The sequence below is a fragment of the Zingiber officinale genome, chromosome 9A (assembly GCF_018446385.1).
Source record: "Zingiber officinale cultivar Zhangliang chromosome 9A, Zo_v1.1, whole genome shotgun sequence".
In the NCBI taxonomy this organism is placed as follows: Eukaryota; Viridiplantae; Streptophyta; class Magnoliopsida; order Zingiberales; family Zingiberaceae; genus Zingiber; species Zingiber officinale.
This window is the reverse complement of record NC_056002.1, coordinates 118,688,136-118,760,224: the sequence shown is the minus strand read 5'-3', so window position 1 is coordinate 118,760,224 and position 72,089 is coordinate 118,688,136. Positions and strand designations below refer to the sequence as shown.

At 36.8% G+C, this 72,089-nt stretch overlaps 2 protein-coding genes across 3 annotated transcripts; both read left to right on the top strand.

Annotated features, from left to right (window-relative positions):
* Positions 1 to 23,958: 23,958 nt before the first annotated feature.
* LOC122020485 (peptidyl-prolyl cis-trans isomerase FKBP42-like) lies at positions 23,959 to 31,573 on the top strand. 2 transcript variants are annotated; one of them, XM_042578430.1, is made up of 6 exons: positions 23,959 to 24,145; positions 28,443 to 28,532; positions 29,984 to 30,167; positions 30,328 to 30,450; positions 30,543 to 30,695; positions 31,100 to 31,573. In XM_042578430.1, exons 3-6 carry the CDS (start codon positions 29,994 to 29,996, stop codon positions 31,424 to 31,426), a joined length of 777 nt encoding a protein of 258 aa, XP_042434364.1. In that variant the 5' UTR covers positions 23,959 to 24,145; positions 28,443 to 28,532; positions 29,984 to 29,993; the 3' UTR covers positions 31,427 to 31,573. The 2 variants fall into 2 exon arrangements, with proteins under 2 accessions (XP_042434364.1, XP_042434365.1); XM_042578431.1 differs by having other exon boundaries at positions 31,020 to 31,573.
* A 908-nt stretch (positions 31,574 to 32,481) lies between these two features.
* Positions 32,482 to 39,282, top strand: LOC122021466 (putative methyltransferase At1g22800, mitochondrial). Its single transcript, XM_042579585.1, has 11 exons — positions 32,482 to 32,719; positions 32,793 to 32,873; positions 33,823 to 33,901; positions 34,049 to 34,190; positions 34,333 to 34,402; positions 34,644 to 34,708; positions 34,815 to 34,893; positions 37,781 to 37,868; positions 38,389 to 38,453; positions 38,554 to 38,643; positions 39,152 to 39,282. The coding sequence occupies exons 1-11, from the start codon at positions 32,582 to 32,584 to the stop codon at positions 39,266 to 39,268; spliced, it is 1,014 nt and encodes a 337-aa protein (XP_042435519.1). The 5' UTR covers positions 32,482 to 32,581; the 3' UTR covers positions 39,269 to 39,282.
* Positions 39,283 to 72,089: the final 32,807 nt, after the last annotated feature.

Here is a 72,089-nt window from a genome sequence, read left to right as displayed (position 1 = left end):
TTTAAACTTAAAAATTAATTTCAAAATTTTAAATTTTAAACTTAAAAATCAATTTCAAAATTTTAATTTTAAGACTTAACTTAAATAATGCCTGCTCAAAAATAAAAGACTAACTTTAAACCCTACTTACTGTAGGAAACCAAGTGGATTTTGGACAGTGGTTGCTCCAAACATATGACTGGAGATCACACCAAGTTCACTCAACTCACTTACAAAAGATTAGGAACAGTTGCCTTTGGAAACAACGGCAAACTCAAGGTAATTGGTATAGGTAACATTGAATTAAAATTAGACTTTATAATTACAAATGTTTTACTTGTTGAAAATTTTAAATATAATCTTCTGAGTATAAGTCAATTGTGTGATACTAGATATAAGGTTAAATTTCTAGCCACAGAGTGTTTAATCAAACATCTAGATAATCCTACCATAAGCCTAAAAGGTTTTAGAAAAGACAACATCTATGCCATCAACTTAATCATTTCTTCCATTAAGTGTTATTTAACACAAAAAGAAGAAACTTGGTTATGGCATAGGCGGATGTCTCACACCAACTTCAGAAATATAAGTAAACTAAATGAACTTGTGAGAGGCTTACCAAAATTACCTAACTTAGATTCAACCATATGTAATGCTTGTCAACAAGGCAAACAAACTAAATCCACTCACAAACAAACAAATCAGCCACAAACTAACTCAATATTAGAACTTCTACATTTAGACCTTTTTGACTCCCATGGAGTCAAATCTATAAATGGAAACGTATATTGTTTAGTAATTATAGATGATTATTCTAGGTTTACTTGGGTAAAATTCTTAAAACATAAAGATGAAACTTTTGAAATTTTTATAAATTTTTGCAAACAAATTGAAAACGAAAAAGATATTAAAATTAAAAGAATTAGAAGTGACAACGGGGGAGAATTTAAAAATCACAACTTTAACAGTTTTTGTCTTGAAAACGGTTACCATCATGAGTTCTCATGCCCTAAAACCCCCCAACAAAATGGGATTGTAGAAAGAAAAAATAGAACCTTACTTGAAGCTTCTAGAACAATGTTAAATGAGTATAACCTACCTAAATACTTTTGGGCAAAAGCTGTTAGTACAGCCTGCTATGTACAGAACAGAACAACAATAAATAAAACCCATAACAAAACATTCTTCGAAATGTTTTATAATAAACAACCAAATATAAAATATTTTAAAGTATTTGGGTGCCCAGTTTTTATCTTAAATACAAGAGAACACTTAGGAAAGTTCTCTTCTAAAATTGAAAATGGAATTTTTATAGGATATTCCCTAAATAGTAGAGGCTATATAATTTACAATAAGGTTACCTTAAAAATTGAAGAAACTACTAATGTAAAATTTGAAGAAACTAAACAAGACTTAGAACTTACACAACCACCTGAATTTGTTCCAGAAACCAACCAAACTCTAAGTCATGAAGAAGAGGAACAATATCAAGAGAGTCAACCCCCTAGAACAATAAGGGTTAACCCAAATCACCCAACTAATCAAATAATTGGTGACCCAGACTTGAGAGTTCAAACCAGATCATCCTTTAGAAACCTAAGTCAAATTTCTTTAATTTCAAAAATTGAACCCAAGACTGTGGATGAATCCCTACTAGACCCAGACTGGATTATAGCTATGCAAGAAGAACTAGCCCAATTTGAGCGTAATGAAGTTTGGGACCTAGTGCCACCACCTAAGAATAAGAAAATAATAAAAACAAAATGGGTATTCAGAAACAAATTAAGCGAAACTGGGGAAATTACTAGAAATAAGGCTAGGCTAGTAGCCAAAGGGTTTAGTCAGGTTGAAGGACTTGACTATGATGAGACCTATGCCCCAGTAGCCAGACTAGAATCCATTAGAATGTTACTAAGTTATGTAGCCCATAAGGGATTCAAACTATACCAAATGGATGTTAAGTCTGCCTTTCTTAATGGACTAATTAAAGAAGAAGTATATGTAGGTCAGCCTCCTGGGTTTGAAAGTCTAGAACACCCTGATTATGTTTTTAAGTTAAAGAAAGCATTATATGGACTTAAACAGGCACTCAGGGCATGGTATGAAAGGCTAACATCCTACTTAACATCTAAAGGATTCAACCAAGGTCAAATTGACCCAACCTTGTTTGTTAAAACCGTTAAATACATACATATTTATTTCACAAATATATGTAGATGATATAATATTTGGTTCAACAAATTCAGATTTGTTAGAGGAATTTATTAATCTAATGGAAAAAGAATTTGAAATGAGCCTAGTAGGAAAATTAACTTATTTCTTAGGATTACAAATCAAACAAACAAATGAAGGAAATTATATTTATCAACACAAATACACTAAAGAATTACTTAAAAAATCCGGAATGGAAAATACAAAATAAATAAAAACACCTATGGCAATAAACACAATCTTAGATAATGACCCAAATGGAAAATCAGTTGACTTAAAATATTATAGGAGTGCAATAGGTAGCCTACTATACTTAACTGCAAGCCGACCTGATATTTTATTTGCAGTTAGTATGTGTGCTAGATACCAAACTTGTGCTAAGGAATCCCATCTGACACAAGTCAAAAGAATTTTTAGATACCTTAAGGGAACAACAAATGTAGGAATTTGGTATCCTAGGACAAATAATTTTGAACTAATAGGGTATTCTGACTTAGATTATGCTGGATGTAAATTAGACCGCAAAAGTACAAGTGGTGGATGCCAATTATTAGGTTCATCACTTGTCAGCTGGTTTAGTAGAAAGCAACATTGTGTTGCTCTATCTACAACTGAGTCAGAATACATAGCTATAGGCGAATGCGTTGCACAAATATTATGGATGATGCATACTCTAAAAGATTTCAACTTAAATATCACAAATGTAAAAGTATTAATTGACAATATAAGTTCAATTAACTTAACTAAGAACCTTGTGCATCATTCAAGAACCAAACATATTGAGATTAGGCACCACTTTATCAGGGATCATGTTACTAAAGGTGATATTAAACTCAAATACATTGAGTCCAAATCAAATTTAGCTGACATTTTCACAAAACCACTCCCTGAAAGTGAGTTTAGCAACTTACGCCGAAAATTAGGGATTTGCTCAATAGACTAGGAATTTTAGATTTCAAAATTGTTTTCAAAAATAATTCTTTCAAATTATAAGTTAAAATTGTGTGTTTTCAAAACTTTCCATTTTTTAGATTTTCAAAAACAGTTTTGGCCTTAGACTAGTTTTGAATCCTTAGAAAACATGTACCCATAGGACTAGTTTTTGAACATCTCACCAACACCTTAGGTTTACCTTGCTTGTGTTTGACAAACATAGAAAGGGGTGAGATGCATAGGCCAACTGTCTGGACTTAAGATACTTATTTCGGTGCATCAGCATAAGTCTGGACGTTAAATACAACTCAGATATTAATCAGATTAAGTTCATCAGTCAAGTCAAAGACTGACTGCTTATAATCAACTTAATCTGACTAACCAAGTGAAAGCTACTATCTTCTGATAGTTAGTTAGTACCTAATTGGTTAGACAGCTGTTTAAATTTAAGTATCAAGTTCAGGGGGAGAAATTAATTAAAATTTTGTGTGTTTGAAAATTGCCTTTGTACAGCTATTTTAAAACTGACTTATTTTTAAAACACCAGTTTACAAAAAGCTAAACTAAGTGTTTGAAAAACTTGGAAGTTGAATCCCACCTAATTTTTTAAGTTGACTATTGCAAATTTAAACTTATTCAATTTTTTAACATATGCTTGAAAATTAAACCTTCCAAATTTAGCTTTTATCAAATTAGCCTTAAAAATTTATTTTGGCAAATTTAATCTTACTTGTTTAATTTTTACTTTGTTTTGAAAAATTGAAGTTAAAAATTTTTTTTACCTTTTTGAAAAGTAAATGTTACTTAAACTTGAAAAGAAAATTTGATAATCCTTATTTAAAATTTTTTTTTACATGCTTGAAAAGTTAAACTTGATTAACTTTAATTTTATACTTTTCAAAATTCAACTTGTCTCCCCCAAGTCAACTTGATTTTTTTTCCTTGGATTTAAAAATTGTACTTTTATCTTTGAATTTTGAACCAAACTCAGATATTTTTTTCCAAGATTAATTGTGATTATTTTTTTAAAAAGTAACTCTACACTATGATTGTTTACCCTTGCTTATTTTTTTTGATGAATGACAAAGGGGGAGGGTTAGGTGGTTAAGTTAGATAAACCAACTTGAAAATACTAAAACTAACTTTAAAACCGTGTACCTGTTTTTTGCGTTCTTTCACTAACTTAACCAGGTTGTCATTCCATCAAAAAGGGGGAGATTGTTGGTGCGGGTAGCACTAACGGTCTAACCTAGGTTTTGATGAATGACAAATAGGTTAAGTTAGTTTTGTTGTTGTCTGAGACTTTGATCGAGTGTGCAGGAGAAGTCCAGACAAGTCGACGGGCTGACCGGATGTCTGGCACGAAGTCCAGCTAGGTCGACGGGCTGACCGGATAGCTGGCGAGAAGTCCAAGCGGGTCGACGGGCTGACCAGACGCGTGGCAAGAAGTCCAGCTAGGTCGACGGGCTGACTAGATAGCTGGCGAGAAGTCCAGACGGGCCGAAGGGCTGACCGGATGTCTGGCAGGTAAGTGAGGGGAGTGACTGCGAGGACGCGTTCCCGGGAAGGGAACATTAGGCGTCGATCCGGCTTAGATCCATTTCGGATATCTAAGTCGAGATCGTGACTAGATTCCGGTCTCGGAAAGACGGAATCTAAGTCATACTATTTGTGCTAATTTATACTATTATAAAATGTGCTAACAATCTATTTTGCAGGATATATATTACCTCGGACTAACTTTGTTTTGCAGGAAAAGGGAGTTTTCTGGAACAAGGTGGTCCGGGCGCCCGGAGGGGATCCGGGCGCCCGGAAGGCAAATTATATCCAGCCAAGTCGTCTCCACGTGGAGCATCTCGGTTTGAGCAGCTACGTCACATTCCAGGCGCCCGGAAGGAATCCAGGCGCCCGGAGCAACATATAAAAGAAGCCCAAGGCAGGAGCTTTAGGAATCAATCATCATATCTGAGAACTCCTCTACTGCTGGTTCTGCTGCTCTACGTTCTTGCGACGCTAACAAGCTCCGACAAAGTGCTCCTTCGAGTTTTAGTTAATTTCCTTGTCGGTATTTTTTCACTAGCATTTCCTGTACTTATTTTGTAACTATATTCGAATTGATAGTGATTGCCCAACGAAAGTGGTCAAGGACCACGGGCCTTCGAGTAGGAGTCGTCACAGGCTCCGAACGAAGTAAAAATTTCTGTGTCTATTGTTTTTAAATTTCGCTGCGTTTAACTCTTTTTAACACTATTTTTTAAATTGATATTCACCCCCCCCTCTATCGAACGATCACTGTCCTACACTAAGAACTGGCGAGAAGTGTCAAAGAAGATCGCGTGAAGATCGAGAAGAAGGATTGTCGCGTTTGAACGTTTCGTCGCCTTTATATCTGCGCTTCTAGGACTTCCAATCGATTGGGGATCCTCTCAATTGATTGACACGTCAGATCCCAGCGATTTCGGCTGTCCAAAACCTGCATCCTACGCAACTGTTGTATCCCAATCAATTAGGGAGGCTTCAATCGATCGGCTGATCGATCAGAGTGCCTCTGTGCTCTTGCTGGAAAAGCATGAATCGATCGATCGATTTAGCTTTCTCGCATCACACGCGATTTCCAACCCCCAATTGATCGGCTGATCGATTAGTGGTGCCCAATCGATTGGCTGATTGATTGGGGAGGCTTCTGTTTGCGCGATAAATACCCCTAATCAATCGACTGATCGATTGGGCTACTGTTTATCGTAGCATTCTCACAATCGATCGACTGATCGATTGGGCTTTGGTCCAATCGATTATCTGATCAATTGACCACCCTTGATTTGCTTAACTCAAGCTCAAGGGTCCCCAAATCCAACATTCGGTCAACCGTGACCTGTTGAAACTTCTCGTGCCTAGCATCAGGTCAATCTTGACCTACTAGGACTTTTTCACCAAGTGTCCAGTCAATCCTTTGACCTATTTGGACTTTTCTCCTTATGCTAAGTGTTTGGTCAACCTTGACCCACTTAGACTTATCGTCTCGTGTCAAGTGTCCAGTCATCCATGACCCACTTAGACTTCCACCAGATGTTCAGTCACCCTTGACCCATCTGGATTTCCTCGTGCCTGGCTTTACTCACCAGGTCTTTCCATTTGCCTAGCTTCACTCACTGGGATTTTCACCTACTTAGTTTCACTCACCAGGTCTTTCACCTAGCTTCACTCACTAGGATTTTCCCACTGCCGGACTTCACTCACCGGGATTTTCACCTACTTAGTTTCACTCACTAGGTCTTTCACCTGGCTTCACTCACCAGGATTTTCCAACTGCCTAGCTTCGCTCACCAAGATTTCCAACTGCCTGACCTCCAGTTAGGACTTTCCCATTCAAATATCCAGTCAACCCTTTGAACTACTTGACTTTTCTTCACATCAGACTGGTCAAACCTTGACCAGAAGGAAATTGCTCCAATAATCTCCCTAATCGGACGATTGCTCCTACAAACTCCATATATTGTCAAACATCGAAATCCAAATATCAAGACTCAAGCTTGTGCCAACTCAAGCTCAGTCAACTTGGTCAACCTTGACCCAGGGATATTACATCAATAATCTCTCCCTTTTTTATATTTGATAATACATTTAAGTTAAGCTAATCTCATAGCCTCAACTTTTTCTTCATGTCAATGCATGAATCAAGGTTTTCTTCATTCTCTCCCTTTCCAAGAGAGCATTCTCCCTCAAACTTTCTTAGAGGGGCAATGAAGGCCTAACTTAAACCCTACATTCTCCCCCTATTGGCACACATAAAAACTCTTCCCATGAAGAGTTACTCAATGTTGTTCACAACCTCACATGTTATTCACAACACTACAATGAATGTCACATACCCTTTACTATATCTAATGCTCACCCTTGAGCATTAAACCACGTCACACTGCTCATCCATGAGCATTCATCATTTTAACAATGAAGGTCTCATACCCTTTATTGTAGTCAATGCTCACCCTTAAGCATTAATCCACTTCATAATACTCATCCTTGAGCATTCACAACTTAACAACGAAGATATCCACTCTCCATTGTTTTTCAATGCTCAACCTTGAGCATTTACTCTAAAGAAGGTTAACCACCTTTCAAGGTGTTTGAAAAATAATTTTCATGTTCTTAAAGAGTAACTCCCTCTAAAGACATGCTCCAAAATTCTATCATTGCACCAACAATGACTTGGAATCCCTAAAACTTTAGGAGACCCAAAAAACTTGAAGTTTTGAGGTTTAAGTATCAATATTTGAATGTAAACCTCAACCTAACTTTAATCTAGTGGTCCTTAACTATTTCTCCTTGTTTTCATCATGAAAACTACGCTTAAATGTATATAAATATATTCCAAGGGGTTTAGGAGTAGTTAAAGGGACTAAAATTGACTTAAAGTGCTGAAATTAGGCTTTCCCAGCCAAAATCAACCTTTTCAATCGATTGGGTTGAGAGTCAATCGATTGGTACCATTTCAATCGATCCACCAATCGATTCTGCGAGCTTCTGCTCATGGAGAAAATGCTGGAATTGATCCACTGATCGATTCATGCAGAAATGAATCGATCTGCTGATCGATTCAATGAGCTTCTGCTAATGGGAAACCCATCTCAATCGATCAGCTGATCGATTGAGCCTGTCTAATCGATCGACTGATCAATTGGGTTTCTGAATTTCTGAAATCCAATTTCAGCCGAAATTCATAAATGCCCTAAAAATTATACAAAATTCTAAAAATCATGAAAATACTTATAGACATTATTTAGCGTATATATTATCAAGGGAAAATAGTTTTCTAAGAAAATACTTCCTATTTTCAAAGATTGACACAAACTTGAAATCTTGTAAAAATTTCAATGTTTCTTCCAAGTTTGTGTCATACTTTTCAATGATGATTATTATCAAAAGATAGCCTTCACCAAGATTTTCCAAAATACATTTAAAATGATTTTCAAAATCAATTTCCAACCATGTTCTTTGGGCTCAATGCACATGACTTGTACATTAGCTTTCCCAATGATTGGAGTACACATTAACTATGTGTTTTGATGAAATCAAAACTCAAATAGATGCACTAAATCAACATCTTGAGTCTTATATCCTAGAATCTCACTTATATCTAACGTGTACTAAAACATATACAAGTCACCTTATAGTCTTTGTGAGATGTAGATTTTGGTTTTGCCCTAAACTAGGGATCATTCATATCTCTCTAGGCATTTTAGGAATTATGAGCATTCACCTAGGATGTCACTTATTAGTAAATGTCATTGTCCTTAATTACAAGAAAACTAAAATGATGCATGATGACTTATGACATACATAAAAAAGAAATGATTTTCAAAAGAAAATATACTAGTGCTACATGATGTATGTATGACATGACATGGTATTTTTATTTATTTTTCATAATAAGCATGAATGCAAAATATGATATCATGATATATGATGGGCAAACAATCATGATAAATTAGCATAAATAAAATATACCTAGATAATCTATCTAAGTATCCTTAATTCCTTAGCTAAATTAAAATTGATCCTAGATTGCCCTCATTTTTTCAAGAAAATGCTAAAACCCAACTTGGCATTTCTTTTGGGTTTCCTCATTTGTGCCACTTAAAATTAAGTCTAATTTCTCAAATTTTGGCACATTTTACTCTTCCAAAAAATAATCATTTATCCTCTTCATTTTCAAAGGTTAACAAAAACCTTAAAAATACTTCCAAGTGTCAACTTCATCAAGGTTGAGTTAACCACCCTAACCAATTTAGAGTTGACACTCTCTAAACCCATCTAGGGTGTAAAGAATATGCTCCTCGGAACCCAAAACATATTGGTGCTCCTTGGATATTCTAAATATTCACTAGGGATAACTTCCCTAGATACCTTCCTAATGACCTTTCTAGACTTTTTAGGAGCCTTGGTCACTTTCTCTAGGTCAACTCTAGGGATAGATTCCCTTGTGACCTTCTTGGTGACTTTCTTTAACTTCTTAGAAGTTTTAGTCACATTTATTGTTGCAAAGATACTCCTAGAGATAACTTCCCTTGTATCCTTGACTTGACTCCTAGACCTAAGATGGGTTCCATAGGAATATTGAACCCTATGATATAAAGCTACATCCTTCTTAGCCTTAGGTTTGTATCCCAAACCTCTATGACCATTAGATGACTTTTGATTTCCTAAACCTAGGTTATGCTCTTTTTCCCCTTAAGGATATTTTCCATCCTTTTTAGGGTCTTTTCAATTTTGTTAAGCCTTAACCTCAAGACTTGATTTTCTTTCCATAAATCCCTAGATTTTGATTTATCATTAAATTCTTGAGCATTTCTATTTCTAGGCTTATAACTAAGATCCTTAGTGTTCTTGCCTAGTTTATCTACCTTCCTGAACCTGTCTGAGAGTCGAGGCGACTGACGCTGGGAATGTGGTGCTCCTGTTGACTGTGCGTGGACTTCCGATGAGACTAGCCCGCAAGCACAAAAGCGTCAGTGTCGAGCTAGGGAGTGATTCCCCGAGGATGACCCTCCAACGCTCAAGTCAGATCTCCGATGAAAACAGCAAGCAAGCAAAGAAACGAAAGTGGCAGCGTAACTGTAGCTACAATAAAATGAGCATACCTCCGCCGAGTTTGGGGTCCTTTATATAGGGCTCCAGGGGTGTGCATGAACACTCCTCGAGGCGTGCACACATCTCAAAGCTTTCCCTGATAGGACATGTTAGAAAAGCGCACCTGACATCATACCTCAACAATCCGAGTATATCCCGACAAGACAATGGAAGCTTCCGTCATATGATTATCTGCCTGATCATGCTGCCAACCTTGTTGTCTTTCTGTGGTATGGGTCTCGAGGAGTATATCAGTTGATCTTGCTTTTGTTTGGTAGTGGGTCGAGTGGGTGGGCCACTTTGCTAATTCTTCTGTCTAGGTCGAGTGGGAGGACGCTCGACTACTTCCACTATCTAGGTTTGATGGGTCGGGTCTTCACTTCACTGGCTGTGATCCGATCTGTGGCCGATCCGGATGTCCGCCCAAGACATGCCTAGTCGCTCGGCATATGACTTGTCGGTCGGCGCCTGCCTTGGTGACAGTTTGAGCGTCGAAAGCTCGATGCGAGACCGAGCTATAATAACGTCGGACCGACCATTCCTTAGTTCGACCAGCTCATGGGGTCGTCTGGTCGGACGCTAGCCTGGGGGCATTGACTGCCTTAACTTTGACCCTCCATGTGGCGTTGACCTTCTGCGGGGTGGGGCCTGACCTTATCACCTTATCACTTCCTAACCTTAGGTGAGGTAGTCTTGGCATGAAGAGCTACATATTTTCTTTAATCCTATCATGCCTTCTATTTTTATGATAAATAGCATTAAAATGATATAAAGTTGAACTAGCATGCTTTTTACCATGACATAAAGAAATTGGCTCAACAAATTATACCTTGAGTTTGCTCTTACAATCTCCCCCTTGACTCTTGCTTTCTTCTTTGAACTTGGTTGGTTTCTTCCCCTTTGGACATTGACTTCGATAATGTTCATTTACTTGCATAAAAAACACACAATGTGTTTCTTGCTCTTCCTTATCACAGGGCCAACCTTCTTAGGTTTCTCCTTAGCCTTGGGTACCACTTGACCCTTCTTCTTAGTCAATTTGGGACACTTACTCTTGCAGTGTCCATGTTCCCTATACTCAAAGTAAATAATATGATTTTTATTATTAATTGAACTACTTATTATTGGTGTGGGAAGCATCCGACGATCGAACCTTAGTTTTGATAATGGCAAAAGGGATTCAAAGTTAAGGTTAATTGTTATCTAACAAGCTTAAACAAGTTTACAGAAAAGTCCTAACTACGGTTAAGTAGGTGAAAAACCCTAAGAGACGGTAACCTTAGGTCCTAGGGGGTGGTAATCCTAGGTGGAGGAGAAATTCTAAGGGGGGAGGGGGTAACCTTAGGTCCTAGGGGGAGGTAACCCAAGGTAGAGAAAAATCCTAGAGGGTGGTAACCCTAGGTCCTAGGGGGTAGTAACCCTTGACGGAAAGTCTAGTCGGTCTGGAGGACCGGACTGACATCAGGTATATTCTCCTGAGTGGAGTAGGTAAGGACGCGCTCCTCGAAAGAGGGAACAGTAGATGTCGGTTTGACCTAGGGTTTCTAGTAGGAAATCCAAAGTCAGAACCGGATAGCTCGAAGGCTGTCAAACATTTCATCTATTATGTTTATTATATGCTAACGTTGTGATGCAGGGTATTTTGGGACTAACATATCTTGCAAGTACTAAAACACAAAGTTTTGCCTTGATGAACAGTGCCCGAGGCGCCCTCATGGAGCTTGAGGCGCCTCAGGTGCAAGGCAGATGCAGTGCACGCAGCAGGGCTGGAGGCGCCTCGGACGGATCTGGAGGCGCCTCAGACAGGCTTGGAGGCGCCTCAAAGGGTGATGGAGGCACCTTCAACCAGATAAGTTGCAACCAGTTCTGTTCTGATCCGCGCGGCTAACTCGGCAAGTTGGAGGCGCCTCGGACAGGCTTGGAGGCGCCCTCAATAGCCTATTTAAGGCATCTTCGACAAGCGGCTCAATTAATTAATGCTAAAGTGTTCTTTCTCCTGTGTGCTGCTAATGAAAGGTTTCGGCCAAGCTACAACAAGTCCCCGACAACCCGGCGCTCCGATTTTTATAATTTAGTTGTCGGTATTACTTCAAATTTCTGTTGTATCCATTTCATACTTATACTGAATTTTATGATATTATAGTTGTTGTCCACCGAAAGCGATCAGAGATCGCGGGCCTTGGAGTAGGAGTTGACCAAGGCTCCGAACCAAGTAAATCTTGGTGTTCAATTGTGTTTTTAATTATTCCATTGCTTTTTCTCATCGATTTATGAATACGAAACATGTGAAAGCCACGAGCGCTATTCACCCCCTCCCCTCTAGCGCAGTCTCGATCCAACAATTGATATCAGAGCGGGGTCACTTTGATTTAGTGCAACCACCAATCAAGCATTCTTTTTGTGGTGATTTAATTTTTCGGAGTCGACCGGAATCAGTATTCTTGTCGTCTTCCGATCTTATTTCTTTCGTAATCGAATTTGTCTCGAAGTTGGTGCAACACCACTCAAGATCATAATTTATTTTTACTTTCATACCGCACTGCTAATCCAGGATCAAGTCCTGGGACAATCTTTTCGTTTATTTTTCATGTGCAAGCTTTTCAAATGGCCCAACAAGAAGGCTACAGCACAGTCCGTCTCCCACTCTTCTCCGGCGAATGGAAAGGCCGAATGGAGTCATACTTGCAAACCCATTTGAAGAAGACTCCATTCGGCCTGCAAACCCAGTTCTCCAAGGTTTCTACTGGAAAGGCCGAATGAAGTCATACCTGCAAACCCAGTTCGAAGTCTGGATGATCACCAAAACAGGCCTCAAACTCCCACTTGACGGCTCGAGCAAATTAGTATCATACGTGAACTATGACACATCCTTAATAAAGAAAGTAGAAGCGACCACAAAGGCAACCTGCATACTCAAGTGTGGTTTGATAAAGGAGGAACTTAACAGAGTAGGACCATTCTCAAGTGCAAAGGAGCTGTGGGAAAAGCTAATCGAACTACACGAGGGTACATCAGAAACCAAGGTAAGTAAGCGAGATTTACTTTTCAATAAATTATATAATATCAAAATGCAGGAAGGAGAGACAGCAAGCCGACTCCACGCCCGGATACAAGATCTACTCAATGGTCTACATGCAATCGGACAAAAGTAGAGAACCGGGACATCTTGAGGTATGCCTTGAACGCTTTTCCGAGGAATACCTTGTGGGCATCCATGGTAGATGCTTACAAGGTTTCCAAGGATCTCTCTTCCATTAAGTTAGATAAATTATTTACAGAATTTGAGTTACATGAACAGGTAAACTCACGACCGGTCGAGAAAGGTGTTGCTTTGGTTGCAGGTATAAGCAGAACCAAGGAAGCAAAAATAAAGCGCAGAACCGAACCAGAATTAGAAGAAGATCCGGACTCTGACGATGACAATGAACTCACAACAGAACTCGCCAACCTAGTGAAGAAACTCTACAGAAAGAAGAGGGACTTCAACAAAAAGGATATTAAAAAGGTAATTTAGTCAAAGGAGGCCCAACCAAAGGTAAAGTTTGAGGTGGCGTGCTACGGATGCAATCAGAAGGGGCACATCAAGGCGAACTGCCCAAATCAGAAAGATGCGAAGAAGCTAAGAAGGAAGAAAGCTCTGAAGGCAACCTGGGATGAGTCATCCTCGGAAGAGTCTGACGACGAAGAACTTGAACAGACGAGTTTTCTCACAATGACGACCCGAGACTGCATCAATGAATCCAAAAGCGAGGACGAATCGGAAGCCGAGTCCAAGAGAAGCCACGGATCCGCATCCGTTTCCGAAGGGCCAAATCCCTCTGTAAGTACAAATTGTCTATATAATTTAATTAATTATTTAATGCATAAGTTAGCAAAATCCAATGTTTGGATCAAGTCGCTTCTAAAGGAGGTAGCATCCCTTAAAGAAGTGACTAATACCGAATCCTTGGTTGACCCTGTTCAGACTGGAACCTCAACTCAAGTCCAAAAACTTGAGGAAGAGAATTCCAGCCTGAAAAGTCAAGTCAAGGATTTTAGAACGGTTTACCTGGGTTCCAAGAATCTTGACTTGATTCTTGGAAAACAGAAAGTCGTATACAATCAATCCGGACTAGGATATAAAACTAAAAAGAAATATCGGTCTTATTTATCGCTTATTAACAGACCGAATAGTAAGATAGTCCAAGCATGGGTACCTAGGTCTAACTTGGTCAATCAAGTTGGACTTGGTCAATATTGGGCCCCCAAGGATCAAGTCCATCTCCTTGATAAACCATTTCAAGGCTATGATCCAGGGGGAGCCAATAGAAAAACCATATCTAGAATTGATTGATGATTGTTTATTTACTTGAATTATGCTGTTTAAATTAGGATAGATTAAGAACCTAGACATAATTTATACTTGTTCAGTTAAACCTAGGGATTTCAAAAAGAAAATTAAATATGACATTTCTTTGAGTGGTTCTGTCTAGGAAGTGGTGGATGATCTCATACCCAAGAAGGCCTAGTGCCTCGTCACGACCTGGGAACCAATCCTTAAATACATATTTAATTGACTAATTGGAAAACCTAAGTTTAACTCAAATGTAAATTAATCCTTAGAAATAATCTAAATCAAAGATAACCATCTCACAAAACTACTTAAGGTTCCCTGATTGATAACTTAGAATCGGGTGAGATGGATTTAAGTTGAACTTAGTTCAATTTAATAATTTAACTTAATTAATTAATTTAATAATTTAACTTAATTAATCAATTAACTTAATTAATTTAATAATTAATCAATTAACTTAATTAATTAATTTAATAATTTAACTTAATTAATCAATTAACTTAATTAATTAATAATTTAACTTAATTACTCAATTAACTTAATTATTCAATTTAATAATTTAACTTAATTAATCGATTAACTTAATTAATCAATTTAATCAATTAACTTAATGAATTTAATAATTTAACTTAATTTAATAATTTAATTTAATCAATTTAACAAATTTGATTAATCAATTTAATCGATTTAATAATTAACTAAAATCCAATTCAATTTAATTGACTTAACCCAATTGACTCAATTAACTTAATAAACCATCTCACAAACACCCATAGAAGTATCATGATTGATCATCTAGATTGGGTGAGATGGAACATTAAGATAATTTCATCAAACTATCTTCTAAATCCAAAATTGATCCAAATCAAATACTTTATGTAGGAACATAAAGATTTGGATCAATGGATGCTAGATAGTGGATGCTCCAGACACATGATTGTAGACAATTTGAAATTCACGAAGTTGAAACTCAAGAACCTAGGGTTTGTCGCGTTCGGCAACGACGGAACCCTTAAAGTAATCGGAATAGGTAACATCCAATTAAATTCTGCTTTTTACATTTGAAAAGTATTATTAGTTGAACAAATCGGTTTCAATTTACTTAGTATTAGCCAGTTATATGACTGGGATATTTATTCACATTTTCAAAAACCGAATGTATAATTAAGAATATTAATAATCTGAAATTACATAAGGGTATTCAAAAAATATTTATACTATAGACCTACCAACCTCCTCACTAGAGTGTTTATTAACACAACAAGAGGAAACGGAGTTGTGGCACAGGAGATTGGGTTACACTCATATTAGAGTTATTTCAAAAATGAGTCAAAATGGTTTAGTTAGATGTCTGCCCAAATTAAAATTTATTGAAAATTCAATTTGTGATGCTTGTCAACAAGGCAAACAAACCAAGTCAAACTATAAGTTAACCAACCTAAGCAGAACAACTTCAATACTTGAGCTCCTTCACCTAGACTTGTTTGATTCACATGGAACTAAGTCACTAAGCAAAACCAATATTGCTTAGTAATAATCGATGACTACTCAAGATTTACTTGGGTAAAATTTATAAAAACTAAAGATGAAACTCTTGAAATGTTTAAAGTTTTTTGTAAATTAATAGAAAATGAAAAAGACACTCAGATAAAAAGAATTAGAAGTGACCATGGGGGACAATTTGAAAATCATAACTTTATTAAATTCTATAAAATTAATGGATATAAACATGAATATTCTTGCCCTAGGACCCCCCCAACAAAATGGTCTAGTAGAACGTAAAAACAGAACCCTACAAGAAGCCGCTAAGACCATGTTAAACAAATACAAATTATCTAATCAATTCTGGGTTGAAGCAATTAATACAGTCTGTTATATACAAAATAGGATTTTAATTAACAAATTTTAGAATAAAACACCTTATGAAATATACTATAATAAAATTTCTAACTTAAACTATTTAAAAGTATTTGGGTGTAAAGTATTTATTTTAAATACTAGAGACTACTTAAGGAAATTTTCATCAAAAACAACCCCAGGAATATTTTTAGGGTACTCAACAACCAGTAAAGCATATAGAGTGTATAACAAAAATATCCTAAAAGTTGAAGAAACAACAAATGTAATATTTGATGAAGAAAATAAACTACCCAATATAATAAATGAAAATAATAATATAAAAATGTTAACTCAAGAAATACAGATGATAATGAAGAAATTCAACCTGAACCTAATGAATCAAGAACCAATTACTAACCCAAATATAAGACCAACAAGAACAAGCACCAATCATCCATCGACCAAATTTTGGGTGATTCAACTATAGGAGTCAGAACTAGGTCATCTTATAGGAACCTAACCCAAATAGCTCTCATTTTCAAAATTGAACCCAAAACTATAGATGAAGCCCTACCAAACCCAGATGGACCTTAGCAATGCAAGAAGAGTTAGCTCAATTTGAAAGAAATTAGGTATGAGAATTAGTCCTAAACCCATTAATGACCATAATTGATACTAAATGGGTTTTTAGAAACAAACTAGATAATTAAGGCGAAATAGTTAGAAACAAAGCTAGGTTAGTAGCTAAAGGGTTCAATCAGTGGAAGGATTAGATTATGATGAGACCTATGCCTCAGAGCTAGACTTGAATCCATTAGGATGTTGCTGGCCTGCAGCACACAAGGGATTCAAGTTATACTAAATGGACGAAAATCCATATTTTTAAACGAATTTATTAAAGAAGAGGTATATGTAGGTCAACCCTCAGGATTTGAGGACTTAGAACATCCAAATCATATTTTTAGACTAAAAGAGATCCTATATGGACTAAAACAAGCTCCTAGGGCTTGGTATGAATGTGTCCAATTATCTAATATCAAAAGGGTTCAACCAAGGTCAAATAGATCCAACCCTCTTTGTAAAAACCTTAGAAAAAGACATTTTATAGCCCAAATTTACGTAGACGATATAATTTTTGGATCAACCAACTCAAATTTTTAAAAGAATTTACCAAATTAATGGAAAATGAATTTGAAATGAGTCTAGTAGGTGAACTTAACTTTTTCTTAGGTTTACAAATTAAACAAACTAAAGATGGAATTTACATTTATCAAACTAAATATTCTAGGAATTAGTTAGAAAATTTGGAATGGAAAACTCAAAAATATTAATACACCAATGGCCACTAATATTAAAATTGACTCAGACTTAGAAGGTAAACCAAGAGACTTGAAATACTATCGAAGTGCGATAGGAAGTCTACTGTACCTAACTGCAAGCCGACTAGATATTTTTTCGTAGTAGGTATGTGTGCAAGATACCAATCTTGTGCAAAAGAGTCTCATTTAACCTTTGTTAAAAGAATACTAAGGTATATTAAGGAACCCTAAATGTAGGATTATGGTACCCTAGATCTTGCACCCTTGACCTAACTGGCTACTCTGACTCAGACTATACCGGGTGCAAGCTAGATAGAAAAAGCACAAGTGGTAACTGGCAATTTCTATGTCAGTGCCTAGTAAGTTGGTCAAGCAGAAAGCAACACCGTGTTGCTTTATCTACCACAATGAGTATATAGCTCTAGGTGAATGTGCATCTCAACTGTATGGATGATGCATACCCTAAAAGATTGTCAACTAGAATATCATAAAATAAAATTTTCAATTGATTATATAAGTTCAATTAATCTAACCAAAAACCCAATTCACCACTCAAGGACTAAACATATAGAAGTAAAGCACCACTTTGTGAGGGATCACGTAGCTAAGGGTGATATTGTACTTAACTACATTGAGTCAAAATCAAACTTAGGCGACATATTCATAAAGCTCTTACGAACTTGAGTTCAGTTCACTTAGAAGACAAATATGGATGTGCTTAATAGAATAGAACTCATTTTCTGCTTACTTTTCTCAACTTATTTTTTAAAAAAAAATGCTTGTTTTAAAATCTTAGGAAAAATATTTTTCAAAATTCCAAATTTGTTAGTTTTTCAAAAATCTGGTTTAGCCTAAGAATTTACCCCTAGATATCATGTACCCCTAAATTTCAGCCAGAGCATCTCATAAGCACACTAGGCTTAACTTTTTGTGTTTGAAACACTTAGAATGGGGTGAGATACATAGGGTACAGTGTAGACTTCAGTATGCTTATTTCTGTGCATCGTAGTAAGTCTAGACAATAAATATCAAAATAACAGTAATCAAGTTAAGTTATCCATACTTAGTCAAATATAACTAAATCACTAACTTAACTTGACTAGCCAAGTGAAAACTGTTACCCTCTAGGTAATCAGCTAGTAACTAATGGTTAGACATGCGACCAAGAAATTTCAGTTACTCATGCTTGGACTTTAGGAATATTTTTCTGCTTATTTTAATTCTCCAAAGTGAAAATACCTTAGTTAAAATTTTACAAGTTTTTCAATTTAAGCATTTTTTTTCAAAATTATCTAATTATTATTTTCTAAAGTTTTTTTTTCCAAATTTGACTAAGTTGTTTAAAAGCTTCTTAAAAAATTAGCTAAGTTACTTTTCAAAGTCAAAATACTTTACTTAGCTAAAATTGTTTCAAACTTAGCATTTAAAGCAATTTCTAAAAGCAAATTTTTTTTATGCTAAGTGTCTTTCAAAACCTGTTAAATTTGACAAAGTACTTCCAGCTAAGTTATTTTTCCAAAATCAAAGTAATTCACTTAGCTAAAAGTTTTACAAGAAAATTAAGTGCTTATCAAAGTATGTTTAATCCTCTATTTAAAAGCCTTTATATTTATTTGACGCCCTATTTTTGAAAAATAAGATAAAAATTATTTCTAAAGAATTAAGGTTTCTCAAAAACTAGCCAAAGCAATTTATTCTTTTCTTTCTCTTTTGCTCCCTTAGTTATTTTGATATATGGAAAAGGGGGAGAGTATAAGAAAATTCAAAAAGGCTCAAAGAAATTTTTAATTTTAGAATTTTTTTTTATAGTCTAAAGGGGGAGCTATTATTAAGGGGGAGCTTATCATTGTATATGCTAAATTTGTGCTATCTTTATGCTTGTGCTAAATTTTTGCTTATTTAGTGATGCTTTGTATCTTTTCATGGTTATCCTTTTGTTTAATTTTGAATTTCAGTTGCCATAATCAAAAAGAGGAAGAATGTTGGTGCAGGAAGCATCCGACGATCGAACCTTAATTTTGATAATAGAAAAAGGTATTCAAAGTTAAGACTAATTGTTATCTAACAAGCTTAAACAAGTTTGCTGGAAAGTCCTAACTGCGGTTAGGCAGGTGAAAAACCCTAATGGGCGGTAACCTTAGGTCCTAGGGGTGGTAACCCTAGGTGGAGGAGAAATCCTAAGGGGGGGTAACCTTAGGTCCTAGGGGGAGGTAACCCAAGGTAGAGAAAAACCCTAGGGGATGGTAAGGTCCTAGGGGGTGGTAACCCTAGGTCCTAAGGGGTAGTAACCCTAGGTCCTAGAGGGTGGTAACCCTAGGCGGAAAGTCCAGTCGATCTAGAGGACCGGACTGACATTATGTATACTCTCCTGAGTGGAGTAGGTAAAGACGCGTTTCCCGGAAGAGGGAACAGTAAGCGTCGGTTCGACCTAGGGTTTCCGGTAGGAAATCCGAAGTTAGAACCGGACAGCCCAAAAGTTGTCAAATATTTCATCTATTATGTTTATTATGTGCTAATGTTGTGTTACAAGGTATTTTGGGACTAACATATCTTGCAGGTACTAAAACATAAAGTTTTGCCTCGGATGAATAGTGCCCGAGGCACCCTCATGGAGCTCGAGGTGCCTCGGGTGCAAGGCAGATGCAGCGCATGTAGCGGGGCTGGAGGCGCCTCGGACGGATCTGAAGGCGCCTCAGATAGGCTTGGAGGCGTCTCAAAGGGTGATGGAGGCGCCTTCAACCAGATAAGTTGCGAATAGTTCTGTTCTGATCCGCGCGGCTGACTCGGCAAGTTGGAGGCGCCTCGGACAGGCTTGGAGGCGCCCTCAACAACCTATTTAAGACATCTTCGACCAGCAGCTCAATTAATCAATGCTAAAGTGTTCTTTCTCCTATGTGCTGCTAACGAAAGGTTCCGGCCAAGCTACGATAAGTCCCCGACAACCCGGCGCTCCGATTTCTGTAATTTAGTTGTCGGTATTGCTTCAAATTTCTGTTGTATCCATTTCATACTTGTACTGAATTTTATGATATTATAGTTGTTACCCACCGAAAGCGATCAAAGATCACGGGCCTTGGAGTAGGAGTCACCCAAGGCTCCAAAACAATTAAATCTTGGTGTTCTATTGTGTGTTTAATTATTCCTCTATTTTTTCTCGTTGATTTACGAATACGAAACTCGTGAAATCCATGAGCGCTATTCACCCCCCTCTAGCGCGGTCTCGATCCAACACTTATATCTTCACGTGTAGGGATGACACTTGATCCTCCATTTGATGTCTCTTGATTTTTGAGGGATGCCTCATCTTCTTCTTCTTCACTTGACCTGGAAGTAGAAGCTTCTCTTTCTTATTGATCCGGTGTCACCGAATGTCGCTCCCCCTTAATCCTAGAGGTGGAGACTTCTTCATCTTCATCTTGTACATGGAATAAAGAGTATGCTCCCTCTTTGCCCTTTTCATTGCATTTCGTTGATGATGAAGCCTCTTCTTCTTCCTCCGATGTTGAGCATCTCTCAACTTCGAACTCCTCTCCTTCTTAATCCAATGAGTTTTCCTCTTTGGATTTTTCTTGAATTTGTACAGTGGAGGATTCCTCATGAATTTTAGCCAATTTGCTCCATAGCTCCTTGACATCCTTGTATTCTCCAATTTGAGTTAAAATATTGCTTGACAATAAATTAACCAATAACTTGGTCACTTTATCATTGGCCTCACATCGATCTCGGTCGTCCAAAACCTGTATCCTGCACAACAATCGTATCCCAATCGATTGACCAATCGATTGGGGAGGCTTGAATCGATCGGCTGATCAATTCAGAGCGCCTCTGTGCTCTTTGCTGGAAAAGCCTGAATCGATCGGCAGATCGATTCAACTTTCTCACATCACACGCGATTTTCACCCTAATGATCGACCCTAATCGATTATAGTGTCCTAATTGATTACACCAATTGATTAAAGGATCTTTCTCATGATTCTAAGCTTAAGTGATTACCTTAGTCAATTAAGCGATGGTAATCAACTACCTTAGTTGATTACCAAACCCTAACTTCCTAAACCAAAGTCAAATATTCCCAAACCCAACATTCGGTCAACTTTAACCTGTTGGAACTCCTCTTTGCCTAGCATCCACTCAACCTTGACCTACTAGGACTTCTTCACCAAGTGTCCAGTCAATCCTTTCACCCACTTGGACTTTTCTCCTTGTGCCAAGTGTCCGTCAACCTCGACCCACTTGGACTTTTCGTCTCGTGCCAAGTGTCTGGTCCTCCATAAACCACTTGGACTTCCACCAAATGTCCAGTCACCCTTGACCCATCTAGATTTCCTCGTGCCTAGCTTCACTCACCAAGTCTTTCCTCGTGCCTGGCTTCACTCACCAGATCTTTCCATCTGCCTAGCTTCACTCACTAGGACTTTCCATCTAATTAGTTTCACTCACTAGGTCTTTCACCTAGCTTCACTCACTAGGATTTTACCACTGCCCAGCTCCACTCACCGGGATTTTCACCTACCTAGCTTTACTCACTAGGTCTTTCACCTGGCTTCACTCACCAAGATTTTCCAACTACCTAACTTCACTCACTAGGTCTTTCACCTGCCTTTACTCACTAGGATTTCCAACTGTTAGACCTCCAGTTATGACTTCCCCAGTCAAGTATCCGGTCAACCCTTTGACCTACTTGACTCTTCTTCACATCGGGGACGATTGCTCCTGCAATCTTCATATATTGTCAAACATTGAAACTCAAACATCAAGATTCAAGCTTGAGTCAACTCAAACTCAGTCAACCTGATCAACCTTGACTCAGGGATATTGCACCAATACACTCTAGGCAACAAGGGTTTAAATATTTTGCCCGTGGCGCAGTAGGGATCCTCTGGTCCGCAAATTGCGGACCAAGGGATGGTCCATTGCATGAGGATCCTTGATTTGGATGGATCATACTTTTAAGTAGGTAGGGTCCATCCAAATCAAGGGTCTAAAAAAGTGGACCATCCCCTAATTCGTAATTTGCGGACAAGAGGATCTGTCCTCCCCCTGGCGGGAGTTTGAAAATTTTGTAAAGGCTATCCACTATGATCCATCTGTGCTTCTTGATTTATTTTAGTAGTCGGTGAAAAATTTTTATTAGGTCGAACCAATCATCTCCAAAATTAATCGATTGTAAAATACCTAAATTACATTAAAAAAATAATAATAATAAATTAAATCATTCTGTGGTTTGCTGGACCAGATGGGTCTAAGCAACTTCGATCTTCGATCTAATAAAAAAAGCCCAAATTTTCAGCCCAATCAGCTACTAACAAAAATTAATTTTTAACCAAGATTTGTATTTTATATAAAATTAATTGTAAAATTACAATGAATTTTTGACTATTTTAACTAATGAACTTTACTGCACTTTATAATGAACATAGCTCTAATAGAAATTCATTACATTAATGTATATCATCAACTAGAAGTTTAACTTGTTACTTAGACTTCCTCTCTTTATCTCCCTCCCAATGATAGTGAGTGGCTTAAGGGCCACTAATATGGCAATTCTATATATATTTTTTTTATGAATGCATGATAGTCTTCTATTTTAATGGACAAAATAAGAACAATAAAGGTATAAATGGACTCCTAAAAATGCATAGCTAGTTTTATATTGATATTTAACAAAATAAAACAATTAAAATAATTTGAGCCAAAATCACCTTTCTGGTGACCAAAATTAGAAAGTAAGGATATAAATAACAAGCGCCATGAATACAATGACAACCCATGTTGCCATTTTGACTCCCCAAAAACCATCAATATATTATTCATGAAGAATACTCATCAATATATTTTAGCTAAGATAGCTTGATGATCTTTGTAAGCATCAAAATAACAATATGAAATTAATATTTACATTGATGATATTTCAAGACCAATCCCAAAGATTTTTAACCAAAATACTTTAATTAATATCTCATTACATCCATAGTGACAAAAGGCGAATACGTTCACCCCCAACACCACCGCCAATTCATCCCAGGACCAACACGGAGGAGGTAAATCACGGGCGACTATTAACTTTTGAAATAATGACTAGTACATAAGAGAAACATTTACCTTAGTTGTCTCATTACATCCATGATGCTACTAGGAGTGTCTATTACCTCTGGTGGTACAACGATAAGATACTTCGGTAAAAACAAGAGCATCACGATTCAAATCTCGTATAGAAAGTATTTGCCTACGGTAAGACTATGGACAGTGAATGTTTGACGTCTAGTGCATGATGATATAAGTATTTTTTTAAATTTATTTTAATAGTCGATGAAATTTTTTTATAAAATATAATTAATCAATTACCTCCCGAATTAATTGATCCGAAAAACCCAAATATTAAATTAAAAATATATATGTTAGTAGTGTCTATTCACGTCCTGATATTTTAATTTTGACAACCACAAGTCTATCAAGGTGTTTTTGACTAAATTAAATATGCTGACTGTCTTTTTAGTGATGATCAAAATGATAAACACATTTTGAAAATGAGGTTTTCTACTTTAGTAAATCTAGAACTATGGCACATGGGCTGTAGACTGATAATCTTTGTTGCGCAGTTACTTGATATTCTTATCTGTTTTTCTGGATCATATAACTTCTCTTTTATCAAGTTGTTTGGATTCTCTTTTTCGTCTACTAATTTTTCCATGTTCTGCTATTGTTTTGGTAGGTTCTGACTCTGATGTTGACGACGATGGCATTGTCACTGAAGCCGCAGCGTTTGTGCATAATGAACCCTTGCAGGATGATATTGATATTCCAAAAGTCAAGTCAGAGGTGGAGATCCTTCATGAGAACGTCAAGAAACAAATAATTAAGGAAGGCCATGGTGCAAAGCCTCCAAAGTTGTCAACTTGCTTCTGTATGTGTGAAATGTGATGTTCTCTCTGCAGGCTTCTGTCAGTGCCCAAGCAAATTTTGTCATCATGGTCAAAATTTTCAATTTGGTTTGAAAGCACAGTCATATGATTATATAACTAACTTTACCGTGTTTTGTGACAAATTTCATGAAGTTATCTTAGAATAACAAACATTTAATTTTCACAAGTAAGCCATTGGACAATACCGAATTTTTCTTTCCCTTCAATTTTAGGATATATATTTTCTCTTTTTGTGTGTGATAGAGAGATCATACAACACCATGGTCTATTACATGGGTGATTCTCATGGGGAGAATTTCGCATGATATCCCATCGCTAAACATTTTCTTTGATGAAAAGGCTACCTAGCCTTCCCATGCAATTTTGTAAATACTTAGGTGTGGTTTTGGTGCGAGTAGTATCATAGCAAGAACCTTATTTGAAACAATATTAATGTAACCCCCACTATAATGACAATTGTACATGTTTTCTCTCCACATAATGCATGGAAAAATATTGGTGTACTTTCATATGTCAGCTAATGAGTAAAGTTTGGTATGCTACTCTTTAAGTCTTATTTTTTCTATTACTCTATCTGTGTTTGAGTAAAATTAGATCTGTTGCTACTTCAAGTTTTATACTTTTGGTTTCACTTTTAAGTTCATCTAAAGAATAAAGATATCCAATTTTATCCTTTTCAATTCAAGAACCTAGGTTGTTCAAGTTAATTTTTCTAATATAGACTTGTCTTGCATTTAATTTTAGAACTTATGCAAGTAGCATCTATATTTTCTCATACATCTTAGACCAGTGGTGATATATTTTTCTCATCATATTGATCTTCCATTATTGACAAGTAATGATGCTTTTAAAGAAAAATAGCATGATAAACTATGTATAATGCTAGAAGGTATGTGTTCTTTTAGTGATGTATGGCAATTAAATAAACAAACAACAGACCCTTCATATGAAGATATGTAGGGATTTTATGAGAAAAACTAATTAGATATAGAAACTTAAATAATCTAGATGATTAATCGTAGGTCAAAGAGTATAGAAATTTAAATTTTTATCGTAGAATTCAAACTTTAGAAGTAGAACCAATTTTAAATGGGATGCATAATGGAAAAATCGTTGGACCAGATGATATTCCGATAGAGGTATGGAAGTGCCTAGGGAAACAAGGTATTGAATGACTTATAAAATTATTTAACATCAAATTGAAAATGGAAAAAAATGTCTAATCAATGGAGGATAAGTACTCTAGTTCCCTTATATAAGAACAAAGGAGACATACAAAATTGTGCAAACTATAGAGGTATTAAACTAATGAGTCATACCATGAAACTTTAGGAAAAGCAATAGAAAAAGATTAAGGAAGGAGACTGACCGAAAATCAATTTGGGTTCATCCCTGGAAGGTCGACAATAGAAGCTATACATCTTCTTAGACATTAATTGAAAAATATCGTGAGCAAAAACAATACCTACACAATGATATTCATTGACTTAGAAAAAGCTTATGATAGAGTTTCAAGAGAAATTATATGGAAAATTCTAGAAAAGAGAGGTGTTAGCGTGATATATATTGAACTAATTAAGGATATGTACGAGAATGTAACAACTAAAGTAAATACTTCAGGCGGAGTAACTAAAGTATTTCCAATAAAGATAGGGTTACATCAAGGATCAGTTTTAAGTCTCCATCTTTATACACTAATTATGGACTAACTCACTGCACGCATTCAAGACACAGTACCGTGGTGCATGTTGTTTACAAATGATATGGTTTTGGTAGATGAAACACGTAAAAGAGTACTAAACTAGAATCTTGACGGAAAACACTAGAAGGGAAATGTTTTAGGCTTAATAGAATAAAGACATAATATATGGAATTTAAGTTTAGTAATATTAGACATAATGAGACAATTGTTAAGATAGGAGATGACGAGTTGCCTGGATCCAAAAACTTTAGATATTTAGGATCATTTTTGCAAAATGATAGAGGAATTGAGAGAAATATTTTACATAGAATATAAGCAGGATGGTTGAAATGGAGGAGAGCGTCGGATGTTTATGTGATCGTAAAGTACCTCTTAAACTTAAAGGAAAATTATATAAAATCGCAGTTAGACCTGCTATGTTATATGAAGTTGAATGTTCGGCTATGACTCGAGCATATGAGCAAAAGATGAGAGTTGCCGAGATGAGGATGTTAAGGTGGATATGTGGACATACGATAATGGATAGAATAAGAAATGAGAGCATTAGAGAGAAAGTCGGAGTTGCATCTATTGAGGGAAAACTCCACGTTTAAGATGGTACGAGTATGTAACGACCAATAAATGCTCCAGTTAGGCGATATGAAACTATGACAAATATGTATATCAAACGAGGAAGAGGAAGACAAAAAAAAAAGACTTGGTTAGCGACAATAAAATAAAATAAAATAAAATTTATTTAAGTATATATGATGATATAGTAGGAGATAGAGCTCAATGGTGTAAAATGATCCATATAGCCGACCCCACCTAATGGTATAAGACTTGATTGTTGTTTATTAAACATAAACAATTTTCAAAAAAGAGAAAATGTGATTATAGTGAGATTATGTAAATCAACAAGAATGAGGTTCAATTAGGTGGCAGAGTGGTAGAGTGATTGAACATTTTGTTTCCTCCTGTCTTGCAATTCACATACCGCTCAAATTTTTGTGAGCGCCCCTCCACTTACAAAATGATTTTTTTACCAAATAATTGCTATTTCTTTTCCCCCCTCTTATTCAATCAAGTGGACTAGGTACTAGATTTATAGTAACCATAGTATTTTTAGGATTTGCTAGAGGATTTGAGTCTTTTGAATCTATAGGGTGCTTGTTCGTGGTGGCTACTTGATGCTAGGTGCTTCATCTAGAGTGGGATAGCAGTTGAGGTGTTTCCTATGTTGGTGGAGAGCTGGTCTTAGAGAGGATCTCCTTTCATGGGATGTGAGCGAAGAGATCTTTTTTCTCTCTTGCATGGGTGGGGATGGTGGAGGTTACTGAAACAATAGCCTAGAGTGGGTTGGAGAGATAGCTGGCTTCAATGGATAGTAAGGGTGTGTTGTTGGCACCATTAATGTAGGAGAAGGGTTTTACTCTCTCTCCATCTCGATTTTCAGCATCGATCGACAGTGGTGGCAAAGGCTACCACCATATGAGGAGGCTTGGGCAAGGGTGGATGGGGTACTTGCCTACTCGAGTGAAAGAAATGAGCTGGAAATAATGAAGTAGGGTAGCCAACGTCTTCAATGAAGGCATTGACATCGGTTAAAGGGTTTTGGTGCAAATGATGCAGGAGGTGGGCGATGATGATGGGATTGATGAAGATCTAGGTAGTGAAGTTGGAAGAAGACCCTAAAATGGTTGAAGAGGTTTGCTTGGGTTGAAGAAAGTCTAACAAGGAGGTGCACCGATGTTAGTCTCTACGATGGTGGTCGAAGGTGATTTCGTCATTGATAAAGGGTTGATATCAAGGAGAAAGAGGTCTTGATGGTGGATGTGGGTCGAAGAAGATCATGAGTCATTTGCATATGCTATAGCAATAAGGGGTGATGAATGCAACAAGAAGGGAGAAAAGAAGAGGTCCTTCATTTTGATGGTGACTTAGGTTTTGAGGGAGGAGTGGATTGGCAAGAGGGGATTCATAGATGGAGTACTTACTAGGTTCAACTCTGATATCACTTAATGTAGTATCTGAATAGGCGATCTCACACGGAGAAAGAAACTAGAGTATTTAAAATTCCATTAATTCAAAACTTCCTATGTGATTCAAATGTGAAAGTTTCTAATTATATTGTCCACAGTGCTCAGGTGCTATTATAGAGCACAAATTGAGTTATGATGTCATAGTTGGACTGTAAAGGTTTTGCTATCAGTACTAAGAGTTAAACCAAATCAGCATAAGAATTTAGTGATATTTCATTCATTTTTTAGTCTCTGGCTTGCTGTTAGGAAGTACAGTTTGCAGAACTATTTGGTGAAACTAATATCAGACTTTTTAAAAATAATTATATTAAGTTGCGTTTGTGTGGTTCCAGCAGACAATAAGACTGAATCTTCGTTAGTAGCCTTTATGTAATTCCAGCAGACAATAAGAGAGTATCATTTATGTACATGTTATCCCTTGCTTCACAATATAATATCCTTCTAAAATTAAGCCTTATTTGTGACAAAGAATTATGTTATCATTTCTAGTTTTATCGCAATTACCTCTTTATTTATATGGTTAGTGACTTCTGAAGCCTTATTCTTACTCTGCAGTTCACTATAAGGCATGGGCTAAAGGCACTTCACACAAGTTTGAAGATACACGACAAGAGCAGAGACCTACAGAAATCATATTGGGAAAAGGTACAACTCATGTATAACCCATATAGGATTTTGTAGTTCATTGAAAGTGAGATACTCTTAATCTCCAATTTTCATATAAAACATTAAAGGAAAACATATTATTTTAATGTATTTGACTATTTCTAATTGAAAATTATTTCAAGTGTTTGTTTGCCTATATGGTTAAAAAATGCAAGCCAAAAGACTCATTTATTTTTTACATATTATATTTATTCATCAAATTATTTTTCATCATATATTGGTTCTTAATACCATTTTGTTAATAAATTTGTTTCTCAATATTGTTGTTGTTATTTTAGCATTTTATTGTATTTATTGGTATGTTTTTTATCAAATATTTTAATAATTTCTATCTTTTTTAATTTTTATAACATAATATGAATATTATTGCCTTGGTTAAAGTCTTCAAATCAAGCCACTAGGTAGACAACCCCACCTGACTAAACACATCATTTCAGATTGATGATGTTGCTTAAAGACGAATGCCAAAGATTACATTTCATTTATATAATCTTTCAGGCTCTCATGCTTTGAAGTCTTCAACCTTGTCGACGCTCATCACCCTCAAGTCCACTTCATGTAGGCCTCCAGTCCATTGAATGCACCAACCTCTCTGAGCTTGCTCTATTTCATCCTCCGAGTCAACTAAGCAACGATTCCCATGATCACATCCACATCTACTCAATGTTCCTTGCTTTAGAGTCTTCTCTAAGCTCCTCCCAAACCCTAAAACTTGTTCTAGGCTTTTAAGCTTTTGAGTGCAAACCAACTCCATGTGCACCATTTCAAATGCCTACACACTTAATGAAAACATTAGATATCAAACCTAACTTAAAACTTTTGCCAAAATATCAAAACAATATGGTTACTCTATACCTCTTGGAACCATCATTTCTCCAACACCCTAATAGTTATAAGTTAGACTTGGGGATGGGATTGTTGCTGAAAAGGAATGCACATACATTCAGCTAAAGAATTGTTGTTTCATTATTTAATGGCATGGAACTCCACATACAGATACCCTTTTTTTTCCAATTGGGTCAGTAGCAAGAGAGTGAATAAGTTGCTTTTGGCAAAGACCAAAAAGTTAACATTTGGATATAGTGTTCTGTCATGCTCTGGCCGCCCCACCTCAAAGCAAGGTGCTATAACCATGTAGTGATCTTTGAAATTGAATTCCGAGACAGAGTTGTGCTCACCATTATGATGAATTGAGGATGACAAGCAAAACAACATTTACATTGTTGTTATTGTTTCTGAAGATTATACTGTTGTGTTTAGTTCCATGAATCTTAATCCCACACTTAAAAGATGATTTATAAGTGAAGACACATTTATCAAATCTAATTTTGATATGTATTCCATCATTAACCAGTGGACATATTTCCTACAGATCAGGTGGTAATTTGTTTTATCACTGGACATTATTGACTTGTCTTATGATACAACAGAAAAAAAGAAATGGCTGGTTTGGCCATTGGTATCGCTAGCATGAGGAGCGGGGAGCAGGCACTCTTGCATGTGGGTTGGGAACTAGGCTACGGCAAAGAAGGAAGCTTTTCATTCCCAAATGTACCACCTATGGCAGACCTTATCTATGAAGTTGAACTCATTGGCTTTGATGAAGCAAAAGAAGTGGGTTATCATATTTCTTTTTCTTGCTTTACTTTTCTTGTATACTGTACTGTGATGCTTTCAGTACTCGAACTTGAATGAAGAGCATAGCCAAAATTCTTCACTTAACTCATTTGATGGGATTATCATGCCTTTTTGCTGCTTAAATTATATCCTGCAGGGAAAAGCCCGAAGCGACATGACAGTTGAAGAGAGGATTGCAGCTGCTGAAAGAAGGAAGGTGGAAGGGAATGATTACTTCAAGGAAGAAAAGCTCGAGGAAGCCATGCAACAATACGAAATGGTTGGGTCTGTTACTTTTTTAATTCAGTCCTTGTTAATTTCATTCCATTAGTTTCTTCATTTTGCTTATATGTAGCTTGTTCTCCTTGTCAGGCAATAGCTTATATGGGCGATGATTTCATGTTCCAACTGTTTGGAAAGTATAGGGACATGGCATTGGCTGTGAAGAATCCATGTCATCTCAACATGGCAGCATGCCTCATCAAACTTAAACGTTACGAGGAAGCTATTGGTCAATGCACTATTGTAAGTATATCCATAACTTCTAGGTATTTTTCTACATTTGATCTTGAAGTGTTGCCTCTTCAGTTATTTATTGTCTTGTGGACATTGTCTTTTATGGATCCCTTGGTAAGTTAAGTCAAGAAGTTTACTTAACAATTCTGTAATCTCCCAGATTATATTACCAGAGATCTGTTTTATATGAACAAAAGAAATAAATCATCAAGATTCATTAACTTAATGATCTAAAGTGCTAGTCTTGAGTTTGTAATTTTGCGGAAAATTGCTAGATAAATTTTTCTTCAGTTTTGCAAAGGCTAATGCTTGTTTATTTCCAATTTGCTGAAGCCATCCACCTTTGCTTTCACGTACTGCAACTCCCATCAGACAAACCTGGTCCCGCAGCTGACTGCCTTTACATGCTTCAGGTATTATCAGAAGATGAGAACAATGTCAAAGCTCTTTTTAGACGAGGAAAGGCGAGATCAGAACTCGGTCAGATTGATGCAGCCAAGGAGGACTTGGAGAAGGCAAGGAAACATGCCCCCCAAGATAAGGCAATTGTCCAAGAGCTTCGCTTGCTAGCTGAACATGACAAAGCTATTTATCAGAAGCAGAAAGAGATCTACAGAGGGATCTTTGGGCCGAGAGCTGAACCTAAACCAGAGAGCTCAAATCGGCTTGTCTTATTTTGGCGATGGCTTGTTGCTCTTATTTGTAGCCTACTCAAGTTCAAGAGGCACAAGAAAGAGTAGAAATTGTTCAGCACCGTTAATGGGACCGTTCCAATGTACTCCTGATTAACGGTTTCACGCATGCATTAAACAAGAACTATGCCGAAAACATTATTCGATGATCCAAGCATTGCTTTTTAATTAAGATAATAAACTTGATTTTTGTTTTCCATTGTGCAACTTTTTGTTGCTATTAAGTGATGTACATTAACACTAGAAGAACATGGTATTTTTTTATCTCCTTATTTTAGACAATGTAAATGCTATTGATTAGAAGTAAATATGAACATATGGTATGTAGTATAGGTGTTTTTTTTTAAGTTGACGTAGCTTATGCCGGTTAATTCTAGAATGGCAGGTTTGGTTTTACGAAAGTTTTTCATTTGTCATGAAGTAAATCAAGAAGTGCTCATAGGGAAATTTATCTATTATTTTATCGAAGCTGAGACTCAATCCTTAAATCTTATCACTACATCATTGCCTATTAGAGCAAAGGTGATATTGCTTATCCTAAGTGTCTTAGTATCGTCGTTCCACAACAAAAAAATATGTAGATAAATCACAAGGGATATTTTATCATAGCAAAGAGATATTTTATACTCGTTGGGATTTGATCAAAAATTTATTGGAACAAATACTTATACATGTGGCAAAAGGCATCGGAGACGGAACAATACTCATACAGATACTAACTAACTGTGTTATTCCGTAGGACGATGATACAACATCCTAAATCATATAAAGCGTTAAGTTTGATGGAAATCTGTGAAGAACTATTCTCAAATTTTCAATCAAACTTAGTTAGAAAAGCATGGTGATTCGGTTTGACTATAATTAGTACTGAAGCTAATGAGCAATGTAAACATTAAACATGCAATAATGAATTGAGTGAAAGAATTGTCGATCAGTTGACTTCCAAAGTTTGCAACCGAGTTTGGTTTTAGGGTTTATGATTTGGACATTTCCAAAGTTTGCAACGTTATTTTAAGAATGACAAGAATTTTCATATATATATATATATATATATATATATATATATATATATAAATGATATAATATTTTTAAACTTTGGGCGTCTTAAACAGGAATGGGAGGTATCCTGATAATTCCATTTTTGCAGATACGGAGTTTCTCCATTAGCTGTCGAGGGTTTTCGAGGCAGGCAGAGCAAGAGGGATGGCGAGGGCTCTCGGAAGACCGCTGGGGAAGTGCAGATTCTACTCTCTAACACCTTCCTCCTCTTTCTGCACTGAGGGCGACGGATTTCAGAGTTCTCGCGTTAAGATATTCGATCGGGATCTCAAGCGAAAGCAGGTCCAATCCCTTGCTCCTCTGTGATTTTCCAGATATTGGAACTCGATCTAATCGAAGGGCGAATTTTGAGTAGAGGGATCGAGCTGCGTGGTTGATGAAGGGAAAAGACGAGTTTGTCGACTCCGTCGCCGAAAACCTTCTGGATCGCCTCCATGTAAACTAACAGTATTTCTTCATTGTTTCTACTTATTTAATGCCTTTAGATAAATAAGTTGGTGATTTCTGAAGGATTGGTAAACAAAAAGCTGAACTTGATTCCGGCACTGTTTGATTTGTGGAATTGAATGTGCACTGAAAGATGAAGCGGAGCAGTTGCTGGTTTATTTTCCTATGTATTATTTCACATTATGAATTTGTTTGGCGATAACTATTGGCATTGGTGCTGAGATAAGAAATGTGCCAGTTTTGGAAGTGTTTGTGCTATTTTATTTGGCATCTTTTTATAGAAAAAAATGCAAAATGTTTTGTAGTTTGACAATCAAAAGTTGATGTTAATAATTGTAGGTCTAACACAGTTAAAACATAGGATAATTTAGACTCAATCGTCATCTTTGTATAAGAAAGGGAAGCAAGGGAAGTGATGGTTGAATCATCTAAACACGCATTTTCTGTCATTTTGTCTACATCCAGATTTTGTACTTGTGAAATGGTGATATTTTGCTATTTGGTGGTGTTCTCCATATACCTCTCACACATTTTGCTACCCCTGTCCAATCATGTATTAGCTGCCTTCATAGCAAGTTATGTTTTTTTTTTACTTCTAGATTTGGATGCTTAAAACATACATAAGTATCAAAGCTGTTGAAAGAGTAAAATAGCAGTTAAAATTGGTGCTGAAAACTAAGTATATTAAATCATTAAAGAACTCTCTATGGGTGACATGCGGAAGTAGTTTGTCATGTATTGGAAGATATGAACTGTAAATGACTAAAATTATGCAATTATGATCAATGACTAATCCATTTTTTTTAAATGTACGCAAAATGTATCAGATTCTTGTGTCATCTACTGAAGTGAAACTATTAAATTGAGCTTAACTTTGTTTTAGTAAAAGCAGAACCACAACCACCCATTAATTTGATGATCTTTTCTTATTCTTGCAGGATTGCAGAAAGACTTTTCCTACGTCACTGTGTCTTGGAGGTTCTTTAGAGGCAGTTAGGCGCCTTTTACATGGGCGTGGTAAGTATATAGCTTGCCATACTTCTTAATTGATTCTCAATGTGACATCTGAGAAACTCTTAGCTCTCTCAAGTTTATTTTAATGGAAGAAAAAAAGAAGGTATAGCATTTGCTGAATCTTGGGAGAGATGTGGTTGTTGTTATCAGGTGGCATTGAGAAGTTGATCATGATGGACATGTCATTTGATATGATTAAAGCATTAAAAGATACGGATGACAAATATTCAAATGAGAACCTTGAGACTTTCTATGTTGTTGGAGATGAAGAGTTCCTGCCAATGAAAGCGAAGTATGCTGTTCTGGTATTACTAATCCACTTAAAGCTGTAATTAATCGTAGGGCCTAGTAATGATTATTATTGGATAAAATATATGTTGTTTTCTTGTAGTTATTTTGGAGGTTTATCTATTTGTTTATTTTTGATTTTCTAGTTCTGTGGATTTGATAGTAAGTTGTCTTGGACTTCATTGGACCAATGATCTCCTGGGAGCCATGATACAAGTAAGTGGTAAATTGTTACTATTTATTTTCCTTTCTTTTATTGGTCCAAAATGTTTGGTAGGTAAAATATAAGATTTAACTCAATCTAAGGCATATCTAGTATTATGCCAAAGTTCAGATATGATATGTTTAAGCAGTCTAACTATATGAGCCATGATTCCAAGTAGGTCCTTAGTACTTTTATGGTATTTACAACTAAAAATAGTTACTGAATGTTGACATTTTCTCCTTAATTGTGCAGTCCAGATTGGCTTTGAAACCTGATGGTCTATTTCTTGCGTCTATCCTTGGTGGAGAAACTTTAAAGTAATAAAATTGATTGATTATTTAATTTTATGATCTTTTCTAGTTACCGTATTCTCACAATTTAGATCTTCTGTGGCTTTTGTGTTTATGTTTCCTTTACAAACAGGGAATTACGAATAGCATGTACCATTGCTCAAATGGAGCGTGAGGGAGGTATCAGTCCTCGTTTATCACCTTTGGCACAAGTATTTATTTTCCAACAAATTTAGCTGAATTATTTTTGTCAATTGCATATCAGCTTATGTGTTTCATGAGTGTGTATCTAGATATCATAATAGGAATCTTATTATGTGCTTTTCCGCCAAGAAGGATTGATATGAGATCATAAGGTAAACAATTCGTAGATAGTACCATTTATTTAAATTCTAAAGGTTACTTTTGTAATCAGAAGATTAAAAAATGGGGACATTTTTATAATAAGAAAATCTGAGGTTGAGAATACTACCTTCAAGGGTTAAGTGGATACCTAATGGCATGTGGAATCTGGAATTAAGGACCGACAGGCAATATATAATCAGATTTATAGTACTCCTGGTCTGCTTACACTTCTTTTGGTTTATTTCTGGTAGTATTTGACATTTGAATCCATTCTTACCTGAACCAAAATAATCAGAAATATGGTTTGATTTCTTCAGTCCTACCTTTTGGACCATTCATTGAATTTCAGCTGATCGTAAAATGCATGTCTCTTTGTTTATTTGTAGTTCGTCCTGCTCAGAGTTCTTGGTGGAGAATATCTTATACACTGTGATTTCATTTCAAGAATTCACTGAGTGCATTAGTCGTAAATTTGAGGATTATCAGAGGGTGGGACTCCGGTCACTTATACCACAATTTAAGTAGGGTTATTATAGTATCTCATAGTTTGTTATTTTTGATTGATTGCTTCTCATTAGTGTTGTCTCCAATCAAGAAGTCTAATGAGTAAGAATGTTGCTGCCCATGCTTGTTGGTTAGTCATCACTGCTAGAGGAAGAATTCTGCCTTTCAGGACTCTGAGGAGTAATTGTGCAAAGGTTGAGTGTATTGTGCAGTACAAATTGCCTCATGAGAAAAAAAAGAATTTGATAGAAATAGAGATTTTAGGAAAATATAATGAGAAATAAACTAAAATTAATTTGATCAATAAAGTGAGATATGTATAAACATTTTTGCAATGGAAATAAGAATGCTTTGATAAATATGTTGAATTTGTAGAAAAGAAGAAAAAACTTAGGAGTAATATGGTGTAGAGTTAATGGATGACAAAAATAGAAAATCGATTAATATGGTGTGATTATATTCAACGATGACTAAGACTTTGTAATTAGACAAGTTGGATCTGTTTTAATTGATGAAATGAAAAACATTTGATGTAATTGAACAAACTGAAAATATTTGAATATTGTTAGCACTTTAATTATGTACAAAGTTTGGATAAAATTCATATAGCTGATTACAAATAATTGAAACTCACAATTTATTATTTTTATTATTCTCAAGTAAAACGTCCATTTCAATTAGTGTGGTTCTGTTATTTCAATTAAATCTGATTACCCTTTGATTTCCTGGTTAATTGACCAATTGGTACATCTAAGACCCCCTTTCCTCATCCTAACCACACTCAAGTAATGTGTTGTCTTCATTGCTAAATAAACTTACAGTTATTATTATTAATTTACATTTGAATCCACATGTGGCTAGAAATTCTACAATCATTGTCGCCATAATAATCACCTAGGCCATATTTGTGTTAACCGTTTAGAGTTGGCTATATGAATATTATTCCTTTGTTGAACTCTAAATAAGAATATATAAGGTTGGTCAAATTAGTTAAATCATTTTTATTGCATTGAATGGTGTCCCTTTGGTTTTCCTCTTCCTTTTACACCTTCCACGCTAACGGATTTAACTATGTTTATCTATTGGTCCCTCTTCAACATGTGTATGTCATCTCGACCTAATTGGAGCTACATCTAATTGCTCTTGAATTAGTATTTTTTTTAAATTATATTTTAACATTTTTAAACACTACATTTTTCATCTTAGTCTTCTTATCTCCAGTATGTTGTTTTTTTTTACTTGCTGCTTCCTGCTATGTTATTTTTTTATACCTGCTGCTTCCTAACAACTCGAGACCCTGCCCATATGGGTATTGCAGCCATCTTATAAAGTTCCTTTTATCCTATGGTGTACACAAAGAACACATAAGACTCTAGATGCTTCTTTTTGTTTCAACCATCCATTCTTTTCCTATATATCTTTATCAAAATCAATATGTACTTGTTGAAATACAAAGAGTTTTAATACTGTAAATTTGATTTATATAATTGTATGTGAAGAGCTAACTAGTGATAAAATAAAAATACTCACCGTAGTAACATCATATCTGTGTTATTTCACTAAGATGTTGAGCAGCATGAGAAAAGGCTATGGGACATTCATATGATCAAGAACCCTAATTGGTTCTTTATAACTTGAACTCCTAGTTGATTTTTTTTTTTATTAATAGATGAAAGAAGAGCTGGTCTTTTAGCTGTGACCGAAAAATGGAACTTTGTAGAGTGATCTTTAGTATATTGACCAATGACCATGTTGAAATAACTTACAGTAGTTATCCTGAGTATTGTTATATGAAATACCTAAGCAGGATGGTGGAGGAATTAGTATATTGTCAGAATTCCTATTCCATATCCAGAATGTATACTAAACAAAGGGTTAACTATTCCATCAGAGTCTATCTAGAATGGAATTACTATTCTAATTAGCCTAATATAAAATGCAAAGTGAACCTTTCTTGCTTTGAAAAGTGAATTTCCTGTGTACAACATTAATGAACACATTTTTTCAGAACGGTTTATTGATTTGGCTTTACATGTGACTGGTCTACATTGCTGAAATTAAATTGTGTTTTTGCATGAAACTGAAAATTTTCATTGCTTTCTTGTCAAAAGCTGATGGCATTTTAAATTCTAAGTTCACTTCAATAATTCATACTGTTGATTCCTTGAAAAGTCACGATTTGTTGTTACATGAGATAGTTGCACCTGAGGAGTAGATGAAGAACTAATTAGATATTTTCTTTCTATTCAGGTCCGGGATGCTGGAAATCTTCTGACAAGGGCTGGCTTCACTCTCCCAGGCGTTGATGTGGATGGATATACTGTGAAATACGATAGTGGTTAGCATTCATGGACTCTGGAACGACTTCATTTGTTTTTATACATATGAAAATAAATATTATTTATTTAACAACTTTTTTCTACTATATTATTATAAATTTCAGAATGTTAATATATAATTGATGTGTGTGTTTTTAAGCATCACTAATGGTGGAAATTGCGAAGGATACAAATCAAAATTGTCCCGTTATTACTCTAAAACCTGTCTCCTGGAGTGGGTTCAAGGAATTTTTACCGCTCACGCATTGTCCAGACCTCCAGATGAACACTATAAAGTAGATTGATACATAATGAACTTTGATGCAGCTTTTGGTCAAATTTATAATATGGAATGTTTTCCTATCGCAACTATTTCTTTGCAAACACATTATTAAGTGCTAGAATAGCTGTTCCTTTCTCCAGTTATCTTTCAGAGCAAGAGTTCAACGTCTTTAGCATTCAAATTTGAAATTTTTTCATGATAATATTGGAAGTTGAAACCTTTTCCTCTCACTCATTGGATTTACTGATTGGCTTTAGCTTTGGAGCTCATTGAACATTTGAGGTCTATGGGTGAAACAAATGCCCTTTTACAGAGGAACCATGTAAGTCATTCAATAAAATCAGTACTATTTGCATCTGCAGAAGCTCAGATCACATTGATGGATTATTCTCCACTTCTGTTGTCTTTATTTCTACTTTTAGATCCTAAAAAGGGACACAGCTTTAGCGACTGCCGCCGTGTATCAATCAATGTTTGGCCATGAGGACGGAACTGTTCCGGCTACATTTCAGGTATATAACTCTATCCAGTGACCGTTTATATATCTTAGAGCATCTGCAATGCTAATTCATTATAACATCCATCACCTCATCAAAAAGTATGGGGTCCACTGTCACATACTCATTATAATAACACATTTCTTTCACTCACATCTCTTTTAACATTAACACTCATTATTTATGGGTCCCACCATCCACTCACTCATCTCTTTTATTATTTTTTAAATAATATTAAAATTTTACATTAAAAAAAAAAAGAAAATAAAAAAAAATTGTGAGAGAGAGAGAGTTCAAAGGTGTTCAAACCTTTGAACACTCTCTCTCCTCTCTCTTGTGAGTGGGTGTTATAATGTCCACTCATAATGAAGAGGGGTTGTTAAATGAATATTATAATGCCTATTTAACATCCCATTGAGGATGCTCTTAATTAATATATGCCTCTCTATGTTATCCAAAGTTCTACAATTTTGGCAAATTAACTGCCTTGTGGGCACCAATCGATAATAGTCTCCCCTGTCAGGTTATGTACATGACTGGTTGGAAGGAACATCCTTCACAACAGAAGGCCAAGAGGAGGGGCTCTGCTACCGCATCATTTCAGGATATTCAGCGACAATTTGGTAATAACAGTAGCTGATCTTTGAATGTAAGGTAAAACCGAGAATCATTAACCTTCCTATTCATCGAACTCATATTTCCTCGCACTCCAAAAGATTCCTTCGCAAACTTCTATTTACTTCCTACTTCTCACAGAAACAAATTTGACAGAAGCTTCAATTTTCATGAGATATGTCGCATCAAAAGTCAGACTTTGCTTAAAGAAATCTTGAAACCGACTTGGTATGGACTAGACTCCTGGTTCACTAGATTTGAAGAACTTATGAAACTAAACTCCATAATAAATCCATTTATTTTTGGGTCGGTGAGCTAAAAATAGTTGCTGTACTATTAACCAAACTGTGATTCCCTGAAATTTAATCGGGGGCTCATCATTGATTGAAGGGGAGTTAATTCTGGAAGTTGTTTCTCCGTTGAAGTTGTTTGTTTGTTGAGTTTGATGGTCCAAACAAGGAACGCGTGGAAGGTGCTTACCCCAAACAATGGAGCCTCTTTTTCTAATGCAACCCGACTGTTGCTCCAGCCAAGCACCCATCACTGCGTCCTGGCACTTTCCTTTCCTAAAGTGCCAGATAGTACTTTGAAAGGACACATCTCGCAGCTCGGTACACAGTACACTCCCCCTGCACTGCATTCGGGACGCCTCAAGGGTCCCATTTTGATCTCAGATGGCCACCATTTTCATTTGGCCCGACCTCTCTACCAGGCCTAATCATTAGGTTTAGGCTCATCTCGTCGTCATCATGACAGAGGTCACTATATCCATGTCGCAAAACAGAATCTTGATTCCTATTTTAAATCTTCGCCTCGACATATTGCTCACCGAAACGGACTGCGATCAGTAGTTCTACCAACCACTTTTTATTTTTCTCCTCCTTTTTCTCCGTCACCGTCGTCGACATGGGAGTGGAGCCACTTGGATATGCAGTTGAGCGGAAAAGGACTGATTGTGTGTATTTACATGCTCATTCTGCGCCTTCAGCTCGGTCAACAAAAGGAACGAAAACGTCACGAGCGCAGCTGTTGCCATCGGTGCAAAACGCTAGCGAGATAGAGGTGAAGTTTGTGTCCCTTTCCCAAGGAGAAAGCGAGAGGGAGGAACCTTCTTCATTCATTTCCTAGTTTTTTTGTTTTTTTAAAAATATCCTTTTGGATTCATTCAAAAGCACCTTTTTTATCATCAAAATAATTTCTCATCCCAATCTATTTTTTATTTTTAAAAAATACTTTTATTTTAGTTGATATTATATAATTATGAGATTATAGCTACTATATAATTATAGCAATTATGATCTTATAACAGTAGCTACTACAAACCATAAACTCTTAAATAACATAATGTCTAATAACCTCTACAGTATAAAGAAATTAGTTAGGAGTTTAGATTTGTCTACGGAAAAAATTGATTGTTATATAAATAACTATATGATCTTTTGGAACGAGGGCAATGAACTTATTGAATTCAAAATGTATAGTCGCTCTCGTTATAAGCAGCGTAGTCACATATTAGAGAAGAAAAAGAAGAATTTATCATGAAAAATTATGTATTACTTTTTGTTAACTTCTAGACTTCCAACACTTGTATATATCTACCGCAATAGTAAGTCACATGAGGTGACATCATGAGCATGTATATAAAGGAGATATACTGTGTCATCTTTCTAACTCTCCTGTATGAAAACATCTTGATATAATATTTTCCTCCTTTGTAATAAACCATGTAATATAAGATTGTGACTTTAGCAGATGAATTTCATTCATTTGGTCAATCTGGATGGCAATATTCATCTTGCCTAGTCATATTAACACCATATAGCTTGTCTCCATGGATTTGCATGAAAGAGGAATACATGCTCCTTACTATGCTTATTTCAAATCCAAAGAATCCAAAAGAAAAGATAATTATTTTTTTTGTAACCTTTGATTTTTTTAGCTGAAAGAATTTTAGAATGTAGGGTTAAAGATTTATGATATTGTAAGTAAAATTAATTTTACATTGCATGTTACTTTATTATGGACGATTAGTGATTTTTTAGCATACTCAATGTTGTCAGGATGAAGCATGGTTAGTAAGTTAGCATGCCCACATTACATGACAGAATTTGATGCATTTGGTTTGATAATCATCATAACTTTTTTACCAAAATAGCACCCTTTCAAATGAAATAAGAAAGAGTTCATAAACACATCCAGTGCTCAGAAAACTTTCACCCATAATTAAGTCAAGAGAGGAAATCCTTGAGGAAATAGACAACTACGCATTTGTACTAGTAACTCAGATGATGCTCAAAATCATGATGTATTTTAAAATGAGGAAGTGAAGATACATTCAGTTGATTCACAAATTCAATCTACATTCCAATTAATTGTCGATGTAAATGTCCCTTATGAGGAAATAAATGATGGAGAGAGGTCTAATAGTGAATAGCTTGATATAGTAATAGTCTAGTAATGAATACTTAGAAACTATTAATGTTAATGATTCAAATTGTAATTGATGATTAAATTTTAAGATATGCTTGCTTTTATATGTAAATCTAACTAGTTTTACCATATAAGATATTATAATTTCGATTTGATTATTATTTGAAATGTGTATGTGTTATAATATTATTTTACATATATAATCATGTCAGATATTGTAGCAGTACACAATGGCCAGATTATATTGAGGATTAGGGCTGTAAATGAACCAAACATTCGTGAACAAGCTTGGTGTTCGGCTTGGTAAGAGCTTGTTTATATTTGTTAAATATATACAAGATTAATTAAACAAACAAGCTTGAACAGTTCCTTAAACTCAACAAATAAGCTTGAACACATATGTGTTCAGCTCGTTAACGTTCGTGAACAACGTTCATAAACAACATTCGTGAACAATGTTCACAAATCATATTCATTAATAAAACTATTTTTAATATTATAAATAAATAATAAAATAAAATAAATAAATAAGTTTAAATGATCAAGCTTAATAACCAATTAAACAACTAAAAATTTCAAACAATCAAACAAACTTGAATTGAGAGCTCGATAACATCTAAACGAACTAAGCTCGAACCAAACTCATGCTAAGCTCAAACCAAGCTCAAGCCAAGCTTGAATTGAGAGCTCGATAACATCTAAATGAACCAAGCTCAAGCCAAGCTTCAAACAACTTAAGCTCATAAAAAATAAACCAAGTCAAGCATGAACAATTATTTCAAAAGGTTGGTTCATTTTAAGCTCGGCTCGGTTCGACTTAGTTACCTTATCAAATAAGCTTGAACACCCCCAAGCTCGGTTCAATTTGGCTCGTTTACAACCCTATTGAGGATTGTTGGGGATTGATAAGTATTTACACAAATTCATCTAATCTTTAATTTATTATTTTAAAAAATGAAAGTTTTTTAATTCAATTTTACTCCTAATGGTGCTAGTGTATCTTCGTACATAACCAAAAAATTTAAAGAGCATTAGTGAGCTTCTGTTTCTACATAGAGACGTGTAGACCAAGATCTACTAATTTTCTCAATATTTTTGTAGAAAAAATATATTTGAGATCAAGAACACGAGGCAAAATTTAAGAAAACATGAACAATTATCATCAAAAATTATACAAAGACTTGTTATACAAGTGGTAAAAGAAGAGAAAATGGTTATCCAATATACTAGATGATATTTTGGATACATGGAAGAACATTTGGGTTGCAGAAAAATAACAACAAAATTCATCGACTACTCAAAATAATAGAAATATTGAGCTCGCTAGCAAAATCATAGGATGTACAAAGCATACAACTGGATCACAATTTATTGTAGGGCATGTAATAGCCTTGGTGAATTTACAATAAAGTTATATAAGCATTTTTTAATTATTAATCAACTTATTTTAAATTTATAAAATTTTTTGTGTATGCAAACATATATTTTACAGAGACGTCCCACTTGTTGGAGGTATTTCACAATATGTACAAAAAAAAAAAGATGACACTTTTGTTGATGCTCGATCAAAGGTCATAGACGTAAGAATATAAACTTTATTATCACTCACATTTAACAATAACTAGCTTTTTTAAATTGTATATTAGATAATAATATTTTTTTACATAGAATGATATAATTGATTGTGTTGCACATCCGTCTCAACCTGCTATAGAGGGAGAGGAGTTAAAGACTGTAGGATAGAGATGCGGTAGAGGGGGGGGTGAATAACGCTCATGGCTTTTTCACTCATTTTGGTAAGCACAGAGTAATACAACGGAAATAAGAAATAAAGTGGAAGCAAAACAAGCGCTAACACTTTTCTTTTACTTGGTTCGGAGCCTGTGGCGAGTCCTACTTCAAGGCCTGCGATCGTCGATCGCTTTCGTTGGACAATCATTATAGATTCAGAGAATTACAACTTGAAGTACAATTAATTAAGTGCAACAATTAAACATATACCGACAACTTTTGAGGATCTAAGAAGGTAGTGCTTTCGGTTGTCAGAGTCGCGTCGCTCGGTCGCCAGAGTTGCATCACAGAGTCGCAGGATCGTCTTTTAAAGCAGTGCGTCGTAGAATGATCGCAAAGTCAATGTACTTGAGGCTCAGCTCGAGACTGCCTTATATAGGTTGTTGAAGGCGCCTTCAAGCTCCATGGAAGGCGCCTCCAGCTAAGCACTTATCCCCGTAGATTCGGTCGTTGATAAAATCCGCTTTCTGCAAATTCTATCTGGTCGAAGGCGCCTTCAAGCTCCATGGAAAGCGCCTTCCACTCAGCATCCAAGGTGCCTTCAAGCTCCTTGAAGGCGCCTTCATGCCTTGCTTGGCAAGGCCTTTGACTAAGGCACCCGAGGTGCCTCCAGCAGCCCCGGAGGCGCCTCGGGCACTGTTCATCCAAGCTTTTCCTTGTGCAACTCCCTTCCTGCAAGGCATATTAGTCTACAAACAAAGTATACCCTGCAAAATAAAGTTAGCACAATATAATATGAATAATATAAGTGATTGACAATCTTTGAACTATCCGGTTCTGACTTTCAAATTTCTCGAAAATCCTAGGTTGAACCGATACTTATTGTTCCCTCAACGGGGAACACATTCTCACCTACTACTCTTAGACGAAATTACCTTTTTCCAGACCGGTCCTCCAGACCGACTAGACTTTTGCTCAGCGCCCGAGACTTCAGGACTTTTCTGCTGGATGTTTGATTTCCGACCCGTCCAGTCTTTCACCTGGTCTGCGATCACCAGGATTTTCACTTAGAGCCCCCTACTCTAGGATTTCGCCTAAAGTGCTCGACCCGCAAGTCTTTCCACCTAAGGTTACCGTCCCTTAGGACCTAGGGTTACCTCCCTCTAGGGTTTTTCACTTGCCTATAATTTACTAGGACTTTTGCCTAAGTACACTTAGGACTTTCCTGCACACTTGGTTCAACACTCGTTAGATCACAAGACAACATTATGTTTCTATCTCACCCAGTCTAGATTGTCAACCATGTTATACCTATGGGTGATTGTGAGATAGTTATTTTTTTTAATCTTAAGTTGATTTGATTTGAGTTTGGTTTAAATTTTAAGTTAGTTTAATTTTAATTTAGTTTAATTTTAATTTAATTTTAAGTTAGTTTAGTTTTAATTTGATTTTAAGTTAGTTTAATTTTAATTTGAGTAAGATAAATTAAATTAGTTTAAATTAAGTTTAATTAAGATAGTTTAATTACGTAAGATTAATTAAGTAAGATTAATTAAGTAAAATTTTGATTTAGTTTAATTTTAATTTTAATTTAGTTTAATTAAGTAAGATTTTAGTTGAATTTAGTTTAATTAAGTTGTCAACTAATTTAAACCTAGATCCATCTCATCCTTTTTCTAGATTATCAATCAGGGAACCTTATTTGTTTTGTAAGATGGTTAATTTATCTTTACTTTAGATTAAAATCTAAGGATTTATTCACATTTGAGTTAGACTAAGGTTTAACAATTTATTAATTAAATATCCATTTCAATAATTGGCTTTTAGGCTGTGGCGAGGCACTAGACCTTCTTGGATATTGGATCATCAAACACTTCTAGACAAAGTCTTTTAAAGAAACTAAATATTGAATTTCCTTTCTAAAAATCCTAGGTCTAACTAATCAAGTGTGAATCAAGCCTAAGTCCTTATCTACCCTAATCTAAGCATGAATAATAGAAAGCAGTAAAAACATACATCAAGCAAGTTTATTTAATGAATATGGTCTTTCTATTGGATCCCCCTGGATCATAGCCTCAATAGGGCCTATCAAGGTAATGGATTTGATCCCTGGGGATCCAATATTGATCAAGTTCAACTTGATTAATCAAGTTAGATTTGGGGACCCATGGTTGGACTATTCTCCTATTTGTTTGATTCATAAGTGATAAATAAGATTTAAATTTATGCTTAGCCTTGTATCCAAGTCTGGATTGATTGTATACAACTCTTTATTTTCTAAGAATCAGATCAAGATTCTTGGAACCTAAAGTGAACTGTTCCAATGTATCATTTAGTTCCTTGACTTGACTTTTTAAATTGAAATTTTCTTCCTAAAGTTTTTGGACATGAGTTGAAGTTCCAGTCTGAATTGATTCTGTCAAGGAGCTTGGGATAGTCACTTCCTTGAGGGCTTTAACCTCCTCTTGGAGTGACTTGACCTGGAGGTTGGACTTGGCTAACTTTCTTGACAGGTAAGAAATCAAGTTATGTGATCTAGTTAAAGAGATACTTATATTGGTTTGGGAACCTTCTGAACCGAATATGGATCCGTGGCTTCACTCAGACTCATCTTCTAATTTTGTCTCAGACTCTGATTCGGCAACTTGCTCTCAGGCTGGAAGTGTGAGGAAACTTGTTTGCTCTTGGTCTTCATCGGAGTCTTCCGATGATGATTCATCTCATGTTGCTTGTAGCGCCTTCTTTCTTTGTTGCTTCTTCACTTCCTTCTAATTTGGACAATTCGCCTTAATGTGTCCTTTTTTGTTGCAGCCATAGCAGGTGACTTCAAACTTCGTTTTGGAGCTTGGGTTTGGTTGCGTCACCTTTGACTGGATCACCTTTTTGATTTTCCATTTTGTTAAGCCCTTCTTTTTATTGTATAATTTTCATACAAGGTTGACGAGTTTGGCGGTGATCTCATCGTCGCTCTCTGAGTCTGACTCGTCTTCAGGTTCAGGTTCGGTTTGCCGCTTGACTTTTGGTTCCTTTGTTCTGTTTGTACCTGCAACAAGAGCAATACTTTTCTGGGACAAGGGTGTATTAGTCTGTTAATGTAATTCGAATTCAGAAAATAATTCATCTAATTTGATTAAGGAAAGATCCTTGAAAACTTTGTAAGCATCTACCATGGATGTCCACAACGTGTTACTCGGAAATTCATTGAGTACATACTTGATGACGTCTCGATTCTCCACCTTTTGTCCGATTACGTGGAGGCCATTGAAAAGATCTTGGATGCGTGCGTGCAGTTGACTCGCCGATTCACCATCCTACATTTTTATGTTATGTAATTTATTTAAAATAAGATCTCTTTTACTTACCTTAGTATTAGAGGTCCCTTCGTGCAGCTCGATTAGTTTCTCCCACAAGTGTTTGACACTTGAGAAGGGGCCTACTCAGTTTAGCTCTTGTTTTGTTAAGCCACATTGGAGAGTGCATGTCGCTTTGGCATCAGCCTCTATCTTCTTCATCAGATTTGTGTCCCAGTTCTCGCATGATACTGGTTTTCTAGTGCCATCGAGAGGGAGCACGAGGCATGTTTGGATGATTATCCACATCTCGACTTACGTCTTGAGGTGATACTTCATTCGACTCTTCCAATAGCCAAAATCCTCACTGGAGAAGAGAGGTGGGCGGGCCGTGCTGTAGCCTTCTTGGTGGGTCATTTAGAAAAATCTTGTACATAATAAAAAAAACTGACAAATGTCCCAAGACTTGGTCTTGGATTAGTAGTGCTGGAAAAGATAAAATAAGGGTGTTTCATGAATTTCGAGAAAAGTAATAAAATAATATTAAAAAAATATTGTGACAAGTTTTGTTAAATGTGATATTTTACCAATTCTAACTAATGGTGAAAATCTGAGAATGGATTTTTCAAATAATTTGGAGGGAAAAAATGAAAGGCGTAAGAATTTATTTTTACCAAAAACGATCGAAAATGCAATGAAAAAAATACTCGAACGGTAGTTGTACCAATTTAGAGCAGCCCCGCTCTGATACCAATTGTAGAATCGAGATGCGCTAGAGGGGGTGATGTTAGTTAGAGCCCTAGAGCCAATCATTTGATGATTGTATTATGGACTTGTTGTATCATATTCTTATATAAATAAAGGTATTTGTTTTGGTTATTATACTTACTTGTATTGGTGCCAAATAAACTAAGTATAATAGCGTCCTTGAGTAGAAGGTTCTCATCTATATCAATCGGTTAGTTGAACCGATAGTGAGATGATATAGGGAACACTACTCTGAATCATTCCTAGTCGAGTATTAACATTCAGGGACAATGTTAATGCAATAAGACTAGCATGTAGGTCAACTCGATGACTTGATCTCACAAGTCATGGATATAGAGATATCAAGTTGACACATGGGTATGCATTGGAGAATGTATACTGAATGACCCGCCATGAGAAAGTATCATGGATCGTTATATGAGTGTCATATACTTTCTCATGTGGCTATTAGTATGACTATTAGTCCTTAGACCTGAAGTCACCATGGTTCCCTACATAAGGAGTTATGTACTTTGGTTTTGTCAAATGTCACCCGTAACTGGGTGGACTATAAATGCGATTACTGGGTATGTAACAAATTATGCAGAGGGATGTGAGTGATGTAGATGGGATCTATCCCTCCTATATGACGGGAGAGACATCGATATTCTTGATAGAGTGAGACCACGAAGTGCATGCCCATGCCCAAATGAGTCAATATGAGATATTGAGCTCATTTGATTGAGTGAGTCTACTTGGAGTTCAAGATTTAGATTGATTAGAGGATGACATGGTCTATGCCTCACATTAATCAATCTAGATGTCTAGGATAGAAGGACACTTGTCATATATTGTGAGGAGTCACAATTAGTAGTCACAAGGTGATGTTGGATCTCAACATTCTTGTAACTTGGGTAGTAATGATGTATTGCTAGATACCGCTCATTACTTATGCTTCTAAATGAGTTTAGGGGCATTGCCAACGTTACAAGAACCTATTGGGTCACACACAAAGAACAAGTGGATGGAGATTAGGTTCATATGATGAACCAAGAGAATTAGATTCATGTGATGAATCAAATTGGATTAAGAGTAATCCTAATTGGGCTAATTGAGTTGGACTCAAGTTGATTCATGTGTTCAATGAGTCTAATTTAGATTATGACTCATTGAATCAATTTAATTAAATGAATTAGATTCATTATATTAAATTGGCTTGAATTAAATGGTTGGATTAGATCAACCATGAGAGAGATTAAGTCAAGTTTGACTTGACTTGAGAGAAAGAGGAAGAGTCAAGTTTGACTTGACTATTTGCCAAATCATTAGTGATTTGACATTAGGAGGACTAATGATGATGTGCTACATCATCAAAGTGTGCCACCTCATGGGGGTTACAAATCTATTCTCTTTAATGGTCACATTTAATGAGAATGGGAGTTACCTTTTTGGTTTTGAATGAGAATGAATTTTTCATTCACTCACATTCACATCATCTTCTCCCTCAAGATCTCTTTTTGCTCCTTCTCTTCTCTTGGTCGTGGGTTTCAAGCAAGGGAGAAGAAAGGAGAGTGAGTCTAATCCAAGAAGAAAGGTTAGTGAAAGTCACATAGAGATTTTTTAGAGGAGTGTGTTCTCTTCTTTTCCTTTCTTCTTCTTCCAATCCCATTCGAGAGCATCAAGAAGTGCTAGTACACTTATGGTGTTCTCTTCTTCATCCTTGTGTGTTAGAGAACACATCTTGTTCGTGTGGATACTTCTAGAGGATTGTCTACGTTGACAATCTTGAGATCCGGCGTACCTAGGACTTGCGGGATTGCGAAGGGCTTCGCTTCAAAGGTATAACCTTTTTCCTTTGTAGATCTAAGTGTAGATCTAGGTAAACTCGTACTCATAGTTTTTCGGAAATTTTTTCTTTGCACGGATCCGTTGGCTAGGGAGTTTCGGGGTTTCCGCGACGCGAAAAAGCGGTTTTCGCGGCCCGAAAAACCCAACAGTGGTATCAGAGCCACGTGCGAAGGCTTGTACGAGTTTATTTTGGTTTTTATGAAAAGTAAACATTCTGTGAATTTCTGTAATTTCATGATTTTTATAGTTTTAAAGGGTATTTTTCTCGTAGAAGCGAAGCACAAGTGTTTAGACACTTGTAGGCTTTGACTACCGAGAAGATTTTTCCGTTACGGCAATGTTTCGACCCAAAAATTTTTGGGACAGCGGGCAAAGGCGCTGTAGGATCGCTTATGAGCAACTCGCGATGGTTAGATCGCGGGTAGGGGTACTTTCCCTAACCCCACAAGGGGATTTGCTGCGCGATTGCGCCCGAAATCGCTAATTGGGACCGCCGGGGAAAATTTACTCATAAAAATTATAAAAAAATTATGAAAAATTACAGAAAATTATGAAAAATATATAATTTAGAATTATATATTATTTTTGTGATAATCATGGCCCAAAAAGACCCAATATGATTGGATTTGTGTTGTAATTTATAATACGGCCTGCGTGCCGTCATGTATTTGTGTGTGCTATATTTGTTACGTGACCTGCGCGTCGTGCCTCCCTATTTATATTCTGGTTGTAAATTAGATTTAGACTCGAATGTAACTCGAGTTTCAAAATGTAATGTAAATTTTGAAGCGGTGGAAGGTCCACTCAAGACGGAGTTACGAGGAAGGCGCGAGCAACACAAGGTGGTCAAAAGGAAGGTGCTTGAGAAGCTGTTGACCTTAGGTTGACCATCCGATCTTCTCATTGGCTTGAGAAGATCGTAGTAGGGCCATGACATAATCACAAAATTATTTAATTAATTGCTTTTGTGTGTATGTGATGCATGCTAATTAATTAAGTAATTAATTAGTGCCTAACGATTAGATTAGATCTAAGTCGTGCACATGATGCACCTTTCGATTAGATTAGATCTATCGAGTATATGATACGCATCATCGTTTAGATTAGATCTAAATCGCGACAACTCGTAATGCCTACCATGTCGTGATACCTACCACTACCTCGATCGCATGTTGTTGTTGAATATGCCAAAATAGAGCAACACATACTATCTTGGTAGGGTACGGAGGGACAATTTTGGTCCCGCCTATCAACGCATGGGTGAGTACAACTCAATTAGATTGAGTAACTAGTTAACTCAATTGGATCGAGTTTAACTATAGGCATTATCCAATGGTTGGTAGATAGGTCAAAATCACGTTTATATTAACTCTTGGGCGTATTAGCCAAAGCTAACTCGAGTTTTAATATAAATGCGGATTTTGATCCTATAAACAAGAGTTGCATAGAGATGTAATTGGTAATTAGTTACCTACCGATCATACTAAGTCTTGGGCGTATTAGCCAAAGCTAACTCAAGGGTTAGTATGATATGGATCTTGTCCCACATGAATTATAGAATTCAGTGAGAGCATCATTTAGTTAAAGACCTAATTAAATGATTTAAAAAGAATATGATATTTATTTTCTATATTTTTCTGTTGTAGAATTGCCATGACGTCAAACACGAACATCTTCTCTCTGCGTTCTATTCTTAAGAAGGACAAGCTCAACGGAGCAAATTTCCTGGACTGGTACAGGAATCTGAGAATAGTTCTCACTCAAGAACGTAAACTGTATGTTCTGGAGCAGCCCATTCCGGAGGCTCCTCCTGCCACTGCCACGCGAGCTGACAAAGATGCTTATAAGAAGTATCAAGATGACGCATTAGATGTGTTCTGTCTTATGCTCGCGACCATGAACTCTGAGCTTCAGAAGCAACATGAGTTGATGAGTGCTTATAATATGGTTGAACATCTGTCACGCTCCGTAAGTGTACGGAAATGTCGCAAGTAATATAAAAGATTATCGTACCCACAGGGACTGGAATAAGCACTAGAAATGTCTCAATGCGAATTAGCTAAACAACTATCCAATCGTTTCAAATGCAAAGTAAGGGTAAACAAATCTAATATTAAAGATCAACAAACAAGAGTTTAGTGTTTTGGGTTATGATAAAGGGAGATTCTAGGAGTTTCGGTTTCTTTGTAAGATTTCTTGAATGTAAATGGTTCACCAATTCTTTTCTCTCAATTGTCAAACACTTGTAGAAAGTTGCCGGTTCTCTCTTACAATAGATAACCGGCTAAGGACTGAGAAATGTATCTAAATATGATCAATTAGATGTGAACCTACGTTGTCCTTACACAGAAGCGCACCTATCACTATGCCTTCCTCGAATATCAACATAGAAGCCCACAACTTATTAATCTATCAAGATACAAGAAACTAATCACAAAATCCATCCTACTCTCTTGAATATTCCTATTTTCTCTCCAAGATTATCTCTCAAACGTCCTTACACGGGCTTGCACCTGTCACGTGGATCCCTCGGATGATCGAGTGAGAGTTTATCTCTACAAAGTCCACAAGAAATCCAAACAATCAATCAAGAATGAGAATTAAGCACAAATCACCATTAATCATTCAAGATCTAATTGATACAAGCAAGACAATGTCATTGAAACAAGAAAATGGCAAATCCATGAGAAATTACATCAATCCATCATACAAATACTCCCTTAATCCTAGAATACAAGATCTACTCCATGAATCGAGGAAGAAAACCCGAAGAAATAAAGATTACAAGCATTTCTTAAATCCCCAATCCAAGAAATCAAGAAGAGGGGGAAAGAGAAAACTTATCTATGAAGAAAGTGTTGGTTGCTACTCGGAAAACCTAGAGGTTCCACTGTACAAAAATTTTGTACAAAGGTCTGAACCTTTTCCTAGCTACCATGTGTTCTTTTAAATTAAATTTTGGATCGCCTGTGGAACTTAACACGTTTGATCCAAAACTTAATCTATTTGTTCTTTTAGGTTTTGACTTGGATCTCCTGCGGAACTTAACACGTTCGACCCAAGTCTCCTTAAGTTATTAATTCCATTAAATATTAATTTCCATAAAAGGTTCCCAGTACTGACGTGGCGAGGCACATGGCCTTCTTGGATATGGGAGCAACCACCACCGACTAGACAAAACCTTTAATAGAAAGCTAATATTTAATTTCCTAAAATAACTTTAGGTTAACCAAAGAGAACAATCAAATCACAAGGAAAAGAAAGAAAACAAAAGAACACAACATCGAAAAATATATTCGAAATACTAGAACGTAAGCCTCTTGTATTTGGTATTATTTTCATAAATAACTAGCATGATGCGGAAATAAAAATTACTAGTTATACCTTGTAGAAAAACCTCTTGATCTTCTACCGTATTCCTCTTCTAACCTCGGACGTTGTGTGGGCAACAATCTTCCGAGACGAGAAACCACCAATCACCTTCTTCTCCTCCTAGCTAGGTTCAGCCAACAAAGAGGAAGCTTCACTAAGGAAGAAAATCAAAATACTAACCAAGCTCCAAGAGATGCTAGCTTTCTCTCCTTCTTCTTCTTCTTCTCCGAGTAGTATCCGGCCACCACAAGAGCTCCAATGGAAGAGTAGGGTTCGCCACCACAAGAGGAAGAGAGGAGAGGTTGGCCACACCAAGGAACAAAAGAGGAGAGAAATAATAGATGTTGTGTCTCATGAAGGCACCCTACCCTTCTTTTATATTCCTTGGCCTAGGCAAATTATGAAATTTAATTACCATAAAATTTTCTCAATTTCCTTGACATGATTTTATTGAGAAAAATAAAATAAAATTTCCCAAATTAAAACCAATGGCCGGCCACATCATTGGAGAACAAATTGGACAAGTTTTAATCAACAATTAAAACTTCCTAATTTGTTTCCGGAAATTTTAAAAAATAAAATTTCTCTTTAAAATCTCTTCATGGTTGATAAAAGGAAATTTCTATAATTTTAATTTTATCAACATGTGAATAATTTTTAAAGAGAAAATAAAACATCTCTCCAATCTACAAATAAGGAAAGAGATCTAATCTCTTTCTTTAATCTTTTGTAGATCTTTTACAAGAGAGATATTTTAATTTTAATTCTCTTTAATAAATTATTTCTTCCACATAATAAAAATTAAAATTAAAATCCCTTTTAAATCTAATTTGGCCGGCCCCCACTAGCTTGGGTTCAAGCTAGGGCCGGCCACCCAATATTATACCTAGGCGGGCCCTAGCTTGTTCCCAAGCTAGCTTGGCCGGCCCTTATTGGGTGGGTTTAGAAGGTGGGTATAGGTGGGTATAGAACTCTATAAATAAGAGGCTACGATAGGGACCGAGAGGAGGAGTTGGTTTTGGTCTCCTGATAAAATTACATGTTCGCTTCGAACACACAACTTAATTTTATCAATGATAATTCATTCCACTAGAGAACTATCATTGAACTACCGCACCAATCCCAAATTACATTTTGGGCTCCTTCTTATTATGAGTGTGTTAGTCTCCGTGTTTAAGATATCGAATGTCCACTAATTAAGTGAGTTACTGACAACTCATTTAATTAATATCTAAGTCCAAGAGTAGTACCACTCAACCTTATTGTCATGTCGGACTAAGTCCACCTGCAGGGTTTAACATGACAATTTTTATGAGCTCCTCTTGAGGACATTATCAACCTAGTATCTCTAGGACACAGTTTCCTTCTATAATCAACAACACACACTATAAGTGATACCATTTCCCAACTTATCGGGTTTATTGATTCAACGAACTAAATCTCACCCATTGATAAATTAAAGAAATAAATATCAAATATATGTGCTTGTTATTATATTAGGATTAAGAGCACACACTTCCATAATAACTGAGGTCTTTGTTCCTTTATAAAGTCAGTATAAAAGAAACGACCTCAAATGGTTCTACTCAATACACTCTGAGTGTACTAGTGTAATTATATAGTCAAGATAAACTAATACCTAATTACACTACGACCTTCTAATGGTTTGTTCCTTTTCCATTTTGGTCGTGAGCTACTGTTTATAATTTATAAGGTACTGATAACATCATCTTCTGTATGTGACACCACATACTATGTTATCTACAATATAAATTAAATGAACAACTATAAACAAATGTAGTCAATTAGACCAAATGTGATTCTTTATTCATAATAAATGTTTACAAAGCTTAGGCTTTCAGTATACACTCCAACAGAAAGCCTCGTCTTCGGATCCAATCCTCGCTCCCGAGTCGAAATCGTCAAGAACTCCCTTAGAATCGCCCAGAAATCCTCCCAAGAATGGGAGGAAACCACCAAATCTTGTCTTCTCCCAAAAGGGGGAGAGATCCCCTTTCAATTCATGAAGGAAGGTTTAAATAGAGGAGGAAATCGGGCGCCACACGACCCCACGACACGGCCGTGTGAGATTCACACGGCCATGTCCAGTTCCCTCTCTGCCAATGCTGTACGGTCGTGTGGTGTACACGGCCTAGGCCCTTCTGCTCTCTGGAAATGCTACACGGCCGTGTGGTTCACACGGCCAACACTTGCTTGGTCTCTGGAAACCTCACACGGCTGTGTAGATCCACACGGCCATGTAAGGCTTCTGCTCTGATTTCTTCAAATCAAGACACGGCCGTGTGGGATTCACACGGCCATGTCCTCTTCCCTTCCTGTTAATACTGCACGGCCATGTGTGGAACACGACCTTGATGCTCTCTCCCTTCAATTACTTCCAAGCTTGCCCGAGGACGCATAATCTTCACCAATTTCGACTCCTGTGTACAGAAAATGCACAAAAAACAGAACTCCGAACCAAAAGAGTAAATATGCTAAAAGGAAAGATGGAAGTATAAAAATGCATAGATCAAGCATGCTCAAAGTATGTAAATGTGCGTAAAAACATGCATAAAAAAGTATATAATCCACGCACATCACACCCCCAGACTTAAACTTTTGCTTGTCCTCAAGCAAAATGCTGCAGTCTAAATTCATATGTCCTACAACACATTCATAAAACCTAGTGCACTTTCCTAATTCTATCAAAAAGTTTCATTAACAAGCATGATCATGAAAACAAGTAAAGTATGGTTCAAGCATAAGAATCTTGTGCACAGTGTAAAAGTAACTCAACACCCTTCAAGTTTCAATCCATGTCCTAGTCAAGTCGTCATCAAATTTGAATTCCTAATGTTTCCAGTGAAAGACAAGTAACCAGTGATAGACACTTACTCACCATTCACTTGGTTCATATTTCTCAACTAACCCAAGGTCTCAAAGGTGTGCTCAATCTCAAGAGAAGCTAAGCAGTCATTTCTCCAGTAACCTAACTCGGTCTCAAAGGGGTGACTTGCTAGATTCCACTCATGACAACTGTTTTTTATATCCCTCTTTTTTTTTTAAAGTGTTTGCATTGTGCAAAACTTATTCACAAATGTACTTTTAGCACACATGTTGGGATATTTTGATTTTTCCAAATGAGCTTTAATGATTTGAGCCTCATCCAGTAACCAAAATGAAAGTTGAGAAATCACCATGGAAACCAAGTACTAAGCAAACAAGATGAATCATGACTATTTCAATGACATCAACTATTCAAGCATCAAGCACAAGTGTAGTGAAGATAAAATCCTTAAGGTTGAACCAAAACTAAAACTCATCACCATAAGATTCTTAGCTTATTAACGCTTCCCAAGATAGAAAAAAGAACTACACAAAGTTTACTACTAGCATCATTCGAACATCATGAATCAAGACAATAATCGTGCTAACATTTCACTTGAATCCAAGAAAGCATATAAGTGAAGATTTGATGTTCTCAAGATGTATGCCACAAAAAATCAAAACAAAATGCAAGACATAAGCAAAAACAAAAACAAACAAAGCAAATCAAATGCATCTAATGCATCCCTCCAGACTTAAATTTTTCATTGTCCCAATGAAAACTAAAAACAATGTGGAGGAGATTTTAAGAGAAGTTACCAAGTGATGAGCTCCAAATGGTTGACATTCATGTTTTTTTTTAAGATACTCCTCTATCCAATGTTCACAATCCTCCACAACTTTAAAATCTACAAAAATAAGATAGACAAGAAGAATTAAGTAGAGGGTATGATTTATTATCAACAAAATAAAAAGAAACTAAAAGTAAAATGAAAACAAGATTGAACTTGGGTTGCCTCCCAAGAAGCGCTCGTTTAAGGTCATTAGCTCGACCGCCTCATTAGATTCATCTAAATCTTGCTCTTGGAGGGGTAAGATATTTTAGAACCTTCCTACCAAGGGTTCTTATTATGGAGGGAGCTTTCAATAAAGGAGTTAAAAATTTAAGTATCACTCTCTCCATCTTCGTCTTCTTTGAAGTTCTTTCGGGTGGTCGAAGACGGTTCAGTATGAGCTTCCAATTATTGGCCTCTTGAAAACCTACACACCCAAAAGAAAAACAAACCTCCCACAAGAATGTAATATAAGAAGGAACTAGAACCATATTAGTATGAATTGAGTATGAATCAAAAAATGAATCACATCCAACAAAATCAATTATAGGTACCTCTATGAAATTTTCTAAAAGATTACTAAGAATACTAACCTTGTAGTGCTGAGAAGTACCTGAAAGTTCTAAACAAGTGGATGTGACCTCTTCAGAATTTTGTAATGGTTCTAGCTCTGGTTCGAGTGGTGGTGCCTCTAAAAGTGGTGATTCTTGGCACTTTGCTTCCATTGCATAAGTCCCTTTAAAGCAAACATTCCTCTCCTTTCTTGCAACCACCTTCTCCTTCCCTTTTCTTGTGGCCGAAATCTCCTCAATCACATTTTCCATGGAAGAAAATCAAATCTCCTAAAGAAGAATGAGAAGGAAAAATTAGAAGAAGTAGTTTAATCCTTTAGAAATGGGAAGATAGGGAAAAGGAACAAGCGGCGGTACACGGCCGTGTGCCGCCCCCCACCCCGTGCCCTAATTCCTTAAGAAGATGTGGATTAGGCCGTGTGATATCACACGGCCATGTTCATTTCTCATCGCACGGCCGTGTCTGTGACACGGCCCCCTTCCCTTTCTTCTCTGGATTCCAGACACGGGCCGTGTCTAAGACACGGCCTAAACCTCTTCTTTCACGCGTTTCTTCGCGCGGCAGTGTCTGGGACACGGCCCCTCCATCTTTCTCCTCTGGATTCTTTACACGGCCGTGTTTGGGTGGCACGACCCAAGCACTTTCCTTCTCTGCAACCTTTGCCTGGCCGTGTATAGCACCCGACCGGGCTTTGTTTTGCACCTAACCTGAAAACAAAATCAAAAACAAGTAGAAACCAACAAAATGAATTTATACTAGCTAAAAGAATTCAATCTGGAGGGCGGGGTTCAGAAAAATACAACCTTTGTACCTCTTATATTTTCGTGCCATGAATATATCTTTTCAGTCGTTGACCATTTACCTTAATTATCCCAAAATCTTTGTTCCAAATATCTACAGCTCCAAAAGGATAAACCCTTTTTACCTCATATGGACCCGTCCACCTTGACTTAAGCTTCCCAGGAAAAAGTTTTAATTTTGAATTGAACAACAAAACCAAATCTCCTACATTAAAGTCTTTACGAAGAATGTGTTGATCGTGCCATTTCTTCGTCCTTTCTTTGTAAGATTTAGCATGCTCATATGCATCCATCCTTAATTCATCAAGTTCGTTCAACTGAAGCTTCCTTTTCTCCCCTGCTTCCTTTAAATCCATATTCAAATTTACAATTGCCCAATAAGCCTTATGTTCAAGTTCAACTGGGAGATGGCAAGGCTTACCATAAACTAATCAAAATGGGGTCATCCCAATAGGAGTTTTATAAGCAGTTCGATATGCCCATAAAGCATCATCTAATTTCGACGCCCAATCCTTCCTTGAAGTGGATACAGTCTTTTCCAATATGGACTTAATTTCCCGGTTAGATATCTCAGCTTGCCCATTAGTTTGAGGATGATAAGGTGTTGCTACATTATGCTTCACTCCATATCTTCTAAGTAAGTTTTCAAACTGTTTCTCTATAAAATGTGATCCTCCATCACTAATGACTGCCTTTGGCACTCCAAATCTTGGAAAGATAATACTCCTAAATAATTTGATAACTGTTCTCGCATCGCACGTAGGAGATGCCACAGCTTCTACCCATTTGGACACATAATCTACTGCCACAAGAATATACCTATTCCCATATGAAAGAGGGAAAAGTCCCATGAAATCAATTCCCCAAACATCAAATAACTCAACCTCAAGAATGTAATTTAACATCGTTTCATTTCTTCTAGTTATATTCCCAGTTCTCTGACATTGATCACAAGACTGAACAAACAACTTAGCATCCTTGAATAAGGTTGGCCAATAAAATCCTGCTTGAAGAATTTTCGTAATCGTTTTTGAACTACCCAAATGTCCTCCATAGGATGAAGAATGGCAATGAAACAAGATATCTCTAACTTCTTCAGGTATACATCTTCGATAAATCACATCATTGCATTTCTTATACAGGAGAGGTTCATCCCAAACATAATTCTTAACTTCCGAAAAAAACTTTTTCCTTTGTTGATGAGAAAAATCCGGAGGTAACACTCCACTAGCAAGGAAATTCACAAAATCTGCGTACCAAGGAGTTTTCACACTTGATAAGGCTAATAAGTGTTCATCCGGGAATATGTCATCAATAGGCAAATCAACATCCACCTCATTTTCTGACTTTTGAGATATTCTAGACAAATGATCCGCTACTACATTTTCAGCTCCTTTCTTATCCCTAATCTCAAGGTTGAACTCTTGCAAAAGTAAAATCCACCTGATTAACCTAGGTTTAGCGTCTTTCTTTCCAAGTAGATACCGGATAGCTGCATGATCAGTATACACTATTACTCTTGATCCCACCAGATAAGATCTAAATTTATCAATAGCAAATACCACTGCCAATAATTCTTTTTCTGTAGTAGAATAGTTTACTTGGGCTGCATCAAGTGTTTTACTTTCATAATGGATCGCATGCGAAATCTTATTTCTTCGCTGTCCCAAAACTGCTCCTACAGCAAAATCACTAGCATCACACATTATTTCAAAAGGAAGATCCCAATCAGGTGCTTGAATGACTGGAGCTGTTGTAAGAGCACTCTTGATTTTATTGAAGGCTTCAATACATTCGCTATCAAAACAAAACTCAACATCTTTAATCAACAGATTAGTTAATGACTTGAAAATCTTTGAAAAGTCCTTAATAAAACGTCTATAGAAGCCAACATGTCCTAAAAAACTCCTAACTCCTTTTATATTGATGGGTGGGGGTAATTTGTCTATTACTTCCACTTTTGCCGGATCTACCTCAATACCACGCTCTGAAATTTTATGCCCCAAACTTATTCCTTCCTTAACCATAAAATGACATTTTTCCCAGTTCAACACTAGGTTTGTATCTTCACACCTTTTTAGAACAGTAGAAAGATTTGACAAACAAGAATCAAAGTCATTCCCATAAACTGAGAAGTCATCGATGAAAACCTCCATAATTTTTTCTATTAAATCTGAAAAAATTTCCATCATACACCTCTGAAAAGTGGCTGGAGCATTACACAGCCCAAATGGCATCCGACGATAAGCAAAGGTACCATAAGGACAAGTAAAAGTAGTCTTCTCCTGGTCTTGAGGATGAATTGGGATTTGAAAAAATCCAGAATATCCGTCCAAGTAACAAAAGTAGGAATGTTTAGCCAATCTTTCAAGCATTTCATCAATAAATGGTAAAAGGAAATGATCCTTCCTTGGTTCTTTATTCAACTTCCGATAATCAATGCACATTCGCCACCCCGTCACTGTTCGTGTTGAAATTAGCTTATCTTCTTCATTCTTGATAACAGTCATTCCTCCTTTCTTTGGAACCACGTGGACTGGACTTACCCATTCACTATCCGAAATTGGATAAATAATCCCTGCATCAAGAAGTTTAATCACTTCCTTCTTTACTACCTCTTTTAAATTTGGATTTAGTCTCCTTTGATGCTCAATTGAGTTCTTGTACCCCTCTTCAAGTAAAATTCTATGCATACAGAGAGATGGACTAATCCCTTTTATATCATCAATTGTATATCCAATGGTCTTTCTATGCAACCTTAACTCATCCAACAGTCTCTTTGTTTCAAACTCATTTAACTGAGCATTAATTATAACTGGATAAGTAGAATTCGGCCCAAGAAATTCATACTTAAGATTTGGTGGTAATGGTTTAAGTTCAAGTTGAGGTGGTACTATTTCTGGTAACACTGGCTCTTGTTCTATCAGCATAGTCTCCTCCTTAGCCAAGTTTTCTTCTAACCACTCTTCATTATCTAAAGACAGATCATCCTCCTTATGATCACCAAGACATACCCCCTTTTCTGTTGAAAATGCTTTTTCACCAAACATCTTTGATAATGATTCACAACACCAAGGAAATAATGTTTGGAAATCATTTTGATTCAAGATAAGCCCTTTTTCAACATCATCCTTCTCTCTAATGATATCCATTGTTAAGAATGAGCTATCTTGCTCTGCCCAATCATTGGAATTTTGCGTAATTCTGCCAACTATCTCAAAAGTTTCTTCTAGACTTTTTTTCAAAAATGATCCTCCAGATGCTAAATCCAGTTGATTCTTATTTGAGAAAGAAAGCCCAACATAGAACAAATGCATAATTAACCATTTCTCAATTCCATGATGTGGACATAACTGCAGAAGAGAAGAATATCTTTCCCAGGCTTGGTATAATTTTTCTCCATCCAATTGCTTAAAATTTAAAATTTGACTTCTCAAATAAGTAGTTTTCCTTGGAGGGAAGTATTGGTCCAGGAATTTTTGCTCTAACTCATCCCATGTTCTGATACTTTGCGACTTTAGAGAATTGTACCATCTTTTTGCAGCATCCTTCAGACTAAAAGGAAAAGCAAGCAGCTGAACAATATCAGATGAGACTTCTTCATATTTCAAAGTATAACAATATCTATAAAACTCCATCAAATGGGAATAAGGATTTTCAATCTCCAATCCTCTAAACTGAGTTTTCTGAACCATGGAAACAAAAGATGGTTTGAGTATAAAATTTCTTGCTTGTATGTTAGGGTAAACAATTGCTCCCATTTGTTTTGCAGACTTCGGAGCTCCATAATCTCCTAGTGACTTGCACACCATGTTTAGATATTCTTGTTCTTCGATTTGCCTTCGCAAAATTCTTCTTTTATGGAAAGTTCCGTCAATCTCAGGGTCAAAAGGAAAGAATTCCCCTGCAAAGTTAGATCTTCGCATACACAAGAACAAGATGGCAAATGACAATTCAACAGAAAAAGAAAAATAAAAGAATAAAAAATACAGAATTGAATTTGTAGAAAGAATTAACAAGAAGTAAAAGTTATACAAGAAAGTAAAAACAGAAATCTAATGATTAGTTACAACTATGCAATATGAAAGGAAAACAAATATTATGTTTAGTCTAACTCAATTGATAATTCCTAATGTTATAGCGCCGTCCCCGGCAACGGCGCCAAAAACTTGTCACGCTCCGCAAGTGTACGGAAATGTCGCAAGTAATATAAAAGATTATCGTATCCACAGGGACTGGAATAAGCACTAGAAATGTCTCAATGCGAATTAGCTAAACAACTATCCAATCGTTTCAAATGCAAAGTAAGGGTAAACAAATCTAATATTAAAGATCAACAAACAAGAGTTTAGTGTTTTGGGTTATGATAAAGGGAGATTCTAGGAGTTTCGGTTTCTTTGTAATATTTCTTGAATGTAAATGGTTCACCAATTCTTTTCTCTCAATTGTCAAACACTTGTAGAAAGTTGCCGGTTCTCTCTTGCAATAGATAACTGGCTAAGGACTGAGAAATGTATCTAAATATGATCAATTAGATGTGAACCTACGTTATCCTTACACAGAAGCGCACCTATCACTATGCCTTCCTCGGATATCAACATAGAAGCCCACAACTTATTAATCTTTCAAGATACAAGAAACTAATCACAAAATCCATCCTACTCTCTTGAATATTCCTATTTCCTCTTCAAGATTATCTCTCAAACGTCCTTACACGGGCTTGCACCTGTCACGTAGATCCCTCGGATGATCGAGTGAGAGTTTATCTCTACAAAGTCCACAAGAAATCCAAACAATCAATCAAGAATGAGAATTAAGCACAAATCACCATTAATCATTCAAGATCTAATTGATACAAGCAAGACAATGTCATTGAAACAAGAAAATGGCAAATCCATGAGAAATTACATCAATCCATCATACAAATACTCCCTTAATCCTAGAATACAAGATCTACTCCATGAATCGAGGAAGAAAACCCGAAGAAATAAAGATTACAAGCATTTCTTAAATCCCCAATCCAAGAAACCAAGAAGAGGGGGAAAGAGAAAACTTATCTATGAAGAAAGCCTCGTCTTCGGATCCAATCCTCGCTCCCGAGTCGAAATCGTCAAGAACTCCCTTAGAATCGCCCAGAAATCCTCCCAAGAATGGGAGGAAACCACCAAATCTTGCCTTCTCCCAAAAGGGGGAGAGATCCCCTTTCAATTCATGAAGGAAGGTTTAAATAGAGGAGGAAATCGGGCGCCACACGGCCCCACGACACGGCCATGTCTAGTTCCCTCTCTGCCAATGCTGCACGGCCGTGTGGTGTACACGGCCTAGGCCCTTCTTCTCTCTGGAAATGCTACACGGCCGTGTGGTACACACGGCCAACACCTGCTTGGTCTCTGGAAACCTCACACGGCTGTGTAGATCCACACGGCCATGTAAGGCTTCTGCTCTGATTTCTTCAAATCAAGACACGACTGTGTGGGATTCACACGGCCATGTCCTCTTCCCTTCCTGTTAAGACTACACGGCCATGTGTGGAACACGACCTTGATGCTCTCTCCCTTCAATTACTTCCAAGCTTGCCCGAGGACGCATAATCTTCACCAATTTCGACTCCTGTGTATAGAAAATGCACAAAAAGCAGAACTCCGAACCAAAAGAGTAAATATGCTAAAAGGAAAGCTGGAAGTATAAAAATGCATAGATCAAGCATGCTCAAAGTATGTAAATGTGCGTAAAAACATGCATAAAAGAGTATATAATCCACGTACATCAACATCTTTGTCACCTATATCAAGGACAAGCAAGACATTGGAAGAGGAACTCCAAAGAATACCTGGAAGATGTTAAGAAGAAGAGAAATAAGATTTCTACTTCATGTATACATGTTATAGAAGTCAACCTCTCTATTTCTTCATTGTGGGTATTAGATACCAGATGTGCTTCGCACATTTGTACTAATGTACAAGCGCTGAGAAATAGCAGGGCATTGACGAAGGGTGAGATAGACCTACGAGTAGACAATGGAGCACGGGTTGCTGCTGTTGCTGTAGGAACTTATCATCTATCTCTGCCCTCTGGGCTTGTACTAGAATTAGATGATTGTTGTTATATGCCTGCATTAACTAAGAACATTATATCAGTTTCTTGTTTGGACAAGAAAGGTTTCTCGTTTACAATAAAGAACAAATGTTGTTCCGTCTATTTAAACGATATGTTCTATTGTAGTGCACATCTGATAAACAGACTCTATATTCTAGATCTTGAAAGTCCTATCTATAACATAAATACCAAGAGGTTCAAGTCAAACGACATGAACCAAACCTATCTCTGGCACTGTCGCTTAGGTCATATAAATGACAAGCGCTTATCCCAGCTCCATAAGGATGGTTTGCTGGACTTATTTGATTTTGAATCTTATGAGACGTGCGAGTCATGCCTACTAGGCAAGATGACCAAGATTCCCTTTAGTGGGCACAACGAAAGAGCGACTGATTTGTTAGGACTCATACATAGTGATGTATGTGGCCCTTTCAATGTCGCTGCTAGAGGCGGTTATAGGTACTTCATCACATTTACTGATGACTTCAGTAGATATGGTTATGTGTACTTGATGACACATAAGTCTGAGTCCTTTGAAAAGTTCAAAGAATTCAAGAATGAAGTACAGAACCAGCTTGGCAAGAGTATTAAGATACTTCGATCAGATTGAGGTGGAGAATACCTTAGCCATGAGTTTCGTGACTATCTAGATGAGTGTGGGATTCTATCTCAACTCACTCCTCCTGGAACACCACAGTGGAATGGTGTATCTGAAAGGAGGAATCGTACCCTATTAGATATGGTACGATCTATGATGAGTCACACTGATCTTCCGTCATTCCTTTGGGGCTATGCTCTAGACACGACAGCTTTTATACTCAACCGAGTTCCATCCAAGGCCGTGATAAAGACACCATATAAGATATGGACTGGGAGAGATGCCCAGGTGTCTTTCATGAGGATTTGGGGTTGTGGGGCTTACGTTCGACGTCAAGTCTCAGACAAATTAGGACCCAAATCCGACAAGTGCTACTTCATTGGATATCCCAAGGAAACTAAGGGATATTACTTCTACATTCCCAGTCAGCACAAGGTAGTTGTGGCAAAGATTGGGGTCTTTCTAGAAAGGGATTTTGTTTCTAGAAAGACTAGTGGGAGTACGTTCGATCTTGAAGAAGTTCAAGATGCGGACCATAGCACTGAAGCCTCAATGGAAGTTGAACTGGAACCACAAAGTGTTGTGGATGATGTTGTTCCACAAGGAGTTGAGGAACAACAACTAGTTCAAGTAGACATACCTCTTCGCAGGTCTGATACGGTACGTCGTCAGCCTGAGAGATACTCATTTCTCTTGTCTGACCATAATGACATTGTGTTCATAGAGGATGAGCCTATCACCTATCAGGAAGCTGTGATGAGACCAGATTCTGAGAAATGACTAGAGGCCATGAGATCTGAGATGGAATCTATGTACACCAACCAAGTATGGACTTTGGTTGATCCACCTGAAGGGGTAAAACCCATTGGATGTAAGTGAGTCTTTAAGAGAAAGATTGACATGGATGGACTTATCTATAAGGGTCGCTTGGTAGCTAAAGGTTTCAAGCAGATTCATGGTATTGACTATGATGAAACTTTTTCTCCAGTAGCAATGTTTAAGTCCATTCGGATCATGCTTGCTATTTCAGCTTACCACGATTACGAGACCTGGCAGATGGATGTCAAAACCGTGTTTCTGAATGGAAACCTACTCGAGGATGTGTACATGACACAACCTGAGGGTTTTGTAGATCCAAAGCATACTAGTAGAGTATGCAAGCTGCATAGGTCCATTTATGGACTAAAGAAAGCTTCTCGGAACTGGAATCTTCGATTCGATGATGCAATCAAACAGTTTGGTTTCATCAAGAATGAAGATGAACCTTGTGTCTACAAGAAGGTTGTAGGGGACATAGTTCTCTTCCTCATATTGTATGTGGATGACATACTGCTCATTGGGAAAGACATCCCTTTGCTACAGTCTGTCAAGACTTGGCTAGGGACATGTTTCTCAATGAAGGACTTAGGTGAAGCATCCCGCATTCTAGGGATACAGATCTATAGAGATAGATCTAAGAGATTGCTTGGCCTAAGTCAGAGTACATATATTGACAAGGTACTCCTTCGGTTTGCCATGCAGAACTCCAAGAAGGGATTTCTGCCGATGTCACATGGCGTGAGTCTTTCGAAGACTCAGGGACCCTCTTCTAGAGAGGAGAGAGACCGCATGGATCAGATCCCTTATGCTTCAGCCATAGGATCTATCATGTACGCCATGCTATGTACTCGACCTGATGTCTCGTATGCTTTGAGCATGACGAGCAGATACCAGTCAGATCCAGGTGAAAGTCACTGGATAGCAGTCAAGAATATTCTTAAGTACTTAAGAAGGACTAAAGAATATTTCTTGATATATGGAGGCAATGACGAGCTAGCTGTAAAGGGTTACAGTGATGCTAGCTTCTAGACCGACCAGGATGATTATCGATCGCAGTCAGGGTTGATATTTTGCATAAATGGTGGTGCTGTGAGCTGGAAGAGTTCGAAGCAGGACACAGTAGCTGATTCTACGACAGAGGCCGAGTACATTACTGCATCAGAGGCAGCAAAGGAGGCAGTTTGGATCCGCAAGTTCATCACTGAACTTGGGGTGGTTCCCAGTATCGCTGACCCTATTGAGCTCTTTTGTGACAACAATGGAGCTAGAGCATAGGCGAAGGAACCTCGCTCACACCAGCGGACCAAACACATACTACGGCGCTTCTATCTCATTCGAGAGATTATCGAGAGAGGAGATGTGAAGATTTGCAGAGTATCTACAGAGGCTAACATCGCAGATCCCTTGACCAAGGCTTTGGCACAGAGGAAGCATGATGGTCACACTAGGTCATTGGTGCTTAGAGCCTACACTGATTGACACTAGTGCTAGTGGGAGATTGTTAGTTAGAGCCCTAGAGCCAATCATTTGATGATTGTATTATGGACTTGTTGTATCATATTCTTATATAAATAAAGGCATTTGTTTTGGTTATTATACTTACTTGTATTGGTGCCAAATAAACTAAGTATAATAGCGTCCATGAGTAGAAGATTCTCACCTATATCAATCGGTTAGTTGAACCGATAGTGAGATGATATAGGGAACACTACTCTGAATCATTCCTAGTCGAGTATTAACATTCAGGGATAATGTTAATGCAATAAGACTAGCATGTAGGTCAACTCGATGACTTGATCTCACAAGTCATGGATATAGAGATATCAAGTTGACACATAGGTATGCATTGGAGAATGTATACTGAATGACCCGCCATGAGAAAGTATCATGGATCGTTATATGAGTGTCATATACTTTCTCATGTGGCTATTAGTATGACTAATAGTCCTTAGACCTGAAGTCACCATGGTTCCCTACATAAGGAGTTATGTACTTTGGTTTCGTCAAACGTCACCCGTAATTGGGTGGACTATAAAGGCGATTACTGGGTATGTAACAAATTATGCAGAGGGATGTGAGTGATGTAGATGGGATCTATCCCTCCTATATGACGGGAGAGACATCGATATTCTTGATAGAGTGAGACCACGAAGTGCATGACCATGCCCAAATGAGTCAATATGAGATATTGAGCTCATTTGATTGAGTGAGTCTACTTGAAGTTCAAGATTTAGATTGATTAGAGGATGACATGGTCTATGCCTCACATTAATCAATCTAGATGTCTAGGATAGAAGGACACTTGTCATATATTGTGAGGAGTCACAATTAGTAGTCACAAGGTGATGTTGGATCTCAACATTCTTGTAACTTGGGTAGTAATGATGTATTGCTAGATACCGCTCATTACTTATGCTTCTAAATGAGTTTAGGGGCATTGCCAACATTACAAGAACCTATTGGGTCACACACAAAGAACAAGTGGATGGAGATTAGGTTCATATGATGAACCAAGAGGATTAGATTCATGTGATGAATCAAATTGGATTAAGAGTAATCCTAATTGGGCTAATTGAGTTGGACTCAAGTTGATTCATGTGTTCAATGAGTCTAATTTAGATTATGACTCATTGAATCAATTTAATTAAATGAATTAGATTCATTATATTAAATTGGCTTGAATTAAATGGTTGGATTAGATCAACCATGAGAGAGATTAAGTCAAGTTTAACTTGACTTGAGAGAAAGAGGAAGAGTCAAGTTTGACTTGACTATTTGCCACATCATTAGTGATTTGGCATTAGGAGGACTAATGATGATGTGCCACTTCATCAAAGTGTGCCACCTCATGGGGGTTACAAATCTATTCTCTTTAATGACCACATTTAATGAGAATGGGGGTTACCTTTTTGGGTTTGAATGAGAATGAATTTTTCATTCACTCACATTCACATCATCTTCTTCCTCAAGCTCTCTTTTTGCTCCTTCTCTTCTCTTGGTCGTGGGTTTCAAGTAAGGGAGAAGAAAGGAGAGTGAGTCTAATCCAAGAAGAAAGGTTAGTGAAAGTCACATAGAGATTTTTTAGAGGAGTGTGTTCTCTTCTTTTCCTTTCTTCTTCTTCCAATCCCATCTGAGAGCATCAAGAAGTGCTAGTACACTTGTGGTGTTCTCTTCTCCATCCTTGTGTGTTAGAGAACACATCTTGTTCGTGTGGATACTTCTAGAGGATTGTCTACGTTGACAATCTTGAGATCCGGCGTACCTAGGACTTGCGGGATTGCGAAGGGCTTCGCTTCAAGGTATAACCTTTTTCCTTTGTAGATCTAAGTGTAGATCTAGGTAAACTCGTACTCATAGTTTTTCGAAAAATTTTTCTTTGCATGGATCCGTTGGCTAGGGAGTTTCGGGGTTTCCGCGACGCGAAAAAGCGGTTTTCGCGGCCCGAAAAACCCAACAGGTGAATAGCGCTCGTGATTTTTTCACTCATTTCGGAAAGCATAGAGTAACGTAGTAGAAAAAAGAAATAAAGCGAAAGCAAAACAAGCACTAACACTTTTCTTTTACTTGGTTCGGAGCCTATGGCGACTCCTACTCCAAGGCCCGTAATTATCGATTGCTTTCATTGGGCAATCACTATAGATTCAGAGAATTACAACTTGAAGTACAATTAATTAAGTGCAACAATTAAACACCAACAACTTTTGAGGATCTTAGAAGTTAGTGCTTTCGGTCGTCGGAGTCGCGTCGCTCGATCGCTAGAGTCGCGTCGCTTGATCGCTAAAGTTGCGTCCCGGATTCGTAAGATCGTCTTTTAGAGTAGTGCGTAGTAGAATGATAGCAAAAGTCAGTATACTTGAGGCTCAGCTCGAGACTACCTTATATAGGTTGTTGAAGGCGCCTTCAAGCTCCATGGAAGGTGCCTCCAGCTAAGCACTTATCCTCCCAGATTCAGTCGTTGATAAAATCCACTTTCTGTGAATTCTATCTGTCCGAAGGCGCCTTCAAGCTCCATGGAAGGTGCCTTCCACCCAACATCCAAGGCGCCTTCAAGCTCCTTGAAGGTGCCTTCATGCCTTGCTGCACGAGGCCTTCGACTAAGGCACCTAAGGCGCCTCCAGCAGCCCTGAAGGCGCCTCGGACACTGTTCATCCGAGATTTTCCTTATGCAACTCCCTTCCTACAAGGCATATTAGTCTAGAAACAAAGTATACCATGCAAAAAAAAAGTTAGCACAACATAATATGTATAATATAAGTGATTAACAGTGTTCGAACTGTCCGGTTCTGACTTTCGAATTTCTTGGAAACCCTAGGTCGAACTGACGCCTACTGTTCCCTCAACGGGGAACATGTTCTCACCTACTCCTCTCATGAGAAATTACCTTTTGCCAGACCAGTCCTCTAGACCGACTGGACTTTTGCTCAGCGCCCGAGACTTCAGAACTTTCCCGTTGGACGCCTGATTTCTGACCCGTCCAGTCTTTCACCTGGTCCTCGACCACCAGGATTTTCACCTAGAGTCCCCGACTCTAGGATTTCACCCAAAGTGCTCAACCCACAAGGCTTTCTACCTAGGGTTACCTTCCCCTAGGATTTTTCACCTGCCTAGAATCCACTAGGACTTTTGCCTAAGTACACTTAGGGCTTTCCTGCACACTTGGTTCAAAACTTGTTAGATCACAGGACAACTTAACTTTGAATCCTTTGCCATTTTCAAAACACAGGTTTGATCGTCTGGTGCTTCCGTACCAACACAAACTCTATCAGACGATGCTATAAATGATATATATTATGAGGTTGTTGGTGGAAGGAAAAAAACTCCCTCTATGGCCTTGGCTCCTAGTCAAAAGTTGCATATGATCATGTGATGACTCTTAAGCTCAAGGGTCATCCCAGTTTTTCATCAACTCAAATGCAAATATTAATATAAGAAAATCAAGAATTGAGGGATAGAGTCATATCATTAGAGCAGTCTTAGGTTAGTGAGTAGTCAAATGAAGATCGGGTCAAGACATTAATAGTGCGATAAATGCAAGAATTCATATCTCAATGGAGTCTAAATTTTCAAACACTGCATGATTTTCACTCACAAGAGACTCAAGACTTAAACGCTACTAATAAGTAGCTCATAATAACAACAGTTCTTCTGAGGTGTGTTGACCTTCAACTTACTCTTTTTGTTTATCATTCATAAAACATGAAAAATGGTTCTGTTAATTTTGATAATATATACATCTCTATTGCATTATATGTTTTCAGGAACAATGCAGATAAAAGATTAACATTTGAAGAACTGAATTTGATAATATATTCTATCATTAAAATATATTTTCTTTTTAAGCATATTAAACTTATGTTTATCAATTTGTGTATTCTTCTAATAAGTAGATTTCACTTTAGATTCATATATGAGCAAAATTGTTTTAGAATAGAAAATGTAATCTTGTTTTGATCATGTGCTTATTTTTTTTTTAACCTATCGTATTATACTTGTTGTAGTATGAGATGATGAGTTATGATGATGTTTTTGAGATTTGGGATGAGATGTAATGAATTTGAACTATATATTCTTGTTTTAGTGATGGAAGTGATAATTGTATTATTTTTTTTAATGTTAGGACTAAAATAATTCACATATCTCCATAATGGTATGACATTATCCACTTTGAGTCTAGCCCTCATGGATTTATTTTTGGACTCTACCCAAAAGGTCTCATACTAATGGAGATATCCTTCATCTTATAAATGTAAGGACTCATATGAGCTAGAGGGATGATAACTTTGATCGCTTCTCATCTTGGTTGTGTGCTCATTGTTGAATGCGCAACGAAAACTTCAATCAACTTGGATGCCACATGCACTACACCTTAGTTTTACTTAGTATCCACTTCTTTGAAGAGACTAATCCAAGGGCCCACTCTAGTTATCACTTCCACTATGAACACCATCATTCTCAAAAACTTTTGGGGCCGGAAAAGTCTCATACAGACTTGTTCTTACAAGAACATAACAAGAAATAAGAATGCAAAGACAAATACAATTAAAAATGACTTTACAATGAAGAACCTTGCTTTGTTTACTCTTTTCTTGCTTTGGATTATATCTTGGTGGTAGGAAATGCAACAATACTTTCTCTCCAAGCTCTCAAGAACCAGCGGTGAGAATCCTCCTCAAAATTTCCTTTATATGGATGTTGTTTGAGCTAATTTCTGCCTAATAATCGATTGACCTTACTCACCAATCGATTGTAACGTCAGATTTGACCATTCAAAACTACATAATAGCTATTTTTTGCCTGACCAATTGATTGATAAGCCACACCAATAGATTTCTTGGCTCTAATCGATTGCCCCAATTAATTTTGAAATCTTTTGTTCATTGGAAATAAGTTGATCAATCAATTGCAGCAATTGATTGATTGCTATCAATCGATTACACCAATCAATTCTGAAGCCTTCTTTTCTATTAGAAAAGAACTACCAATCGATTGGTTCAATCAATTGGTGATGCTAATGGATTACCTCAATCGATTTTGGTGCCTTTTGTTTCCCAAAATAAGCTCTTAATCAATTGGCCCAATCGATTGCTTTATGTTAATTGATTACATTAATCAATTGCCCATCCTAAATCCTAAATTCGGGGTTTAGGATTTATCAGTTGATTGCCACCTCTTACCAATCTATTGGTAACCCTAAATTTAGTCTTTTCAAGGTTGAATTCGCATCTTATTTGGAATCCAATTGACCTCAACCTACTAGGACTTCCTCTACTCAACATTTAGTCATCCTTGATTTGTTGAGACATACCATTGCTCAACATCTGGTCATCTATGACTTGCTAGGCTTTATTACTAAGTGTTCGGTTAATCTTTGATTCACTTAGAC

Coding starts and splice junctions, on each gene's coding strand:
- LOC122021466 (XM_042579585.1), top strand. CDS start 32,582: ATGGCGAGGGCTCTCGGAAGACCGCTGGGGAAGTGCAGATTCTACTCT. Junction 32,720..32,792: donor GGGATCTCAAGCGAAAGCAG/GTCCAATCCCTT, acceptor AATTTTGAGTAG/AGGGATCGAGCTGCGTGGTT. Junction 33,902..34,048: donor GCGCCTTTTACATGGGCGTG/GTAAGTATATAG, acceptor TGTTGTTATCAG/GTGGCATTGAGAAGTTGATC.
- LOC122020485 (XM_042578430.1), top strand. CDS start 29,994: ATGGCTGGTTTGGCCATTGGTATCGCTAGCATGAGGAGCGGGGAGCAG. Junction 30,168..30,327: donor GCTTTGATGAAGCAAAAGAA/GTGGGTTATCAT, acceptor TATATCCTGCAG/GGAAAAGCCCGAAGCGACAT. Junction 30,451..30,542: donor CCATGCAACAATACGAAATG/GTTGGGTCTGTT, acceptor TCTCCTTGTCAG/GCAATAGCTTATATGGGCGA.